Raw genomic sequence first — 72,089 nt, forward strand, 5'->3', positions numbered from 1 at the left:
AACTAAGAAGTATTGATTAGGACAAATTATGCAGTCATAAGTAAGCATTGATTTGAAACAAACTCTAATTGTGAAGATGATTTCTTATGTCTCATTCTGGAGTGAATTTTTCTGCATCTAGATTTTTTCTTGGCTCATGTGACAACACCGATATTAAGTCCCGTAAGATAAGAAATAGTGTGAATGTTGTGACATTGAAGAATCAAACAGACATATTATAACAAACTATATGTATAAATATTCTATTTTTCAGACCACATAAATATCCAGGCTAATCTTAGCCTTGTGTGTTACAACAGAACAGCATGCATCCTGTAGAGTGTAATACTTCAAATAGTCTGAGTTGAAATAGAGAGCTCAATACCCACAGATCATGTTAAGTTACAGTGATGACATCATGAGTATGTCTTTTAAAAGCATATTGATATACCCAGAGTGAGTTATAACAGGATGTATTCTGACCATTAGTTCAAACTTAGATACTTGCTGACAATCTTGCATGATTCTTTGATGCCATTTATCATTTTTTTGTCCAGTAAATCACACACTAAACCTGAACTGCCCTATGTAAATACTCGTTGATAATAGCTTTGCTATCCAAAAATTAGTAGAAAGAAAACATTAATTACAATCATTAATCAGAAGGAAAGGAAGACTGGACTGTAATAGTTTGAGGTCAAAATATCTCACTGCAGGTATTGAATCCTTTTATTCTATTTACTCCTGTAAGAACTGGAATATTCTTTCACTTTTATCATGCATTTTGCATGGATGAATTTAGAACGTTAGCATACTATTCAAGTGTGGACAGGCATCACAACAGAGATTAATTTTGTCCTCAGCACACATGCACCTAAAGAGAAACATTTTGTTTGAGCAATGATCACCCGGGCAATAAGTAACCAGAAACATATTAATTTCCATTCCCTATCCCAGTGATGCTGAGGTAAATTGGGTCAAATTCCTGACCCAGTTGGGTTTGGTACCTAAGCACCTAGCAAACTGAGCTTTAGAATCTTCTGTTCCATGTGACTCAATGTCATAATAATCAGTGAATTTCCAACAGAACGATCGAAGGAACTTTGAACTTTGTTGATTGCTTTGAATTAATTGGAAGCAATCATGTTTGTTATTATGGTAAATTTAAAAGATCCTAAATGTATAGTATTCATAAAGCATGGATATACACAAGATATTACATAATTTTTTAAAGTTCCTGTCCATCTGAACAACAGCCACCTTTTATTGCTCAATAAGCAATCTCTCAAGACATTGACGCGTTATACAATTTTGGCATTCTGATTAACTGTCAGCCAATCATCCTTTCTTACATTTGGTTATTCAGCAATACTGTTTCTTCCATACATGCAACATCTCCAGTTCGCAAATGGTATATCCTCTGCTCTTAAAACACTAAGTCATGCCTATCTTATCTTTAGAATTGATTTCTTGTATGCCCTCTTTATGAGCTTCCCCACATCAAATACCATGGCCTGAGATGTCGCTTACATCATATACAGGTTATCAGGCAAGATTCCACCAGTGATGTGAAAGCACATAAACTATGTCAACAGCTAGCCCACTGTCTTACTGTTTATCTGTGACCAAATACCTATATATGGGGCTGAGTTAGCCACCCACCAACTTACCTGTTCATACAGTGGCCACTTAAGATGCTTAATTTCCCTCCATTATCGTAATGTGCTGGCAGTAGAAGGCAAGCCAGAGTGGGAAAAAAACACTTTTTTCCCCTAAGATGGTGAAAAGGTTGGAAGGAACAGGCAATGCATCTTTTTTTGGTGGGGGGGTGGAGTTGGAAGGGGAGATTACCAGTTTACATCTGCGACAGCATCCTCCCCCCATTGCCACACAATCATTGCCCGCTTTGTGCATTCAAGCCTGAATCTCCAAAATGCATTGTCTCTACCCCACACCCTAAATTACCCGATCCCTTCCTGCCCAAAAAGCCCAGTACCTATCTGTCTCTGGCATCCTTGATGCTGTATTGTAGGCCTTGTTGCAGTTCCAGCAAAGTCCTCTACTATGTTCTAACACAGCTGGATTGCAAGAGCTACTGGCCGGGGACCTCTTTGGAGTGTGACATAGCTGTGGGTGGTCTTTTTAAAATTGGATAGTTCTGAGTGGCTTTTCTCCAGGGGGATGAGCATACAACCTCCACCCCATAAAATCCAGCCTCAGGTGTCATATTGATCAACATGTATTGGCTCCCTTTGTTGACATCAATGCTCGTACCTTTATTTTCAAATTTTTCCAGTGTCTTGCTGCACCTTAATCTTCTCCAGCAATAAATCACAGTTCATAGACTGTTTTCCAATGTTGCTTAACTGTATGTTCTCTGGTGTCTCCACTGCACCTCTGGGGGAAATCAAGATTCAGCCAGCATCTCCAAACACGATTTAAATTCTTTCCCTATATCATATCTCTTGGTTATTTCTATCCCTACCTTCAGAAATATTTCAAATCCACCAAAGGAAGTGGTAGAGGCTAGTACAATTGTGACATTTAAAAGGCATTTGGATGGGTATATGAATAGGAAGAGTTTGGAGGGAAATGGGCCGGGTGATGACAGGTGGGACTAGATTGGGTTGGGATATCTGGTCGGCATGGACGAGCTTGACCGAAGGGTCTGTTTCCGTGCTGTACATCCCTATGACTCTATGACGCTACAACTCTTGGGATGCTTTTTCACTTCTCTACCAGTAAGCAACCTGGCAAAATGGGGTGCCCCATGATAGTAGACATTGGAACTGGATCAGTTAATTATGGGGTGGATCATGTGCTGAAACTGACTGCTATTCATGTGGCAAAGTTAACAATTTTCAAACATAAAACATTTTTCATTAAAGCTTGTCTCCATCTTTAGAAAGCATTCTGGGGGGAACCTGTAACAGAGGTTCAATAAAATTACAGGTCTTATCATTGATCTGGATTGAATGATTTTATGGATTGAGAATCGCCTTTTGAGAGACAGTAATTCTGCACAATTGAAGCAGGACGCATGCTAGTGAACAGGAAAAAAATTGATCTGACTTAAATCGATAATGTTCAAATGTGAATAGGTATGGTCCAGAACTCAAGGGACTTGATGGGAAATATACGGAAGCTTGGTTCCATTAATCATCAGCTTCCTAGGACAAAGGATAACTATTTTCCTTAATAGTCTGACAGCTTGAAGTCTGAAAAATAATCACCCATGGAACTCCTCCACATGCCCTGGCATCGAGCATTTGAATGAAATTAATTAAAACTGATGCGCTTTGCTAACATCAGATAGGGGGATCTTCTGGAATAATTTAATTGCTGGTGAACCCCTTACTATAGTTCTACATGATGTACTGAAATCCTCTGTTTGTATCCTTGTTTGTGTGTTCAGAAGTCAGCAGTCAGTGAATTGTAACATTCAGAGCACACTCAGCCTCAAGGGTTACTTAGGTGGCACCATTTAATTTTGCCTTGTAACAGGGAAGGGGCTTATTGTAAGGCATCAATGCATTCCTCGGGTCAGTTTCGAGGTTACAGAAGGGGAGTTTAAAGTGCGCGGATGTGAAGAAGATGACAGAGGCTACACCTTACTTTTTTTGATTTAGTATGAAGGGTTTTATGCTGTGAGGCCTGACAAGATTTATTGCCATATCTTACCAATCTCACCTCATTAGCCATCTACCCCATCCCTTATGTTCAATTCCAGCCCCATTGTCACACTCACTATTCTCAAAATGTACCTTCTCTCAGTGGATGTATGTGGAAACTGAGCCATCCCTTATACCGCTCCATTATCAAAAGGCCATAATAGACCCAGACAAGCATTGGCAATCCAACATTCCCACTCACCAGCTACACAAAGGCAAATCAGCTACAAAGCCCAGTGATCACGGCACTTAGCTCACATGGCTGACAGTCCCCTGCACATGCAAACATGTTCTCTCGCACAAGTTGCTCTTGAAACACCAGCTTGTGCGCCCTACCTGTCCATAGATACATCCCACTTAAACATCCTCACTGCTACTCAGTCCCCAATGCCCACTGGGCTCCTGGACTTGGTCATTCTCCTGTAGGGGAACATCACATACAGATGAGCAATCAGACAATACCAAACATGTACTTTTACTTATAGTCGACAAAAACAAACAAAAACAAAATGAATAGAGGCTGCTGATTGCCCCAACAATGTCAACCAAATGCTGACATCTTGATCAGTAGCAATTTCAAGTTCTAGGATTGTCTGCTGCAGTCAGCTCTCACCTATGTCAAGCAAGTCCTCAAATAAAGGCAAAGATACTGTGGGTGTTAGAAACCTGAACCAACCACAGAGAATACAGGAGAAACAGAGTAGTTCTGGGAGAATCTGTGCAGAGAGAAACAGTTAATGTTTCCAGTCCAGTGTGACTTCTTCAGAATTGAATTATAAACTTCTTAAAGATCAACAGATAGAACCCCAAAACTGTATTTTCCCCAGACCAGTGACTGACTTCGATGAGCCAAAACTAGACATGACAGACCAGTCCCCTGATCACTATCTTTGCACTTTCCACCTGGGAGAAAGTGAGGACTGCAGATGCTGGAGATCAGAGCTGAAAAATGTGCTGCTGGGAAAACACAGCAGGCCAGGCAGCATCTGAGGAGCAGGAGAATCGACGTTTCGGGCATAAGCCCTTCTTCAGGAATGAGGCTGGTGTGCCAAGTGGGCTGAGATAAAAGGTAGGGGGGAGGGAATTTGGGGGAGGGGCGTTGGGAATACGATAGGTGGAAGGAGGTGAGGGTGAGGGTGATAGGTCAGAGAGGGGGTGGGGGCAGAGAGGTCAGGAAGAAGATTGCAGGTCAAGAGGGCGGTGCTGAATCCAGGGGTTGGGACTGAGATAATGGGGGGGGAGGGGAAATGAGGAAGCTGGAAAAATCTACATTCATCCCTTGTGGTTGGAGAGTTCCTAGGCAGAAGATGAGGCGCTCTTCCTCCAGGCGTCGTGTGGTTAGGGTCTGGTGATGGAGGAGGCCAAGGACCTGCATGTCCTTGGTGGAGTGGGAGAGGGGGGTTAAAGTGTTCAGCCACGGGGTGGTTGGGTTGGTTGGTGCGGGTGTCCCAGGTGTTCCCTGAAACGTTCTGCAAGTAGGCGGCCTGTCTCTCTAATGAGACCACATCGAGTGCAACAGATACAGTAAATGATGTGTGTGGAGATGCAGGTGAATTTGCGACGGATATGGAAGGATCCATTGGGGCCTTGGAGGGAGGTGAGGGGGGAGGTGTCGGCGCATGTTTTGCACTTCTTGTGGTTGCAGGGGAAGGTGCCAGGAGTGGCGGTTGGGCTGGTGGGGGGTGTGGACCTGATGAGGGAGTCGTGGAGGGAGTGGTCTCTCTGGAACGCTGATAGGGGAGGGGAGGGAAGTATATCCCTGGTGGTGGGGTCTGTCTGGAGGTGGCGAAAAGACGGAGGATGATACGATGTATCTGGAGGTTGGTGGGGTAGAAGGTGAGGACCAGTGGAGTTCTGTCCTGGTGGTGAATGGAGGGGTGGGGCTCAAGGGTGAAGGTATGGGAAATGGAGGAGATGCGGTGGAGAGCATTGTTGACCACGTTGGAGGGGAAATTGCTGTCTTTGAAGAAGGAGGCCATTTGGGTTGTTCGGTAGTGGAATTGATCCTCCTGGGAGCAGATTTGGCGGACGCGAAGGAATTGGGAATATGGGATGGCATTTTTACAGGGGGCAGGGTGGGAGGAGGTGTAATCTAGGGAGCTATGGGAGTCGGTCAGTTTGTAGTAAATGTCTGTGTTGATTCGGTTGCCCGAGATAGAAATGGAGAGGTCTAGGAAGGGGAGGGAGGAGTCTGAGATGGTCCAGGTAAATTTGAGGTTGGGGTGGAAGGTGTTAGTAAAGTGGATGAACTGTTCAACCTCCTCGTGGGAGCATGAGGTAGCGCCAATACAATAATCGATGCAGCAGAGGAAAAGGTGGGAGGTGGTGCCAGTGTAGCTGTGGAAGATGGACTGTTCCACGTATCCGACGAAGAGGCAGGCATAGCTGGGGCCCATGTGGGTACCCATGGCTACTCCTCTGTGCACTTTCCACCTGACCATACACCATTCCCCAGACGCCTGCTGCTCATCCAAGGGATGGACCATTGCCCATTCCCTGGATTGTGGTCAGTCAGATCCCAAGTGGACGACAGACTGTGGCCAAATTCTTGGACCATGTCCAATGTGTGCTGTGACGGATGTTACTGGGGCCCCCGACCATCAATATTCCATGCTTTCCTGGATTGAGGACTAGTCCCACCTATTTTATACCATGTCCATTTTATCGTATAAACATGCATTGGTTTTGCTGCACAGGTAGCTGGCACATGCTGTAGTGTTGGATTGATGTCCTAGTATGCTGTTCACCAAGATGTCTCCCCACCTCCTCCACCCCTACATCCACCGTCCATTCCTGAAAGATCCCTATTGGCTGGTGTGACAAGCAGTCTGTTGTGTCCCTGTACAAAACAACACATCAATACAGAGCATTTGGCTCTAGCTGAAGCTCCAACATACTAATGGGGAGGGGGGGATGCGCATGGCAATGATATTCATTTGTAATGAGGAAGAAAGATTCTAGGAAGGGATACACCAACTATAGTTAACCAAAGAAGTTAATGGTAACATCAAATTAAAAGAAAAGTTGTAATAATATGACAAAGACTGGTGATAAGCCAAATGAACCTTCTTCAGACTTCCTCCAAAGTTGATATATTTTTCCTTGAATCTAAATGATAATAACAAACTGTATTTCAATGATAAAAGCATCCAATTTTACAAAAGGAATGATCAAACTCTGCAGCATAGTTTTGGACTTCATTTATAAAATTTTAATTAGAAAGAAATATTTTCTTTGTGGATTATGTGTTAAGAAATCTTAAGTATGCACGTGATATATTTTATAAATATTTAAGACATTCTTGTGTTATTACATACTAAAATCATATAGTCCTATATATTTAATAAAATTAATCAAAATAAGTTACCAGTTCCTCATAGGAGCCCTTGATTTGCTGCTACCAATATATATTCATGGAATCCCTAAACTGTGAAAGCATGCCATTTGGCCCATCAAGTCCATACTGATCCTCCTACCCAGACCCACCCCAACCCTGCATTCCCCATGGCCATCCATCTAACCTGCACATCTTTGGACTGTGGATGGAAACTGGAGCACCCTGGAGGAATGGGAAGAATGTGCAAACTCCAAAACCTGAGACTGGAATCAAACCCAGGTCCATGGTACTGTGAGACAGCAGCACCAACCACTGAGCTTCCATGCCACCCTAATTCCTTTCACTTGCTTGTACTTACCTAGCTTTCCCTTTAATACATCTATGCTATTTATCTCAAATGTGTGTGGTAGCAAGTTTCATATTCTCACCACTTTCTGAATAAAAAAGTTTCACCTGATAGATATATTAGTGACTGCCTTATAATTGTAGCCATTAGTTTTATCACTCTCACAAATCACAGAATCACAGATGTCTTTACATCATCATTACCTTGTGACAATCTCTTGTTTTTCTTTCCCTGTTCCCCTGCAAATAATCATCCATTGCCTCTTGAATGTCTGAATTGAACCTACCTCTACCATACTTTCAGGCGATGTCTCCTATAACCTAACTATTTATCGAGGGAAAAAGATTTTCCTGTATCACTTTTCTTTCTTTTGCAGATCATTTTAAATCTGTGCTTTGTCAATCTTATTTCTTTCACAAGCAGGAGTGATTCTCTTTATCTATTTTAACCTGCTCACTCATGATTTTGAAAACCTCTATCAGATCTCTTTTTGGACTTTTCTCCAAGGAGAACAGTCCTAACTTCTTCAATCTATCCTAATAATTGAAATTTCTCCTCCTTGGAATCATTCTTGTAATTCTTATCTGCACGGTCTCCAATGTCTTCACATTTTTCCCATAATGCATCTTCCAAAACTGTCCACAATATCCAGTGAGGTCGAACAAGTGAAATGGAAACAGCTTCCAGTTAAATGCCCTATCAAACTCTTCAAAAATGTGAAGACCTCTGTCAAGTTATCAGAGAATCAAAAGCCTCAACCTGTTCAGCATTTTCATTCTTATAATCAATATGGTAAACCTTTTCTGCATTTTCTCCATTTGTAAGACATGTCCTGCGGCCAGGATTTTCAGGCCATTTTGAGACTGCAAGGATTCAGGAATTATTCAAAGACAAAAACCATCGCCTGTTGCTGAGAAATAGCCAAGGTGAAAACTACTATTTTGAATTTGCAGATATACAGTAAGTGGACATTTTCGAAATTCTGGAATTTTCAGTGATGCTACCATCTTGTGGAAGCCTTCGTAAACAATACCTACAAAATGGAGGCATGAACAATGTATTGCAGTATAAAAGTTGATTAAAAATGTATTGCATCCTTTATGTATCATTATGAACTGTTAAGGGGCAAGGAGAGTTGCAACAATATACTGATCGAAAGAACTGGGCTTTTCTCTTAAGAATGAAGGCATCCTTTGACCTTTTAACCTGGCTGTCTGAAGATTGCTGGGTCTCCATCTTCCCCTCTGGCCTGATGCTGGAGCCAGCCTTTCTCTGCAGGAGATCAAATGCCCATTAATGACACTGACATCATGATATTAATGAAATTATGAACAGGGTATTTCACAACTCCAGATTCCCAGTTGTGTGATGAAAATCCACCCTCAGAATTGTGCACAAATGTCAAAGTATGATCTGACTGAAATTCAATATAAATATAAATTACTATTTGCTTACTGGGTAGCACAATGGCTAACACTGCTGCCTCACAGCACCAGGGTCCCAGGTTCAATTCCAGTCTCAGGCAACGGTCTGTGTGGAGTTTGCACATTCTCCCCATGTCTGTGTGGGTTTCCTCCCACAGTCCAAAGATATGCAGGTCAAGTGAATTGGCCATGCTAAATTGGCCATGACTGCATTGGCACAACCTCGTGCTCCCGCGAGGAGGTTGAGCAATTCATCAACTTCACCAACACATGACCTTAAATTTACTTGCACCATCTCTGACACCTCCTTCCCCTTCCTGGACCTCTCCATCTCCATTAATGATGACCGACTTGACACTGACATTTTTTACAAACCCACCGACTCCCACAGCTACCTGGATTACACATCTTCCCACCCTACCTCTTGCAAAAATGCCATCCCATTTTCCCAATTCCTCTGCTTCCGCCGTATCTGTTCCCAGGAGGACCAGTTCCACCATAGAACATACCAGATGGCCTCCTTCTTTAGAGACAGCAATTTCCCTTCTCAGATGGTTAAAGATGCCCTTTAACGCATCTCATCCACATCCCGCACCTCCACCCTCAGATCCCACCCCTCCAACCGTAACAAGGACAAAACGCCCCTGATGCTCACCTTCCATCCTACCAACCTTCGCATAAACCAAATCATCTGCCGACATTTCCGCCACCTCCAAAAAGACCCCACCACCAGGGATATATTTCCCTCCCCACCCCTTTCCGCCTTCCACAAAGACCGTTCCCTCCATGACTACCTGGTCAGGTCCATGCCCCCCTACAACCTATCCTCCCATCCTGGCAGCTTCCGCTGACACCGCAAGAACTGCAAAACCTGCGCCCACACCTCCTCCCTCACCTCTATTCAAGGCCCTACAGGAGCCTTCCACATCCATCAAAGTTTTACCTGCACATTCACTAATATCATTTATTGTATCCGTTGCTCCCGATGCAGTCTCCTGTACATTGGGGAGACTGGATGCCTCCTAGCAGAGTGCTTTAGGGAACATCTCCGGGACACCCTCACCAATCAACCACACCGCCCCATGGCCCAACATTTCAAATCCCCCTCCCACTCTGCCGAGGACATGGAGATCCTGGGCCTCCTTCACCGCCGCTCCCTCACCACCAGACGCCTGGAGGAAGAATGCCTCATCTTCCGCCTCAGAACACTTCAACCCCAGGGCATCAATGTGGACTTCAACAGTTTCCTCATTTCCGCTTCCCCCACCTCACCCTAGTTCCAAACTTCCAGCTCAGCACTGTCCCCATGACTTGTCCTATCTGCCTATCTTCTTTTCCACCTATCCACTCCACCCTCCTCCCTGACCTATCACCTTCATCCCCTCCCCCACTCACCTATTGTACTCTATGCTACTTTCTCTCCATCCCCACCCTCCCCGAGCTTATCTCTCCACGCTTTAGGCTCTCTGCCATTATTCCTGATGAAGGGCTTTTGCCTGAAACGTCGATTTTACTGCTCCTCGGATGCTGCCTGAACTGCTGTGCTCTTCCAGCACCACTAATCCAGAATCTGGTTTCCAGCATCTGCAGTCATTGTTTTTACCATGCTAAATTGCCCACAGTGTTAGGTGCATAAGAGGGAAATGGATCTGGGTGGATTATCTTTGGAGGGTTGGTGTAGACTTGTTGGGCTGAAGGGCCTGTTTCCACACTGTCATCTAATCTTTGCATTTCCTTTGTTTTAAAATTAACTCCATGTTTTTGCATCTTTTGTGACTTGTAACCCTGTATTACTACTTTAATATGTTGCCTAGTTGTAATCTTAGATTTCTTTGCACTCCATTTAATGTCTTCATTAATTGGTGTTTTAAATATATTTGTGTCATATTGGGCCCTTGTAATTCCCTTCATTGTTATTGAGAACAATCCTAGGATTAGGACAAAGAGAAATTGACCTAAACCATATATATTTTTAGCCAACAAAATGTGAGTAAAATGTGACCCACAGTAAAAATAACTTCCTCAGTCCAACAACCACAACTTCCATCTTTGCAGCTCATTGTTCGGTATCTTTTAAGTATTTGTGACTCAAGTAAAATTGCATTCCTACTTCAATCATTACTTAGTAGGTTGTATTCTGTTTGAACTGTCACTTTAAAACATCAAAGTACAGAAAGAAAAAAAAGAAAATGTTTGCACTTTACATGGTAAGGAGCCTGACACAAAATTGGATCTTACTGCAATTGCCAGTTTTTGGCTCTCGCATTTATATTCCTAGAAAAGCTCAGCATGTCGAGAAGAGCTTTCTGAAGAAGGGTCACTGGACCGGAAAAGTTAACTGCTATTCTCCACAGATGCTGCCAGACCTGCTGAGATTTTCCAGAAATTTATGGGTTTGTTTCTGAATTCCAGCATCCGCAGTTTTTTTGGGGTTTTTATATCTGTATTCCTATTTAGGTCAGTTACACAAATAGCTTAGAGACTTGAATATGCACAGAAAGCAACTGACCAGTTTGTTTTCAATCCACTGTGGTGAGATGGCAGATTCTTTGCCACTGGGTATTTGGCCATAAACAGTGCAGTGATACTAAACCTGCAGTAGAAACACTGCTGTTTAGATTGACAGGAAAAAAAGTTACACTTCTCTGAACATAAAACAACCTATCAGACTGTCGTATACACAAAAGTTATCATTATTTCAGTACAATGGTATAAATCTGCATCATGCCAAGCATGACAAAGCATACGTATTTGTTTGATATTTCAGGTAAATTTGATTTATGCAACACAAGTAAAAATAATCTTTTGATTCAACACCTAAACTTAAAATAGAACAATTGCCTTAGATGAGGCTGAAAGAGCTGACTTTATTCTCTCGTGGCTAATCTATGACCTACTTTTCCTTGGCACATGCGCAGTTCATAGCATAGTGCAATGCAATAACATTGTTCTTTTAAGCAGGTCATAATACTTTGAAAATTGGGTTACAGCATATCAAATAGTTGCAGGTAGTATGATCATAAAAAAGAACTTCTTGTAAATAAAAAGGCGACAAAATACTTGACCTTGCACATGTCCTACAGTCAAATGAGTGCCGAAACAAAACATAAAGCTGGAAATACTCAGAATGTCTGGCTGCGTCTATGGGGAGATAACAGAATTAATGGGCTGTTTCTCACACTTCATTAGGTGAAAGTGGATACTGCAGATGCTGGAGATTAGAGTCAAGATTAGAGTGGTGCTGGAAAAGCACAGCAGCTCAGGCAGCATCTGAGGAGCAGGAAAATCGATATTTTGGGCAAAAGCCCTTCATCAGAAATGAAGGCAGGGAGCCTCTGGTGTAGAGAGGGAGGGGGTGGGGCTGGGGAGAAAGTAGCAAGAGTACAATAGGTGGATGGAGGTGGGGATGAAAGTGATAGGTCGGAGAGGAGGGTGAAGCGAATAGGTGGAAAGGACGATTGACAGGTGGGACAGGTCATGAGAGCAGTGCTGAGGTGGAAGATTGGAACTGGGGTTCAAAGAGTTCTGAGGAGCATTGATGCCATGGGGTTGAAGCCTTCAACCCTATGGCATCAATGTGGAATTCACCAGTTTCCTCATTTCCCCTCCCCCCATCTTACCCCAGTTCCAACCTTTCAGTTCAGCAACATCCTCCAGACCTGTCCCACCTGTCAATCTTCTTTCCCACCTCTCCGCTCACCCTCCTCTCCGACCTATCAACTTCATCCCCCATTACACTCTCAGCTACCTACCCCCAGCCCCACCTTCCTCCCATTTATCTCTCCACCCCCGAGGCTCCCTACCTTCATTCCTGATGAAGGGTTTTTGCCGGAAATACCGATTTTCCTGCTCTTGCACTTTATTGGCCAGTTTCACTGAGTCTTACTGTGGGTTCCTCTCCACAAGACTGAACAGCTTCTATGTCATATCTGACCAAATGCACCTCATTAATGACATAACATCACCCCCCCCATCACCCACTCACCTCCACCAACACAACCCCCTACCCCCCAACCACCCCAATCTGATTCTAACTTCATTCTACCAGTCGCCACATCCAGAACAACTCACAACTGGCAGGAAAGCCTGGAATGGATTAGCATCACAGGCACCAGTGATATTTTTTAAAGTTTGTTGTGCTTGTGAACAAACACTGTTAATCTGGAGCCACCCTGGGTGGTTCCTGACGTCTAACTCTGATATGGCAGACAAGGAAAATTTGGTGCCTTGCTCTGTGGCAGGGTGCTGGAGGTCTTAAGAACAAAGAACAAAGAAAATTTACAGCCCTGGAATAGGCCCTTCGGCCCTCCAAGCCTGAGCCAATCCAAATCTACTGTCTAAGCCTGTTGCCCAATTCCTAAGCATCTGTATCCCTCTGCTCCCCACCTACTCATGCATCTGTCCAAACGCATCTTAAATGAAACGACCATGCCTGCTTCTACTGACAACTGCTGGCAACATGTTCCAGGCATCTACCGCCCTCTGTGTGAAGTACTTACAGCGTATATCCCCCTTAAACTTTTAACCTCTCACCTTGAAAGCGTGACCTCTCATTACTGAATCCTTCACCCTGGGAAAAGGCTTGTCTCTATCTCGCCTGTCTATACCCTTCATGATTTTGTAGACCTCAATCAGGTCCCCCCTCAATTTCTTTTTTCCTAATGAAAATAGTTCAAACCTACTCAACCTCTCTCCATAGCTAGCACCTTCCCATACCAGGCAACATCCTCTTAAATCTTCTCTGCACCTTCTCCAAACCATCCACGTGTTTTTGGTAATGTAGCGACCAGAACACAGTATTCTAATTGCAGCCGAACCAACGTTGTGTACAGTTTTAACATGACCTGCCAGCTCTTGTACTTAATACCCTGTCTGATGAAGGCAAGCATACCATATGCCTTCTTGACCACTCTATCCACCTGAGCAGCAACCTTCAGTGTACAATGGACCTGAACTCTCAGATCTCTCTGCTCATCAACTTTTCCCAAGGATCTTCCATTTACTATATAATTTGCTCTAGAATTAGACTTCCCAAAATGCATCACCTCACATTTGTCCGGATTGAAATCCATCTGCAACTTTTCCGCCCAACTCTCCAGTCTATCTATATTCTCCTGTATTCTTTGACAGTCCCCTATGCATTCTGCTACTCCACCAATCTTTGTGCCATCTGCAAACTTACTGATCGTGACAACAGTGCCCTCTTCCAGATCATTAATTTATATCACAAACAACGGTGACCCCAACACTGATTCCTGTGGAACACAGCTGGTCACCTTTCTCCATTTCGAGAAACTCCCTTCAACTACTACTCTCTGTCTCCTATTGCTCAACCAGTTCTTTATTCACCTAGCTAGAACACCCTGACACCATGTGACTTCACTTTCTCTAAGAATTTATCATGGGGAACCTTATCAAATGCCTTACTAAAGTCCATGTATATGACATCTACAGCCCTTTCTTCATCTATCAACTTGGTCACTTACTCAAAAAACTCTATTAAGTTGGTAAGGCTTGATCTCCCCCACACAAAACCATATTGCCTATTACTAATACGTCCATTCTTTTCTAAATATAAAAATATATAGTTATTTCATGACCCCTTTTAGCCAGCTTGATTCCTCGTTTAAGACTGTCCTACTCTTCCAATATTCGTCCAGGGCCCATTCTGATCATAGCTGCCTGGACTTTTTGTACACTTCGCTTTTTCTCTTGGCTTGTTGTACAATTTCTCCTGTCATCCATGGTGCACAAATCTTGCCTTTCGTATCCTTTGCTTTTAACGGGACATGTCTATCCTGCATTATTTTTAACCTATCTTTGAAAGACTCACACATATCAAATATGGACTTCCTTTCAAACAGCTGTGTCCAATCCAAATTTCCCACCTCCTGCCTAATTTTGCTATAATTGGCCTTGGCCCAGTTTAGTATCCTTCCCTTAGGACCACTCTCATCTATGTCTTGCTAAGCAAGGTAGCGCAGAAATGGGATGTGCTCTTCCCTCGCCCAGCAGGGAATAATCACAACACCAGACTATGCTAGCCTCAACCAAGATTGCTATCCCTGTCAGTATAGCCTCAGCTGCATGAAGGAATGCCCAGCAATGTAATAAGGTCAATGACATTCAGCCTCGGTCCCACCTTCTCTCTTCAGATACCTGACACTCATTCTTTGCTACTGAACCAAATCTCCAACCAAGGCTCATTTCCTACAACTCTCACTACTGCATGCAAAATCTTATCTCACAAGCTATTAGACCACTAACCCCACATCCCCTCTGTAATCCTTACTATCTCAGGGCCTGTTGCTACCTGCTGTGCCACCTACTTTCATGTCCCTTAAGATCTATCTCCCTCTCTTTCCAGGAGGAAAAAATACAGTCCACAACAGGGCAGAAACAGCAGAAAGTTGGGCTGCCCAACTTTCAGATCCTCAGCACTAATGAAGAGAGGATTTTGATTCTAACCACCTCGTACAGCTGACTGATTGTGTCTAAGCTTCCGGATTGGTATCAGAAGCTGCCCTTGACTTACTGTGTCAGGGCTCCCTGACTCAGCACTATCTCCCTTGACAACCACAGCAACCTTCCTGGCTTTGTGTCTGCACTAAACAACACAGCAATACAGCAGTACAAGAAACAAAAAGGAAAGGCAAGATAAGGCAAGGACAACATGAGCATTCAGATAGGTAAAAGTGCACAGGAATCATAATATTAAGCAAAAAGACCAGTGGTGCAGCTTGATCTAGTGCTTGAGGTGGTCCATGTGCCTGACCACAAAGTGTCCTTTTTGCAGCATTATAATGGTAGATTGTCGTAGCATTCTAAGATGCACCATTGAAATGCAGAAGAATCCTGTAAGTGGATTGGAAATATACAATGAGAGTTCCAACAGGCTATCACATGTTAGATGCCTGTATCTGTGGGGATGTGTGCAGAAATGCTGTTACATAATGACCAACATGGAAGCTTTTCACAACCAGCATTAAGCTAAAGTTACCAAGTCCCTGCTCTGACTTCCATGTCTAGAATTCTCATTATTGAATTTGCTCACAGCAAATATTAACTATTGAAGTATCTATGAAAATATTAATGAAGTGTGATGCGCAGTTAATGAGGTCATTAATAAGAAATAATCCCCCTTAATAAGCAACTTGTTGCTCCCACCTGGGAATCATACATATCTTAGTTAAACTATGTGGAGAGGTTTTCCTGATGTCAAGATAGGCCTCACTGGATTTAATCCTCTCACTTCTCTTGCCATAGCCTATGCTGCTCATGCCCTTATAGTACTGCTTGCAAAAACTTCAGATTCTGATTTTCATCAGCACTGGGGAAAGTTAAAAAATGACAGCACTTACAAAGGAGAAATGGGAGAGGAAAAACAAAACTGAACATCTGTGATAGTGCAGAAGATTGGAGAAATTAAATGAGTTGGCAGGAATAGCCAAAGGCACTGGAAGTGGTACTTATGAGCAAACATATGGTAGGCCCAGAGGAGTTGTAAATGGCACAACAATGAACTGCCATCTCAAACCACAGGCAGAACCATGGGCCATGGCAAGAAATGTGGGAAAATCAATATTCAGTGAGGAACTTCTTAATGCCAAGACTAAGATTTCCTATTTTCCACCCAAGTCTTGGATTTTGAGACAAAAATCTGATGAGTAGGAAGCAGAAGTCCTATCTCCATAGATTATTGCTCATTATCATCGTCATTGTTATTTAATCCCACCTCATTTTTATGCTGTCTTCTATTCTACCAATCACCAGACTGAAACTAGAAATCAAGAATTCCTGACATGAAAATCATAGCAGTTTCCTGGTCACTGCAACTTGCTGCCTGGTCTTCAGGATCTCCCGCTTGGTCATTGGTTAGTCAAAGTCTCTGGGCATGCTCTGTGGACAATATCTTCATGTAGCCCACATCCATTGACCTGGGTGCCCAGCATGTATTCGCCTCATTGAGTCATCATGGCTCATCAATGCTGCACTGTGAAGTGCACCAGCACCTTCTGTGACAATGTTTCAGCAAGGACAGTTTGAGCTCAGGAACAGATTCTCAAATCATGGATTGGATGGAGGAGCACCTCTGAGTTATCCATTTGCTCTTTAGTGCTTAATTCACATTGTGCCTGCTGTGATACTGTGCAGCCCTGTCTTGCTTCACCATGCCTTTTGCTGTTTTGGCCCCTCTGCCACACCTTAAAGGCTCAGAGTACTTCTATTTTGCCTTGTCTTTTAGTTCAATCACATAGCTATCAGCAGGCATCATTTGAGTTATTTGGCTAAGTCACTAAAGGGAGTGGGCCATGATCAGTCTTCAGATCCATCCACTAAAAGTCAAAGTGGAGGTTATCAGGAGCTACCTCAGCAGGATGGAAGTTGGGCAAATTGTGGAGATTGGAGGCAGCTTGCTATAACACAGAGATGATTACAATTATACAAAGTGGCAGCTCAATACATGAATTGGGGGGAGATGGTAAAGTATTGATCAAAAAGGGGTGATGCGGGAGGGGAAGCACATCAACAATCAGGAACACCCCGGTTTCAAAGGAGGGACAATGGACTATGAAGATCCAGTATCCCATGAGCAGTCTGGTAAGGGAGTGAGGAGCTCAATGTCAAGCACTATGCCACCCATCTTGTCTCTTTAGCCTCTATTATGGGTTGTTTATACCTGGAGTGTGTTAAAAGAGGGATTGAGTGAGATGTAATTGGGTGACATGGCTGTTAAAGCCAGTCCAGATGGTGGAAATATGATGACATGTACAAGCAAGGGGTACAAAGTGCAGAGAAGAAAGTGAGGACTGCTGAAAATGTGTTGCTGGAAAAGCGCAGCAGTTCAGGTAGCATCCAAGGAGCAGGAGAGTCTACGTTTCGGGCATGAGCCCTTCTTCAGGAATGAGGAAAGTGTGTCTAACAGGGAAAGGAAGAAGCGGAGGGCTTTGATACGGCGGGAAAGGAAGAAGCAGAGGGCTTCTTCCTTTCCCGACGTACCAACCAGTACCCTTCCACTGACACCCTCCTTTGACTGACTGAACTGGTCCTCACCCTGAACAACTTCTCTTTCCAATCTTCCCACTTCCTCCAAAGAGTAGCCATGGGCACCCGCATGGGCCCCAGCTATGCCTGCCTCTTTGTAGGATATGTGGAACAGTCCATCTTCCGCAGCTACACTGGCACCACCCCCCACCTTTTCCTCCGCTACATCGATGACTGTATGGGCGCTGCCTTGTGCTCCCACGAGGAGGTTGTACAGTTCATCCACTTTACCAACACCTTCCATCCCGCCCTCAAATTTACCTGGACAGTCTCAGGCTCTTCCCTTCCCTTCCTAGACCTTTCCATTTTTATCTCGGGCGACCGAATTAACACAGACATTTACTATAAACTGACCGACTCCCACAGCTATCTAGACTACACCTCCTCCCACCCTGCTCCCTGTAAAAACGCCAACCCATACTCCCAATTCCTTCGTCTCCACTGCATCAGCTCCCAGGAGGACCAGTTCCAATACCGTACAACGCAAATGGCCTCCTTCTTCAAAGACCACAATTTCCCCCCAGATGTGATCGACGATACCCTCCACCACATCTCCTCCACTTCCTGCTCCTCCGGCCTTGAGCCCCATCCCTCCAATCGCCACCAGGACAGAACTCCACTGGCTCTCACCTACCACCCCACCAGCCTCCATATCCATCGTATCATCAGTCGTCATTTCCGCCACCTCAAAACTGATCCCACCATCAGAGATACATTTCCCTCCCCTCCCCTATCAGCATTCCAGAGAGACCACTCCCTCCGTGACTTCCTCGTCAGGTCCATACCCCCCACCAACCCAACCTCCAATCCCGGCACCTTCCCCCGCAGCCACAAGAAATGCAAAACTTGCGCCCACACCTCCCCCTTTACTTCCCCCCAAGGCCCCAAGGGATCCTTCCATATCCACCACAAACTCACCTGCATCTCCAAACACATCATTTACTACATCCACTGCACCCGATGGACCTCCTCTATATTAGGGAGACAGGCCGCCTACTTGCGGAATGTTTCAGGGAACACTTCTGGGACACCCGGACCAACCAACCCAACCACCCCGTGACTCAACACTTCAATTCCCCCTCCCACTCCACCAAGGACATGCAGGTCCTTGGACTCCTCCATCGCCAGACCATAGCAACATGACAGTTGGAGGAAGAGTGCCTCATCTTCCACCTAGCAACCCTCTCACCACAAGGGATGAACTCAGATTTCTCCAGTTTCCTCATTTCCCCTCCCCCCCTCCTTGACTCAGTCAAATCCCTTGAACTCAGCACCACCCTCCTAACCTGTAATCTTCTTCCTGACCTCTCTGCCCCCACTCCCACTCCGGCCTATCACCCTCACCTTGACCTCCTTCTACCTATCGCATTTCGAATGGCCCTCCCCCAAGTCCCTCCTCCCTACCTTTTATCTTAGCCTGCTGGACACACTTTCCTCATTCCTGAAGAAGGGCTCATGCCCAAAATGTCGACTCTCCTGCTCCTTGGATGCTGCCTGACCTGCTGCGCTTTCCAGCAACACATTTTCAATACAAAGTGCAGAGACCATACTTAGATAGGTTGACAGTGAAAGGGTATGGAAAACAAATGGGAGAAGATATTGTACATGGAATAGTGAGAGTAGTAGAGCGTCAGCCCTAGTGGAAGTGGATGCAGTAACAAAGAATGAGTTAAAGGTAGCAGAGAGAAGGAGGTGGTACTTATCCAAGTAGGGCGGAGAAGGTCATTAACATTATTCCTACACTATTGGCAGCTCCTCGAGATTGTTAAGATCACGTTAACCCCATGTTGGAACATCAGACCAGGTTGTCAGGTCTGGGTCTTTCCCTCCTCTTCCTGTCCTGGGGAAAGAGAATGCCCCTGCTCTGCCCTCCCCAGACCATTTAGATTTCTAGGTCACTATTGGCAAAGTAGAGCACTAATTTCCCTTGGTCTGCCAATTGGGTAAATTAAGCCAACCATGCAGGGCAGCTCTGGCCTGCCAACACTTAACTTCTGATGTATTGGTAGCTTCATTCCTGTAGTATTGGTATGGAGACAACATGCCAACCAGGAAAACCTGGGCTGATATTGTTCCTGTTTGATAAGTTGTGGGAAAACGTTAGCTAAGTGCAACATAGGAAGTCCAGTTTTCTAGTTACACTAACTTTCTACTGAATCCTTAAGGCCATTTTCCCAACTGGAAGCCTTAACATTTTTCTTTTGCTAATCTGACTTGGGTCTTGCTCTCCAATTAACTTAAACACACTTTTCTTTGTTTAAAACTGGTCAGCTTTGGTTTCCTGTTGCTTTCAATTCTTTTGTGAATTGAATTTATCTGTTGGTCAAGGATGATTTTTTTTCAGTTCCCATGAACAGTACTGCAGTTTAAGAAGATGCTTATTTGAAGATTGCTTTTGAATTGTGAATCTGCTATTACTGATTATGCCAATGGTAGTTGGACAATTAGGGCTGTTCACTCAGTGTTCCATTTTAAAAATGATTAAGCTAATAATGTCATTGGGTCATCCTTATGAGCCTATGCTACTGGTGCAGGCTTCACCAATAGCAACCACATTTTGGGAATTTAACAGGCCCAAAGGTCATCTCTTTGTGACAAAAAAAATTACATAGACATTGAAATCAATTTTTAGCTTCTTAATATTTGCATCTCTCAGCCATTCTAACTACACATTACCTGGACTTTTTATGCCATATGAATTTTTATTCTTACATAATAATTTATTTGGTAATCTTTAAATATCATTGTGATGTGCTGCAGAGTGAAATGGTTCCTATCATGATCCAATGAACATTAAAGAACTAACATTGGGAAGTTGCATACTACTGAGATATAATGAAATTTATGCAAATACTTAGGTTAAAAATGATCACAGCACTCTGACATCAGGAGGAAAGTAGACACCTGTCTAGAATGGGCAGGCAAATGGAGAAGTCTTCAACATTACACTCTTTGGTATTTCAGAACCTACAGTGTATAGATGTAAATAAAGGAGAGTCAGAGTTCATGAGGAGCTTAAGAGATGTACTAAATGATAAAGTCAAGCAATCTCAGGGGCAGTGTAGGTGCAGACACTCATAGTTAGATATACTCTAGATTAGTATCTCAAAGCTTACATCATAATATTGGCCTAAAGCACAAGATGAGAACAACAATAGCTTGTGTTAACATCGCACCTTCAGCATGATGGAAGGGAACATTGGACATGAAGACAAGGAGAGAACAAAAAGCATGGAGGAGTTTTGAGATAAAATTCCAGAGCAGGATGTCTGAGATAGTAAAATACCAAATTGTTGTTGATATAGATGAATATTCAAGAATCTAGGAGTAATTTTCAAAAATTGTGATTCCAACGCCAATATCCATCTTGATGTTCTTTTTGGGTTTTGGAAGAGCATTCTGTATCACTTGACACAAAAAAAATTTCAATACTTTCCCTACAGAGCCTCTATTCTTGTCAATTAGATTTTACTGAAGCGGGTGACTGCCATCTGAAGGAAGAGTTTTTAAAATTGTTTATTGGCAGGAATTGAGTGGTCAGTATATTGTTTATATGTGACAACCATTCTGCTTAACATCTTCTAGTGCACCATGGACTTAAATTTCTCTAAACTGTGAGATTTAAGGTCCTCCAGTGTAAAATAAAGATGGACAAAAAATGCATTCTGCATCTGTCTTTGGAGCAAGGCATCTCAAATAGTGATGGAAAGTTTTATCACCAAAGCTATCAAGCGGCACCTGCTCAGTTAGCCTGACCTAGGTTATTGGTAAGAGTTTAGAATCCATTATTAATAAGGAGATTGGCAGAATACATGGAAGTGTCTGGTAAAATATGTCATCACAGCTTTGTCATGGGGAGGTCACAGTTGGTAAATCTGTTAGAATCCTTTTAGGAGGTGTGATCTAATTAGATTTCCAGAAGATCTTTGACAAGTTTCCTCACAGGAGGATGCAAAATAAGATAAGAGCCCATGGTGTCAGGAGGAAAGTACTATGATGGATAAAGGATTGGCTGACTGGCAAATGTTAGAGAGTGGGGATGATGGGTCTTTTCCAGGATAGCAGCCAATGATTAGTGGAGTTCTGCAGGGGTTAATGTTGAGACCACAGCTTTTCACTTTATACATTAACAAACTGGATGAAGGAATTGAGGGCATTGTTGCTAAATTTGCATGTGACACAAAGGTCAGTGGACAGACAGATAACATTGAGGAAGCAGGGAGGCTGCAGATGGACAATGCGGGAAAGCATAAAATTATGCACTTTCAGAAGAAGAACAGTGGCATACACTATTTTCAAAATGGGAAAGGTTTGGGAAATCTGAAGCACAAAGGGTTTTAGGAGTCCTAGTTAGGATTCTCTTAAGTTAACATACAGGTTCATTTGACATTTAGGAAAGCAAATGCAATGTTAGCATTCATTTCAAGAGGGCTAAAATGCAACAGCAGAGACGTACTGCTGAGGCTGTAAGTAGTTCTGGTCAGACCGCATTTGGAATACTGTGAGCAGTTTTGAGTCCCATATCTAAGGACAGATCTGGTGACCTTGGAAAGGGTCCAGGCGAGGTTTACAAGATTGATCCTGGAAATGAAAGGCTGATCATAATAGAGGCAGTTGAGGACTATGGGTCTATATTCAATGGAGATGAGAAGGATAAGGGGAGATACAATTGAAACTTATAAAATACTGAGAGACCGGGATAAGCTGCACGTAGAGAAAATGTTCCCATTTGCAGGAGAAACTCGGACCCAAGGACACAATATCAGAGTGAAGGAATGACTCTTTAGACCTGAGGTGTGGATGAATTTCTTCAGCCAAAGGGTTGTCAATCTGTGGAACACTTTGCCACAGAAGATTGTGGAGGCCAAGTCATTGATTGGATTTAAGACAGAGATAAATAGGTCCTTACTTCGTCAGGAGATTATGGAGAGAAGGCAGGAGAATGGGGTCGAAAAGCATATCAACCATGATCGAATGTTGGAGCAGACTGAATGGGCTGAATGGCCTAATTCTGCTATTATATCAAATGGGCTTATGGCATTAGTAATTCTGCATCTTCATTTTCAAAGCTAAGATTCTTTCTCTCTAATGCAGTTTACTCAACCTTTGATTTTAAGGCTACCTCTATGTCTTTTCTATTTTGTTATTCTCAAAATCGAGCAACTGGACTATGAAGTTGGGAAATCCTCTCGAAAATATAAGAACAGGTGCTAGTGATTCAGCCTAACCAGTCTACCACTGGAAAAGACAACGGAGAGATTGAGGACAGGATTGGAAATGACAAAATGCATATGAACTATATCTTGACATGAGTTTTTTTGATAGAGCAAAGAGTAAGGGTGACTGAGAGTTAGCATGCAAAAAGAAAAGAATCTAACAGCACAGAAACAGGTTGAGTGAAGTTTCTTATGATAATCCATTAGTAGTGTTTAAGCTAAGTTTTTGATTACACTGTGCTTTGATTATCCAAGGAACAAAGCTCATCTGAAAATCCCTCAATGTGACAGCAATGTCACTTTAAATATTTCTCACTGAATAGGAATCCTGAAGCTTAGTACAAAGCGTCATCAAAAACAATGCGAGGAAATATGTAATGAGAAACAGGAATCCAGTGAAAATTAGCACGTAGTTGCCTTTGGCTTGCACTAATATTCTGTTTTAATACACGAAGTTTGTCAAACTAAAGCTGCATGTTGTTTGAAATTAATTAAATCTGGCATGTTGTTCAGGAAGATGAAAAAAAGATGAAGGTACAAAACAAAATGATATGTCTGTACACGTAACCAATTGCAAATATAGATTACATTTCCCATTTAAGCAGAATGCTTTCAATCATAAAAATAATAATTTGGGTGGACTAATATTTAAGGAAAGCAAACACATTGGCTGTAAAATAAACATTCTTATTTCTTCCAAGTAGTATACCAACATTGTTCCTGAGTACTGCAGAATTATGCGAGTGTCAGGACTGAAGTTACAAACGCAAAACAATGCAGCAGTAAACTGCTGAGAAATTAAAAACCTTGGCAACCAGTGAGGGGTACATGTACACTTCATATGAATACGACATCAAAGAAGACAAAAAAATTGAAATAGAAATGATTAATGCTGTCATACAATATTGTGTATTTAACTATAATTTATGAGGATCAAACTCCATCCCATCACCTCTCCTCCAACATCACTCTTGTCCTAGGGAAATCCATCTTATAAACAATTCTCATAAGCCCAACTTGACTTGATTTAAAATAGCTTTCCAGGTTTGACCAATTCTCAATTTCTCAGTGAGTAGTTCACTGGTTGGGAATTTGCACTGTCTCCAAACTGAGGAAAGTTGAGTATTTCTTGTCTCACTTATGACCGTTTCCTGCCTCACCGATTAAAAGCAAAACCTAGGTAAGCACTCAAACAATTCACAGCTGTCTCTTCATAGCTTATTCAAGCTGATGTTCAGGATCTGCAACCTTCAACCTACAGTTTCCATTCAATCTTCAGAGAAGACATCTGTTAAGCTGAATAGAAATAAAGAAAAAAGAGATCAAGGTGATGAATTTTAACCCTGAACAAAATGTTGGTGGTCACCTGACTTAAGTGAAACCCAGCTGTGGCCTGCTGATATGACTTTGAGGGCAGCCATAGTTAATACAGAGTGAGATTTCCATCCTGAGAAACAGGTGGTCCTACCCCAGAGAAGTACCAGCTATTCCAAATGGCTAACAGCTCTGTAGTCCCAGCAGTGCCAGGAAACAACAGTGGCCATTTCTGGGACGACAACCAGTCTCTCTCTGAAGATTTCAAGTAATTCCAGGGATTTCACATTGACATGGCTGGAAGGTCTCAGCAATGGTAAAGACAAAGGCCAAGGGGGAAAAGGATAAAGGTGATTGACTATTTTTCAGATGGGCCCCAATACGCATGGGAGCTCCTTTCCTGTCCAACAGCAGCCCCCAGTGCTGTCGTGTTTCCTGCCTTAATTCCGTCTAACCACATAAATTAAAAACGAAAGCAGAGGCTGAATAGGGCTTCTAAGTGTTAACAAATTAGTTCATTAAGGGTCCCAATAGGCGCAAGGTTTGGCAGGCTGCCACAGGAAGTGGACAAGCCAGTGTGGGCAGGAAGGTGATAGGTTGGTCATGCACTTTATTTTACATGCCTCCCCCCCCCCAACCCCCATCCAGCCTTCAAATATGCTAACAGAAGCATCGTGAAAATTCAACCCATGGATTTTTTTAAAAATCATCATAACTTCAATAAATGCTGAAATGATTTGCAGCTCATGAAGTATTTTGTTTGAAGTGATGACATTGTCATCATGTAGGAAACAGTGCAGCTAAATTACCTTGCACAAAGTCTCGCAAACAAATATGTAAGAATGACCATGAATGAAAGGAGAGTACTTATTGACTGGGCGATAAAGGAAAACTTTACCATTTTCTCTTTTAATTATTGCAATGGATTTTGCCCTACCACATAGGAGACAACTTTCCATTTATAATATGCCTATAATATGCATTGGCTTCTACAGTATGGCTTGACCCCATAATCTTTTAATATTAACAAAAGCAGACCACTGTTGAATTAAAGACATTCTAATCAATTACTATATATATGTATTTATTCAACAACATTCAGTGGAGATAAGTCATCAATATTGCACTTAGTCACATTGTGGAAAATTATTATTCAATAATTGTTGTCTTTGGTCATTATTTACTGAGTTAAATATCACAACACCAGGTTATAGTCCAACTGGTTTATTTGGAAGTACTAGCTGTCAGAGTGCTGCTCCTTCATCAAGTAGCCCCTGGGGCAGGATCATAAGGCACAGAATTTATAGCACATGATCATAGTGTCATGCATAGTGTCATAGTTGCATGACACTATGATCTTGTGCTATAAATACTATGTCTTATGATCCTGTCCCACTAGCTACCTGACGAAGGAGCAGAGCTCTGAAAGCTTGTATTTCCAAATAAACTTGTTGGACTTTCACCTGCTGTTTTTTTTTAACTTTGTTCACCCCAGTCCAACACCAGCACCTCCTCATCATTATTTACTGAATAATACTATCTCCACAATAGACCATTTGTTCAATCAGTCTGCGATTTGAAACTACATATTCAATTAGGGATTCATTTTTGAACAAAACAGTCTTGCATTATTTCATTTAAACCTTCATTTCATCCATCAGTCAAGCCAGAATATTCTCTATTTCTTTTGTTTTGCATAAAGTTTGAGGTTATTTTTATCAACTTGCATAGATTTATAATGCACCTTTTAATATGGAATCTAATCTCACTAAGACACACTGTTTAGGGACAAAGTATTTTTCAGGCTTGAGTTTCATAAATTGGGCCCAGCAGTGAATCTGCCATATGATCACAGTAAGTGTGCTGTGAAAAGATGAAAGCTAAAGCTCGCTGGTCTTATAATGAAGATAGTGTTATCACAGACAGCCAGTGGAAATTCCCTAGGTGGGTTTAATTTCTCACACAGTGAAAGGAAGCCTTCCTGATCTGAAGAAAATGCAAAAGATACAGAGATGAAAATCACCTAAGTGGGCTCATGGGCCGCATTGTGTGAGTGTTAGATGGCTTGTCAAGTTGGATATGAAGATCTTTTCTTCTTTGCTGCCACTATAGACAATATAATTTCAGAGTAACTCATGAACAGGTCTTTTAGACAGGTCTTCAGATCTGAGACCATTGCACATCATGCATGCAATATGATTCTTGACTGCAGATGGATGATGCAATTTCCAGCATCTATGTCAATTTCAATCTCTATGTTCTCCCTTTTACTATGGTCAGAAAGTGAATTTATGACAATGAAATTTCATTCACAATTTCAGTTACAGGAGTGATCAACTTTGGCTGTGCTGCATGATAATATGCTTTATTAATGAGTGAAATTCTATTTTTATAATATTTTCAACTCATTTTAATTGACATTTTTAAAAATTGATAATACTCTAAAGCTTTTGGTAATATAGTGCAGTATAGTAATGACCAGTTAATTAAAATAATATTCCTAAAACCAGAAATTATTGTTATCATATTAGAATTAATATTTAATATGTTATGATATGTTAATATTGGACATGTTTATATGGCATTCATCTATTTGTCATTTTAATGAAGAAATTAACCCTAATACTTTCATGGAAACTTCTTTTAATTCTAAACCTGATTTTTTTTTCCACAAAATGCAACATCCCTCATGGCCCTACACACGGATGAAAAATACCATCATTTTGACTGGGACAATACATCTATCCTGGGACAGACTAAGCAAAGACATGCCAGAGAATTCCTAGAGGCCTGGCACTCCAACCACAACGCCATATATAAACACATAGATCTAGATGTTATTTATCAACCCCTCAGAAAATGAACAGGAAATGACATCAACACAAACCCCAGGAACCCCATCCTGGAGAAAGATATAAATAGAAAGCAGGAGAAAACAGCTTCGCTTCACTTGGAGGTCGTCACTGATGATGTTACCTAGCCAGGTAATGAAACGTCTGGGTATCAAACCTACAGCTCAGCGAGCAAACTTACACCCTCAACGTCAGCCTGAGCTACAAACCTTGTGACATCCAATTAATAAATATTTCCAAGCTTTGAACAGCTTGTGTCAAGTCTCAAAATACTAGCCTGTTTTCTTGTTCTTAATGCTAATTAATTGTCATCATTTCATTTACTTCGAAACACAGATTTCAAAGTGAATCTGCTGTACTAACTAAGAGCAGCCATTGCTGTGCAGAGATTATTATCAAGAATTTCTTTGTCGATGGATAAAGGCACCATTTGACTTCAAGTGGAAATTTGTCAAAAAAATGAAGTACATTCATTACTATACAGTCACTTATGTTCCGTTTAGTCACAAATTAAACCCTATTCCTATAGGGTTCAAAGTCAGCTCCAGCTCGACACAGCCACAGGAGCGGTAGCAGCCAAAAACCAGATCCAGCCATTACCTAGCAGCAGGGAGGAGAGCGAAAGAGATTGCAGCCGAGTAGGCAAGTGTGAACTGAACGGACACTGAACCATGAGACAAACAATGACTAGACACAGAGCTAAATGAAATAATAGACTGCTGAACCAAAAATGCTAGGGCTATTGCTGTAATATTATACAATTTAAACAGAGATCCAAGATGGTGCCGGAGGGTGGTGACTCTTTGTGAAGAGTGCACAAAATAATACCTTTCACTTCTCGGTACATGTGACAATACATCTCATCTAAATCTACTTACAGTAACAAGTATCAATGAAGTCATGCTTTCGTATGATGATCAAGCCTGCACAGATTAAATAAAATTGTGTTTGGATCCAGCTTAGTGCTGCATTTCAGATGCAAGGACTCTACGTGTGGTGAGACCACACCTGGAGTATTCTGTGCAGTTTTGGTCTCCTTACTTGAGAAAGGATGTGCTGGCACTTGTTTTAATATTGACAACTTAGATTGAATATCTACTTAGAGCACCCCAAAATGTTCACTGTCATCGGGCTTGTGAAAATTAGACAGAAAAATCATGTTGAAATGCCTCAACTCTGAACATCCCATATAAAATCTATCATGTTTTATATTTGCTTCAATTAACAGTGTTGTATTTTGGTATCAAATCCAGCTAAGATAGATTTGTATCTTTAAGAAGGATACATGACATCATAAATTTGATGTTCCAGTATAAAAATACACATCTTTTTTTTTTAGTCACTCTCTCTGTGTAGTGGAATCAATACAGTCAGTCAGTTATAAATGTGTAATGTCCAGTCACATCATTAATCATATACATCATTATCGATATACATCCTTGTTATTGTAGCTGTCTAAATAGTTAGTGTTGTAAATAAACTTCAAGATGCCTGACCCATTAAGAAAACAACTTGTGTGGGATAAGGCCATAAACTATAAGAACAGAAGTAGACCATTCAGCTCATCAAGTCTGCTTTGACATTCAATGAGATCATGGCTGATCTGATAATCTTCAAACCCAATTTCCTGCCTTTCCCCATAGCCCTTGATTGCCTTACTGATTAAAAATCAGTCCATCTCAGACTTAAATATAATTAATAAGCCAAGCTTCACAGCCATCTATGATAAAGTTCCCACAGATTCACGACTCACTGAGAGAAAAAAGTCTTCTCATCTCTGTCTTAATGTGTGACTCCTTATTCTGAGATTATGCCCTCTGACCCTAGCCCTTAACATAAGACAAAACAATCTTTCCACATCTATACCAGTCTCCCAAGTATATTAATAAGGTCAACTCTCATTCTTGCTATATAGTCTCTGTTAATAAAAAGCAAATCAATTTATACTTTGATACTATCATGTGGATTAGTCTGTATAACAAGTAGCACAAAATTTGTATTCCTGTTGAATCAGATATTTTGATATGCATCTGTGAGAGTAACTATTGACATTGCTACATTAGCATTGATTTACACACAAAGAGCTGAATCATACTTTTGCGTAGCGTTGAGATTTTTTGAGGGATTTCATCCATGAGGCTTAATGAGTTTTCTCAATGCAGCATGCCAAATTCATCTTATTAACCATCTACCACCACCATAGCATTTGTCACATCCAATTCCAACCCCATCATATGATGCACTGTTTCTAACATAGTTTGCCACTTACTGGATATCCCAAAGTCACATGCATCTTTTGCATTGGAGCCACAGTATGCTGTGCACCCGGACAAGCACTGTAAGATTAGAGCTACCTCACATCATTCCTGACATTTGCTGGATAGGAATTTGGAGTTGCTGCAGGATCGGGTTTTGCAGAGGGAGGACTTCCTCTTCCCTGAGAACCAGCAACTTTTCCTCCACACTGTCACCCACCCAACCCCAGCACAGCTAACCCTGCATGTCCTCTGAACTGTGTATTTACTCACTTGTCACATTTCCCCATTTACACAAGGACAGGAAATGTGCCACACACTTCTGTCTCCTTTAATACCTGCCTCTTGTCCTTTCTAGGAGGAAAACAGCTGTCAGTAGTGCAGCAGACTCTCGATGAGAGGTGCTTTGCCTGAGGTGTGTTTGGAGAGCTTCTTGACACTTGACTTCTCCAAGCGGCTGACTGACTGTTTCCAAATCTCTTAGTATCAGTGACTGCTTTAATCTACTGTGCCAGGACACTCTAAATGAAGGTTATCGCCCTTGGGTTGACTGAAATTTTTTGATTACCATAAAAGCTTCCTTCTAATAAGTTTGGCTAAACAGCAAGGCAAGACATGAGAGAAGAAACATAAGCCTTGTCTCGCTGGTTGAAGAGGCAAAGAAGAAAAATAGCAAGGCAAGGCAGGGATGGATGCATTCAGATCGGGTCAGAGTGAGTGAACACTATGATAAATAAGTGTAGATGCACCCTGGTCCAGCCAATGAACTGGGTGCATGTTCCTCAATGTAGCATCTCAACCAATTGAATGAAGTGTCGTGGGATGGGATAAAATAAGATTCTCAAAGTTAAACAAAAAGAAAAATCTGAAGCTGCAACCAAGTTTTGAATGGCAAGATGAGAATCTAGTTAGCAAATGGCATTTATCTTTGTGATTTTTCTTCTTAATTTCCTGAATCACCCTTCCAGAAGTCTGCCAAATGATGTCCTAACTCTTCACCATCATGTTATTCCCTGGAACTATTGCTGGCTCACTCCCGCCTCCCAGTATATCATTGTACCATACATTTTCCACCCAGTAGGCAATCTGTCACACAGTTTGGAAATCTAAACAACTTCTGAGAAATCTACAGTAACATTGAAAAGATGGCCTGCTATTTTTCAGTCTCTCCACAAACGATATTCAGTAGCAACAATATGCATCATCCATAAACAGTCATCGAGTCATAGAGATGTATAGCATGTAAACAGACCCTTTGGTCTAACTCGTCCATGCTGACCAGATATCCTAAATTAGTCTTGTCCCATTTTTCAGCACTTGGCCCATTTCCCCCTAAATCGTTCCTGTCATGTACCCATCAAGATATGTTTTAAATGTTGTAATTGTACCAGCCTCCACCAATTCCTCTGGCAGCTTATTGCATGCATGCACCACCCTTTACATGAAATATTTGCCCCTTAGGTCCCTTTTAAATCTTTCCCCTCTCACCATAAACTTATGTCCTCTCGTTCTGTACACATCCACCCCACGGATAAGCCTTTGTCTATTTATCCTATCCATGTCCCTCATGATTTTATAGACTCTCTAAGGTCATTCTCCAACATCTTTCCAGGGAAAACAGCCCCAGCCTATTCAGCCTCTCCCTATAACTCAAACCCTCCAATCTTGGCAACTTCCTTGTAAATCTTTTCTGAACCTTTTCAGGCTTCACAACATCCTTCCTTTAGGAGGGAGACCAGAATCGCACACAACATTCCAAAAGTGGCCTAATCAATGTCCTATAGGCTGCAACATGACCTCCCAATTCTGATACTCAGTACTCTGACCAATAAAGGAATGCATGTTAAATACTTTCTTCACTGCTACACCTCACAAACCCACTTCTATCTAGGTGGACAAGGTCAGCACATATACAGAAATACTGCTACCTATAAGCCACTCATCACCCTCATTTGGACCTATAATGTTGTTCCTTCAGCTTTGCTGGGTTAAAATCCTGGATGTCCTTTTGAATGAAGGTATTGTAGGTGTCGCTACACAAATGGACTGCGGTAGTTCAAGAGGGCAGCTCATTATCATCTTCTCAAAAGCAACTTGGGATGGTAATAAATGCTGGCCTAGCCAGCGACACACACATCACATGAGTGAATTAAAACAAAAGGATAACAATTCAAAACCCTTTTGATGATGGTCTTTTCTTATTTCAATCCTAAAGTGATCATTGTTTTATTCTGAAACTGGTGCTGCAGAATTTCTCTGGTGTTCTGTAAACCTTCCTCTCGATTTTGAGATCCTGGTCCTCAAATATGCTTTGTCTCAGTTGACTGAAAGCTGATCTAGTATTTTGGAGACAATGGGGATTTCTGTCATCTTTATGTGCCTGAGAGATGGAAGTGTGCATTATTCTAAGATCACAATGTTAATCGTAAAGTGCAAACATTTTAGAGATGTCTTCAAGCCATCTCTAAAAACATGAAGCATCGCTGCCAACTCATGAAAGTCCCTGCTTGAGACAGACCAGAATCCAGAAGGTTAAGTGGGAAGGCAGCAAACACATTGAGAGGATTTGTCAAAAATATGCAAAGGCATAGTTGAAGCACCTGAGTGAATGCAAAACTTTCTCGGCATCATGTTTGCTCAAGCTCCAAACATTTCCTACTAGACATGTGATTGAGCTTTCAAGTTGTTTATTGACTTGTCACTGTCATACAGCCATCAAATCAGAGCAGAAACAAGACAATCTCAATCCCAAAGTATTTCCTAAGAAAAAAAATCTTTGCAGTTTACCCGCTAGAATTCATCCTCCTTCTCAAACATTGCACAGACTTGTGAAACTCTAAGGACCAATACCTATTCATAATGGTTTTTAAGAAGGAAAATATAAAATACTCATGTTTTTAAGTCTAACTAACAAACAAACAGGGATTGTAATGTCTATAAACAAATTTTTTTAAATCTTATTTTTGTACACGTTTATGATTTGTATCAGACTGGTTTTAAACAGGACAACTATCACCTTCTCGCTACTGTAAGACGATCAACATTAACTTACACTCTGTCATTACCATAGATCAGGACCCTGTAATACTGTGCACACTTTTAATTTGTAATTCCAATTTGTGTGTTTTGGAAAGTGGCTGATGCAACTAAAATATCTGTGGATTTAAGCCAAGTGGCTGTGCGGAAAGAAAGATACCCATGCAATATACAAATTTATAACAGACTGGGGGGGTAGTCCAGGATCTAATCATTACAACTGCTAGCTCTACATTTCTTTGCATTAATTTACAAAAGTTGTCTATATATATGTGCCTAAGTGTTTTGATTCAAAAGTTGATTTTAAAAGTTCACATTACTATGAACATTCTGTCAAAATGTAATGCAAATGAATTCCTTGGATCAGTCAAGTTCAAATTATTAACCTAACCATTAGCTTGTCAAAATCAAAAACCTTTGATTTTCCTGTATTGGTTCAACACAAAACCTGCATCTTAACAATCTCAGAGTTGTAGAAAAATTCAGCAACAAATCTAAGAACTGCTGGTTTGTGCTTGTAATTGAAGCGATAGTGCTTGTTTTTGAAATAAAAGATCTTCTTTCAAGTGTTTTTACACAATGAGCAGCAATCACTCTGGAAAGACTCAACCATTTTCATAATATGTCGTTTTTTGAAAAAAACATTGCAGAAATATTTCTGGTATAATCACTCTGTAATCTGTAACCAGTTGCAAAACTTTCAGAAGTCTGAAAAGACTTCTAGCATAATTATAAAGAACAAAACTTACTCTAATTATGGCATACTTCCCAGAATCTGTCAAATGAAGTAAGAAAAAGTATCCTGTGGCTCATAAAAAAATGTAATTCAGTAATTTGGAATTTAACCATAATAAAGTGGCATATGGTTCACAGCAAGCAGAACAGATTCCTGTTTATGAGTAAGATCAAGATGCATAATAAAAAGATTATATTCATCTTTAAGACAGCATCTTTTTTTAATTCAGTTATAAAACTTCCATACTTGTTATTTTGGTTTCCTTCATTTATAAAAAGTAGTACGCTGTTGGTAATTTAGATGTTGCATTTTTGTCTAAATGCTATATTCATCATAACTTAAAGCATCATATTGTTTGCTGTTTTTTTTGTAATCATATACATTTAACGAATTATATGTTTCCATTTTTTGCTCTCCAGTAGGTTTGAGACTGCAACTTAAACATTGGAGTTTCTATTGGGATTTACTTGGTTAGGTTTTTGAAAACTTTCCATCCGATTTTGTATCTGCAGATGAATTCCTAATTGATTTTTAAAATCTCTATCATGAATTATATATCATAGATGTGTGTGATTAACTCCCTCTTGAGACTGAATCAGTATGGTAAATCCCACTGAAGAGAATGGGTCACTCAAAATATTCACTTGGATGTATAGAGACTGGAAAATCCAATATTACTGTCAGCAAGTTAGTATTTTTTTAAAAACAGCATCAACAGACACATGTTTTGTAAACTAGGCTGATTCATATCCTTCTTTCCCTTTCAAATGTAAATGCAGGATGTTGGCAATGAAAGTTAGGAGGCTATGTTCTTCTAAAAGTACGAAGTAAAAACAAAAGCAAAGCAGAAAGTCCCAGTGATCATATCTTTTAATCCTCATGAGTGTAATTATGAACTGAAAGTACATGAAATTCAATGTGTTGAGAAATATATTAATGAAGCATTGTAAGAAGGTGAACTGATTATGATAAGTGTTGAACGCTATAAATGTACATTGTCCAAAAGCAAATATTTCACAAAAGTAAATATTTTTAACCAATCAAGCCTCATGGTGCATTGTGGAACCAGTGTTATGATCAGTCACCAATGTATTATAGTTTGAAATAGGGCACATCAAATTGTCAGTGTCCTTGATGAGGTGGGATAAATTGATTCCCCTTCTTTATTTGCCTTGGTTGGTTACAAGGTTAATTTAGAAAAGATCCCTTCCCATGATGGCCTCTTTCTGTCTGATTTATATTTGTAAAGAAAGTAATCTAACCAAAAATGCTTTAAATAATTACACAACACATACAGATTAAAAAAGAAGAGGTGAATCAAAAAAGATAACATTTTTGAGTTATGCAAAAAGTAGACAACGTGACATTGCAACCTTTATGTTGAGTGATCATGATAGCGTTAACGTTGATACTCGAACATTTAATTTCTGTTTTTGTCTGCTTTGTAGGTTAGCTGAAATGTGTTGTTTTTTTTCTTTTTTTTCAGTGATGGCTAGCTTGCAGTGTTCAGAATGAGAGAATAAGTTGCCTTTTCTCCCGTGCAATGTAGGCATGCTTAATAAATATCCTCAAGCTGTGATCTTCACAGCGTACTATTCCAAACATTAGCATATCAGACCATGAACTCAAAGTGACCAAAATTTGAAATTATGTGTGTGTGTTTTTTTAAATTCTGTTTGATTTATTCTGAAATGGTATTAAGGAAAAGTCTGACTCATCTCCCCAATCCAGAATATAACCCCAGAGTTGGTTCGCTGCTGGGAGAGGGTTACCTTGCACTTCTTTCTTTTTGAAATCTCATGAGAATCTTCCTGTGCTCCTGAAATCCAGGGTTCACAAAGGGAGTCTTTTAGTAGTACATTACTTCCATTATTAAAAATTACATTATTAGCCAAACTTGGATTACTGTGTTTGTTTTTAAAAACATCTTGTCCAAAATTCCAATGTTTGTAAATAATCCAGGTTTCTGATCCATGATCATAAAGCCAGAACAGCCACTTGTGTTACACCGCAATCAATTTTATGATGGACTTTTGGGAAAGCAAATCTTAGCAGGACTTATACACTAAATGGTAAGGTCCTAGGGAGTGTTGCTGAACAAAGAGACCTTGGAGTGCAGGTTCATAGCTCCTTGAAAGTGGAGTCGCAGGTAGATAGGATAGTGAAGAAGGCGTTTGGTATGCTTTCCTTTATTGGTCAAAGTATTGAGTATAGGAGTTGGGAGGTCACGCTGCAGCTGTACAGGACATTGGTTAGGCCATTGTTGGAATATTGTGTGCAATTCTGGTCTCCTTCCTACCAGAAAGATATTGTGAAACTTGAAAGGGTTCAGAAAAGATTTACAAAGATGTTACCAAGGTTGGACACCATGGCGAGGAGTCACTGATAAAACTACACAGTGACATCAACAAGTTTCATCCCACCATCAAACTCACCATGGACTACTCTCGACTATCTGTCTCATTCTTGGACACATGCGTCTCCATCAAGGATGGACACTTCAGCACCACACTCTACCGCAAACCCACAGACAACCTCACAATGCTACACTTCTCCAGCTTCCACCCAAAACATACTAAAACAGCCATCCCCTATGGACAAGCCCTACATGTACACCGGATCTGCTCAGATGAGGAGGAACGTGACGGACACCTGGAAGTACTCAGGGATGCCCTCATAAGAACGGGGTACAATGCCCAACTCATCGACCGCCAGTTCCGACGTGCCACAGTAAGGAACTGTAATGACCTCCTCAGGAGACAGACACGTGCTGCAACCGACAGGGTACCCTTCGTTGTTCAGTACTTCCCAGGAGCTGAAAAATTACGCCATGTTCTTCGTGACCTGCAACACATTATCAATGAGGATGAGCACCTCACCAAGACCTTCCCCACATCTCCACTACTTGCCTTTAAACAACCACGAAGCCTCAAACAGATCGTTGTTCGTAGCAAGCTGCCCGGTTCTCAGGACAACTTCATACAACCCTGTCATGGTGGACGCTGCAAGACATGTCAGAGTGTGGACATGGATACCACCATTATGTGTGGGGACACCTCCCACCTTGTACATGGCAGGTACTCATGTGACTCAGCCAACATTGTCTATCTTATACGTTGCAGGCAAGGATGCCCAGAGGCATGGTACATTGGGGAAACCGAGCAAAGGCTACAGCAATGGATGAATGGGCACCACAAAACAATCAACCAGTTGGGGAAAACTTCAGTGTCCAGGACATTCAGCCTTGGACCTTCGGGTGACCATCCTCCAAGGTGGACTTCGGAACAGGCAGCAGAGAAAAGTGACCGAACAGAGGCTGATAGCTAAGTTCGGTATCCATAGGGAGGGTCTCAACCGGGACCTTGGGTTCACGTCATATTACGGGTCACCACCATTGCACTATACACACACACAGACACTCTTACACACACATACAGGCACTCCTATACTCACATACACACGGACACACATACACACAGACACGCACACAGACACCCACACACACCCTTACAGACACACACACTCCCACACTCACACATGCACCCCCTCACAGACTTAACACACTCTGCACTCACTACACACACACATACACTTTCTCACACTCACAAACCCCAACTCAGACAGACAAACACACACAGACCCACATGCACACCTATATTTTGTGGGGTGAATTTGTACTTGCAGGGTTACATTATACTTTGCTCAAAAACTGCATGCATTCATGCAGAACTCTGAGCTCAAAAACTGCATGAATTTATGTAAAACTCCATTATCTCACTTTTTAGATTAGAATCAATCTAAACATCATGGCATAGACAGAAAACACAGGGGGCTAACACCTTCAACATATAGTCTAGCTATCACCATTGTTAACAGCTAACCCGAGAATGCAACTTTTTTAAAAAAAGGTTTTGTGATTTACACATGAAAGAAGTGAAACTATCACTGTATTCTAACAGATGAAAAGTTTAACAGACAATCAATTTTTCAATGTATAATTTCAGTTACATCACACTGTAAATTTTTGCTATAAATTTTGTGTGTTAGGATTGAGCCCTCCACTCTCACCTGATGAAGGAGCGACGCTCCGAAAGCTAGTGTGCTTCCAATTAAACGTGTTGGACTATAACCTGGTGTTGTGTGATTTTTAGCCAGGATTGGAGGATTTGAGCTATAGGGAGAGGCTGAACAGGCTGGGGCTGTTTTTGCTGGAGCGCGGAGGCTGAGGGTGACCTTATAGGGGTTTACAAAATTATGAGGGACATGGATAGGATAAATAGGCAAAGTTATATTTTCTGCAGCTCAGCCCAGAAAATAAAATTCTAAAAGAGTAATAGTTTCTTTACAGTGTTCAAGTTATACATTATTAGAATTTATAATGCCAGGATGGGTAGTTACTAACACAAAATAGAAACAGAAAGAAATGGAGAAACTCATCATATCTTGCAGATAAGAAACAGAGTCAATATTTTGAGTTCAGTGTGACATTTCTTCCAAGTTTCTCCAGCACATTCTGATTTTATTTAAGGTTTCTAGCATCTGCAGTTCCTGCATGTATTTGAGTGGGTCAATATTAGTAGCATTAGTTTTGAAATGGAGAGTAATGGATTTAAAATATTTACAAATAGCTATTAAAGTGATCCTAGTGTTTATCCATAAAAATACAGTTATTTATGGTTAAGTTGACATCATTACAACATATTTATTGACATCTTGGCTTGAAATGATAAATGGTGCAGTAATCTTTCTGGTCAGAAAACTTGCTCATATCAGGATCCTCTAGGTTACATTGATATGTTTCCCATGATCAAATCTAGTCACTGGTGACACAGTGGGTGGTTGGTTTATCTGCCACTGCATTATGTCAATACAGTGTTACAACACATCTGGAGTGCCACCTCAGATATTCTACCATCACTAACCCTAAAAGATAAGCAAACACTACATCTGCTGAGAAACTGCATTGATCCAATCTGGATCTAAACAAGTTCTGTCTAAGAGAAGATTGTGTTTTTTTGGCCAAATCAGAACTTCTGGCCTTTAAACTCAGGCAGGGTCCTGTTCTGAGACCACATTGCCTCTATGAATTAAATTATCCCATTGTACTACCACAAGTGAGTGTGTCTGCCAGTAATATTAAAATGGCTGTGCTCTCAATATTCCAGCAGAGTTCTTAAAGGTTAACTTAACTGATAGAAACTCAGTCTTGATGTATGTACAACAGTTCAAAGGCACTGTGGTAGTGGGACCTTATTTTTAATTAACTCATGTGAAGTGCATTCTATCTCATCCAGCAAAATAGATCCAGATCCTTTTTTGAAAAGAGGAGCATGATAATCAATATTCTCAACAGCTTACTTTCGCCATAACCTTTCAATGAATGATTGTGCAGAACAATGCTGAATTCAAAAGTATCCAGCAATTTGAATCCATAATCTTACAGGACAACACAAATATGGCTGCCCACAACTATGAGAGTTGGTTGTTACCACACTTCTGTTAGCACTTAAGATGAAATTTATTTGAAATAATGGCATCTTTTAAAAAAGAAAATATAGCTTAGTTATTTTAATTCAAAATGTTGAGGTAAATGATAAGTAACAAAAATATATACAAACATATTAAATGTGCCTTAAAGAATATTTGATTATAACTGAATTATTTATTGTAATCAGAAGTATGTTAAGTGATCCTTTATACGTTGAGTTTATTAAAAATCGAATTGATTGGAATAGAATGCAAAGGGAAACAATTTTGTTTTCAGGTGAAACTAAGACAAACAACATTCCAGAAGTTAAAGTTCCACAGAGCAGTGACTGTTGTTCTTCCTCTTTTGTTTGGTCATTTAAGTAGAAATCATTCTCTATGATAGATAATACAAAACTTTCTGTTGATTGACTTTCCCAGGATATTATTGGCCAGTGTTAGATTGAACTGCAAGTATCATGGAATTAAAGTTGGGTATTTGTTCCTTCTCGTACTTTTCAATTGCTGTAGTAAGTTTATGTACTTTACTGACAACCAATTGTTATTACATGCCTTTGCACCGTCATACCTTCAGGACAGGTGGCACTTGAACAGAAGTCTCCTGGATCTATGGGTAGGGACACTAACACTGCACCATAAGAGACTGCTGCATTAATTTTAAACACTATGGAATGATGCCTGAATGTTTTCTGTGTAAAATGTTATATTAATACTTTAAGTAGCGTATCTTTAAAAAAAATTGCTGCTTAGTAGTGCCTTGATTAATAACATCATAGCAACAATAGTCAGATATGATGTCAAAATATAATTTTTGCTCTGAAATCCCATTAGACATTGGCATTGAAATGCAAAGCTGCAGTGCAATGCTTATCCTGTTGCACTAAAAATCTATTATAGAGGATAGTTCTCAAGTGACTATGACATTTTATTGGAGTTTTCAGAATAGATTGTCCTAATTCTTCTACAAATGAAGCATACCATGAAACTATAAAAACTTCTTAATTTTCCAAATGAAAAGACCTGACATGAATATCGTGAAAATCAGATATTTATCTGTAGTAGATGTCTATCCTGCAACATCAGTTTTACATCTCAACAACAAATTGAGAATCTGCTTTAACATTTAGAATCATAGAGATGTACAACATGGAAACAGACCCTTCAGTCCAACCTGTCAATGCCAACTAGATATCCCACCTACCAGCACCTGGCCCACATCCCTCCAAACCGTCCCTATTCATATACCCATCCAAATGCCTCTTAAATGTTGCAATTGTACCAGCCTCCACCACATCCCCTGGCAGCTCAATCCATACACATACACCCTCTGCATGAAAAAGTTGCCCCTTAGGTCTCTTTTATATCTTTCCCCTCTCACCCTAAACCTATGCCTTCCAGTTCTGGACTCCCCAACACCAGGGAAAAGACTTTGTCTATTTATCCTATCCATGCCCCTCATAATTTTGTAAACCTAATGCAATGAGTGGTACGTCAGCTTCCAAGAGATCAATTGTGTTAGGGGATTCTGTAGTCTGAGGTACAGACAGACATTTCTGTGGCCAGCAGAGAAAAAGCAGAATGGTGTGTCGTTGCCTTGGTGCCAGGATCAATGATGTCTCAGAGAGGGTGCAGAATGTTCTTACGGGGGAAAGGGGCCATCAAGAGATCATTGTCCACATTGGAACCAACAATTTAGAAAGGTAAAAGGTTGAGATACTGAAGGGAGATTACAGAGAGTTAGGCAGAAATTTAAAAAAGAGGTCCTCAAGGGTAGTAATATCTGGATTACTCCCAGTGCTACGAGCTAGTGAGGGCAGGAATAGGAGGATAGAGCTGATGAATGCATGGCTGAAGAGCTAATGTATGGGAGAAGGATTCACATTTCCAAGAATGGTACAAATAACCATCCATTTGACCTCAGAAATGGTACAAGTTTTCAGGAATTTGTCTGATGCAGGATAAGTCTTTCCATTGCAGTTTGGCATTTTGGTGAGGATGTTTTGGAAGTCCATTGAAAGCATGGGAAGAAAGTGAAAGCTTTCTAAGAAGTTAGGTGTCCATGTAAAATAAGTGTAAAATGTTTTCATGCCATCAAATGTTGCTATTGCATGCTGAACTAAAATCTAATTTTTTTTTGTGCTTAGCTCAGCTGTTGGGCTGGTTGGCTTGTGATACAGAGTAACACTAACAGCATGGGTTCATTTCCCACACTATCTGAGGTTAATATGAAAGAGTCCTCTTCTCAACCTCTACCTTCACTTGAGATATGATGACCTTAAGGTTAAACCACGATCAATTCTCTCTCTATCTCAAATAAGAGTGCAGCTCAATAGTCTTGGAAGATTTTATGCTAATTTTATCTTACCATCCTTTAACGATAAGTTCAGCCTGACATTGACCTATATTGTGTAATTTATCACTGTATTTACAATTACTTACAATTCAAAAAGAGCTCTAATGCTATGAATCATGTTACAAAAAGTTCTGGGCAAGTCTGCACTGCTCTAATTCAAAAAATTTGAATGGCTCTGGCTTTTTTTTTAAAATAGCGTGTTTTGACAATTTTAACACTTGAAAAATTTTAATCACCTGTTCCCCTACTGGGCTTTAAAACTGAAATAAGTAGCTTCTCCAGAAAGTCATCTATTGCTTAGATAATTGGGTTATTACCAATGCTTGGCTGAATTTCAAATGCTAATTGGTTTTATCACACTCGGGTGTTCTGTTCTTCAGAGAATGAATGACAGCTTCAAGAATCTTTTGTTACAGTGTCTCCTTGTCACTTATTCTTTACTGACACAGAGCAAGTTACAAGTATTAGAGGAAGTGGAAGAAACAGGTACAGTTACAACATTTAAAAGGCATTTGGATAAGAACATGAATAGGAAAGTTTTAGAGGGATATTGTCCAAATGTAGGCAAATGGGACTCGTTCAGTTTGGGAAATCTGGTCAGCACGGACAAGTTAGACCAAAGGATCTATTTCCATGCGAGATGACACTATAACTCTAAGTTATTTATACATGTCAGGATACATTTTTTTTCATCTCTGTTCAATGATATGGATTTTTTTAAGCTGGTAAGAGGGTGATTGTTTCATTCCCCCCGCCAAAAAATATGAATGAAAAATATTTTCACTGATGTTGCATTGAATCTGAGAATCTATTTGAGGTGAATACCAGGTGAATAGAAGTTAAGGAGAATTCAGGGAGAGCTTGAGGTGACATAGGTGATCTCTAAGTAGGTGTAGATTGGCATGGGAATAGAGTGGAAGATGAGCAAAGTGAGACCTGAGAATTAGGGAGACTTTTAAGACCGTTAGGAATTAGGATAATGTTTTGGAAAATTGAGATGGGCATTCATTCAATCCATTTCTACACTGACACTCCTCACGATCTCTGATGCAGCTCGTAAACTGTACCACAAATCCAATGCCAATGTGCAAGGCCAAAACAGTGTGCTAAATCACAAATTGAATGGACACTTGGTTTCTGAGTTGCAAAAGTGCATAGGTTGAGTTTTCCTAAGAAGAAGATTCAACCCATATTTTTATTTAGATTAAGTAGACAAATGCTTCCAGAAACATTCTGGTGATGTAAAATCAAGAAATTAGTTGGATCACTTTCACTGGAGTCCTGCTGCACTTCTTTGGCTAATTTTTGACTTTTCAAAATGGGTGATAACAGGAGAGATGTAAACAGGCTGCTGATTAGCTATCACTTGTTTTATGCTATTGCACAAAGATGAGATAGGACCCTCTATTTCCATTTGAAGGAACTGCATTCATTACAAAGATCTTATTTGCCAAGTTAACAGAGGAAATGGTAGACCCACCCACTTAGTCATGTATTTACTTTGTGGCCCTGCTGTTTCCTCTCATCCTTTTATAACAGAGGAAAGTATCAGAACATGCTGAACAGGGCATGGCACTTAAAGTAAATATTTTCATTTCTTGGCTTTCCAACGTGAGAAACTTGCAAGCTGCGAATAGAAGAGTTGAAGAAGGTTAATGTCACAGGGCTCATGCTCGGCTGTCACTTCTGAGTTTTAAAATAGACAGTTTTACAGAACCAGGTTATTTTGGAAAAACACACATTAAGATTAAAATATCAACATTAAATAACTTCAAATTTTGAATAGGGTTAAAAAAAAAGTGATGGCCTCTTGTTATTCATTAAGCAGTTCAAGGCTCAGGATCAGGGAGGGGTCATTTTGTTAAGTAGCAATATCCTATAAATGGTACTGGGTTACTTTGTGGCAAAATCCTAAGAGTTGGCATATTGAATAGATTCCTGAAATGAGCAGTTAGAAGCCACATCTGCTTAAGGCAGGGGGGGCAATAGCAATGTATACATTGGGAGACGCTGTCGAGTTTGGATTGTAATTTTGAATGCTTTGCCAATTTGTATCAACATTAAACAACCTGACAACTGAGAGTCATTCATAACACAACCAAAGCTGTTTTTATTTACATTCAGAATCTTGGATGTTAACAGCACAGTGTGAGACTATTTGGCCCATCATATCCATGTCGGTCAACAAAGATCTGACTATACTTATTCCATTTTCCAGCACTTTGATAGTCCTGAAGGGTATGATAATGACAATAAAAACTGCTTTTCAGGCAGTGAGTTCCAGGCCCCCATCACCCTCTGGGTGAAAACATTTCTACTTAAATCTCCACTTAGTCTTTCACGCTTACTTTAAATCTATGTCTCTTGGTATTAAACCCATTAATAGGGAAAGTTCCTTTCTATTCTTCCTATCTTGACCCTCATAAACTTCTATATCTCTATCCGGTCCCCTCTCAGTCTGAGCTGTTTCAAGTAAACAACCCTTGCTAATCCAAACTTTCCTCAGTCCTTCTAGGTCATCCCTGGTAAATATCCTCTGTCCCCTGTCTAGTGCAATTGCATCCTTCCTATAATGTAGTGACCAGAACTACATGAAATACTCCAGTTGTGGCTGAGCCAGGTTTCTATGAAGTAGTCCATGTGCCTTCTTAACCAACTCATCTACCTGCCCTGCTACTTTCAGGGATCCATGGGCATGCACACCAAACTTCTTATGACCTTGAGTGCTTTCCAGGGCCCTATCATTCATAGTGTAATTCTTTGCCTTATTAACCCTCCCAAAATGCACTATGTCACATAATTTTAGGTTGAATTCCATTTGACACTGGCCACCTAGCCAATCCATTGATATCCCCTATCTTCCTCACTATTTTGCAACCTACTAACCTGCACGTCATTTGTGAACTTCTTGACCATATCCACTATATTTACTTGTGTAGTGCCAGGATCTTCCTGCTGTTCCAGCTGCATGGTATTCACAGCCAAATTAGATCAGAATGCAAATTAATAATTGAAGCAGACTTACTTAATCTTAAAGTTTGACAACATCAGTCAAAATGTTCAAGTTTTGCTACTGTGACTTATGATGTACACTGAACCTTAAAGATCTGGTACAAGCTTTCTTGCTTTTCTCACATTGCGTGCACTCCAGCCCCATTTTCAACATTCCAAATTTTTTTTGTGCAAAGTGCTTTGAGATAAAAGCCTATAAATCCTGTTTGTGATGCTAATAGATATGCACTCTATACATTTGAATGGCATTTCTTGCTATGTCAAGGAGGGACTAATGCATTTAAATTTTTTTTAAAAGTTATCGCACTATTAAAACCAGCTGAATGTTACAAGAATATTTTAAACATCCGTCAGCTGATATCATTAATAGCAATTTAATATTCAATGGCAATGGCATTATTTAAACAAATATTATTCTGCTATAGAGTTTTACAACACAGAAAAAGACTATTGATCCTATAACAATCTCTGACATGACCAAAAAGATCAATGAGAATAGAAATATCATATGGGGAAAAGAACTTCCAATTATATGTTTTTTTTGTCAAATGCTGTGTCTGAACACATTACTCACAATCCATGTTGACCATGGAAGTATAGTGTATAGCACAATAAACAATTTCAAGACCTTGTATTTTTCTAGTCCTTTACATTTGTGAAGCATCCCATTTTCTTATCCTTTCTTTTCCTGCACAGCCTCCTTTCCATTTGACTCCAAACAAAACTTCATATGTTGTCTTCTCATCCAATAATGAAATCTGTAGCAACACAAGATAGGCAGCGTACTCTTTGGCAGGTCACTGGGCAACTAGATGACAGCAACTATGGGAAAGTCATCTGTCAGAGAAGGGGAATGCCTTGGGTTCTACTCAAGCCATTGGACAGTAGGAGGCAGATGAGAAAGAAACAGTGGGGCATAACAAAATTCATTCAGGCATTTATGACAATTTTAACAGTGTTATTTTAATGTCAAGTGCTTAGTTTGAACTCTTCATTCCCTTGCCATCTTTTTTGATCATCCTGAATGACAAAGAGGTATTAGCCTTTAGGAGATTGGTGCAAATAAATTGGAAAACAAGGGAAAGGGGAGAAAATAATGATTGTCCTGGGAAGTGGTATATTAGAATATGCTGGAAAAGTCAGAGGGTGATGGATGGCACCTCAAAATAGTAGCTATCCCCCCAATTAATTCACTAAAGCTTTGCAACATTTGATTCATGTACTCTGGACAATGCTCCGATAGTTAAGAAGTTCAAAATTCCACCTATGCCTGTTCAGACTGTCAGTCTGGGCTTTTCCTTCTCTTCCGAGGAAGCAGAACTTGTCCGCTAGCATTTATTATCTCAAACCTGACCATAAGTTCAGAGTCAGAAAGTCTTGAGAGGGTTTACGTTATCAACCATATTGTACTGCCAGGGAGTTCCTGAACATAATGTTATCTTAGTGGATTAATAATATAGATTTTCTTCTTAGGGGTTGTGTTAGGGTATCAGGCTCTGAAGGGGTTAGTGCTGAAGAATGAATTAAATACTGCCCGTTGTGATTCGTCAGATAGACTTGGACAGGAAAATGGCTTTGGTTGTCAAAGGAATAAGAACAAGTATCGAGGCCTCTTTCATAGTGCCAGTAACAATACCAAAGCAACATGTACCTTGTGGTTATCAGACAGTGTATTACATCTTGCCTCTTTTTTTTCAATCAGACTACCAGATGCTTTTCCTCTGTTAAACTAGACAAAATAGGCTCCCTATTAGGAAAGCGGATTGGTGTCAATAAATCTACCAGATTGATTTTACACCATGATGAGTGGTGGTGAGGATTTATCATTACAACATGATGACAAGCAATGCAGCTGCAACCTACAAATTGCTGGCAACTGTGAAGATCTGAAGATTCTTGGTGGCTTTAAAACGCAGACAGGCAGCAGCTAAAAAGCAGAAAGCCTGAGCACTCTGCGGAAAAAAAAAACTTCTCAGAAAGTTTTCACATGGCACAATCTATAACTGATTGTAAAAAACATTTCAGACTTGATAAAAAAAATCACAAAAATGTGTATTATTTAGAATTTCTATGGAACTGGACTAATCATATTAGTTATACCTGATTGTTATAGATTACATTGAGTTTCAATAAACTGTAGGAGCAGTACCCAGTTGATGTTCAGCTGGAGACTGAACAGCCTTTTGAAGCCTTGTGAGTCAAGTAGAAACCTCTTATCGACAGAGAAATCTTTAATAACCCCATTTTTAAGCTGGGAAAGCTAACAGTAAGGAAATATTACAGCCACAAAGAATATAATTAATTTGGTAAGGTTAATGAGAGAATGGAAACATTATTGAAGCTACAGAGATCGAGGTTCACTCACTAGAGTCATTAAGGAAACAGGAATATTTATTGAGGTCACAATTAGTGCAATTCACCAGAAAAATCCAAAAAGGCATGTGTCATTCATTTTACTCACAAAAGACAGGAATTTTCATTTTATTGGCAAAGTGGGGATCCTCCATTTTGACCACACAAACAAGTACAGCAGCACACAGTGCTGAAATGTAATTTGAAGAGAGAGAAAGGTAAGTAATCATGCTAAGAAGACATGGCAGTAGAAATAATATTGCCAGGAAGGTTTAATTTCAGAGATGGGCGAAATCAAATACAAAGCTGGACATCTTGCAGAAAACAATCTGAGGACACAAAATTACTTACCAACTAAATAAAAAATCAGAAGCTGAACAAGTAAACACAAAATGATATTACAGGCATTGGAAAACAAATTTGATTAACTTTTGATAATTTGCTTAATTTCAGAACAATTGCTATCCTTGAAAGAATAAGATTCAATTCTCATTTGGTCTTTTTTGTACATTCACTCAGAATCTGAACCCATTGCCAGGGCCAACATTTATTGCCCATCTGTAATTGGCCTTGAAGGATGTGGTGAGCTTCCTTTGGAACCGTTACTATCTACATACCCATAATGCTGATAGAGAGGGAGCTCCATAGGTCATTTCCTTGATGATCACTTTAGATTATTAGCAAAATATGACAATGGAGATATAAAGTAAGAATTAATAAGAAAGATTTTTGCTGAGTTATTGTCAGAAATATTGCTGTCAAAAGAAGGAACAATTCTAAAGAAAGACTTTCAGATGGTGAATGAAATAGAAGTCTGAAAGTAATTCAGATCAATGCCCAAAGACAAGTATCAACCTACCACAGGAGATCAGCAGAAACCATTCAGTTATTGACCTATAAAAACCCCTAAAGGCACACATGAGAAGCCAGTATAGAAAGTAGGACAGATTACAAACACCGAGACGTAGTATTAACGTTATGGAACAAAGAAACCTCATGGGCACAAACAGGTAAAATCTTGCGCTGCTTTAAAGAAAATGTGCTGACGTCAGATATAGTTACAGAACAACATGAAAGCAAATAGCTACTCAATCAAAGATGTTAATGTAATAAAACGGCTTATAATAGAAGAAAGGCCAAAAATATTGCAAAGTAAATCAATAATCTATACCTGGAGTTTTGGCAAGATGATATTAGTCAACATGTATATCCCTAATTTTATTTGTGAAACAGGGGCAAAAGTTATTATGACCATGATATTCTCCTCCATGCAAGAGGAAGGAGGGGTGGAAAGAGGCAAATTAATTATGCAAGTTTGCCCTGGAGACAAACCCGACCCTTCTTATTGTCTCTGGGCAAGAGGATCCATAGTCAACTTGCACTTTGTCAATTAATAGTTATTTAAATGATCACCTTCCCAAACACCCTACCTGTTCAGTGGATGGGGAAAGTGGCTATTTTCTGGAGTGAGAAACCAGGATGACCTGCCTGCTGAATTTGGGGTCAAGGCCTCTAAGTGCCTCTGTTGTGGTCAATTGGAGGCATACTTTGTGGATGGGGATATTAAAAGGTTGGCCTCTGTCGTTATCTATAAATCACCATGACCTTATCCCAATCATCCTCCCCCCTTCCCCCACCCCCCACCCACCCAACCGCCTTCCAAATGATTTCTATTCCACAAGAGGACAAAAATAGAAATACCCTCTTGCTGCTAGAACCCCAATGAATAGACTGCAACAGACTTTAGGACCCAAAAGGGTTTACTCCCTTGTCAACTCTCAATGAGCTGATTGTTAAGTAATCTAATGAGTTATCTCACCAGTAGATGCCATGGTGTGACATGGTAACTGATGATCTACACTCTTGTGATGTGATATTTAAACTTGTTCCTGAAAGCACTGAAGAATTCGATGAAGTGTTATTTCCGTACCTAATATCTACATACGTATGCTACAATTACAGCCACTTGCATACCTGAGGTCACGCAATTCAGATGTACTGTAGCAAGTTTCCCAAAGTGAATCTTGCTGCAAGAGAACTCAATGAGATAGAAACCAATATTTTTATACCATGCAGCCACATGCAATGACATGATGACAATATGAGAATATTGTTTCAAGATATATCACATATTTGTTATGAGACACAACACAACAATAAGAGTGGTATGTTAGTTAAGCCCAGCATGCTTACCTCATTTACAGAAAAAAGTGGGAAAACCCACCCTTTACAATCAGGCAGCATGACGTTTTTGAAGAAACACTGTTTACAGCCTATAGCAGTCCAATTACATGGTTCAGGAAAAAATGTCAGTAACTATTTAATCAACTAATGGTGAACCTAGTTTATATATAGCTTTAGAAGGTCGGTGGGAATGAGAATGTTATGCCTGTCAAAACTACATTATGTTTCTTCCGCATTTCATGGAGTCACATAGCCACTCCAGAGAGGGGACATGAGGACCAGGCACACTACCTGCAGAGGTACTATTACCATCTCCTGAGGCAGCATTCCCACATTACAGAGGTGTATGCCACAGTGGGTTTAAAGAGCAGAAATAGAATGGGGTGCACTAAGTGAAGAGTGCAGCACCACTGTACAGAAAGAGTTGTCAGATACAGAGATGTCTATGCCTGGAGGAAGGAATAAAGTCGCAGGGAGTGAGGTGAAAGCCTTCCTTTGTTCCTTCGTATTTGAAACAGCAGCAGCAGCAGCAGAGAAGCAGCAATTTCAGTCAGCTCCCTGAAGCATTGTGAATTCTAACAATATAAATGAAAGAATCCCACAAGGCCTGGTGCTGCACTCATGATAAAATGAAGATTTGTAAAGAGGAAATATAACTGTTGAAGACACAGAAGCTGTATAGGAGTATTGTCAAAGACAGTTCCGCAGATGTGTTGGGTGTGGCTTGCTGACCCTTCTCTTAATTGCATTTCCTTTTCCTGGCAGGTAATCCCTTGGCTTTCAGGCAAGCTTTTTTTTGAAAGGTTGAGAAAAACACTGGAAGAAAGATTTTTCCCCCCTCCTGCATTCCTCCCAAACTGGCAGGAATGTTTTCACCCTGAACTTCGCAGATATGTTTCTTTTAAAGATTGATCAAACTCTCAGTAACTGAGGAAAAAAAAACAGGCTTTAAATAACATCAATTTTCTTGTACTTTTGTCTGTGAAGGCCCTGAGAAATCAGTTGGAGCACATGTTTGTTTTTCAGACATCATCTTCCCAATTTGTAAAGGGGCAAACAGAAATGGTGTGGGGGAGGGAAAGCACAGGAATATTGATTCTCCAGAGAAAAGCTAAGTTCTGTGTTTTCCACGTGTAATCAAAGATCTGGTCACTGAATTTAAAATTCAGTATGGCAATTGAGAGTTTAATGCAATTAGAATTTGGACAAAGAAATATGTGTGACTGATGGAGAGTATGAAACTATCAGATTGTCGTTAAAATCCATGTAGTTCTCTAACATAATTTACAGGAAGGAAATTCTCACCCACAGAATCACAGAGGTATTCAGTCATAATCCCACTGATGATGGCTTAGCATCATTAATTCCTCAGCCAATCATATGCACCAAATATCTCTGAGCAGGATTACTACTGCAACAACACATTGTAAGTAGAGTAAAACTAACTTGTCTCACAATGGTCGAAGCCTTCCTCACATTCCCTTTTAAGGACATTTTGACTTTGAAACACTTAATGAAAAGAATTACATTTCACCAGTAGCTGTGGTGAGATTTAAACCCCTGTGCCTACAGCATTAGATGGGCCACTGGACAGATAGACTGTCACTCCAACTGAAAACCGGTACCATGCCACAATCCCTTCTAAACAGTGTGTCTGGTTTATCTGTGACTCCAGAGATAATGTAATGCCATTGACACTTAACTACCCTGAAATAAAGTTGCTCTATCATCTGCAAGAAGCTGATTATGATCATCACTCCCACCTTCTGAAGGACGATTAGGGGTGGTCAATGAATGCTGTTATCATTGATGACACCCACATCAGATGGATGATTAAAAAGGATTCAGCTATCCACAAAGCTATAAAGCCCAAAGTTGTCTGCATAAATTCACTGATTCTTTATGGAAGATTATTGACAGTACTTAATTAAAATTTAAATGCCTTAATTATCTTATTAGTTTGCTCCCTGCATGAATCATGCACATTTTGATTCTACTTACTTTATCAAACATCATAAAAAGTGATTACTGCTTAGTGTATTTTTTAAAAATCAATCAATGGTATTGTAATCCTATGAATTAACTATTGAGGGTTATAGTGATGTCATGAAGCATTGATAATGTGGATCACACTGTACTGGCCTTCACAATATCAGTCATTAGCTAAAGAAAACCAGATATCAAATTGAGAAACAATTGTCACCAAACTTCCCCAATTAGTGCACTGGTTAAAACAATGAATATTCGAACTTTTTACATCAGAAAATAATCAAGTTCAAACTCCATTTTGTGTCAATGTTACTGATCATAGTTTGGATGCCACAATTGTATTAGCGCCCAAGGGTCATGAAAATCCAATTGACCCTTCTGGAAAAGGCAACTAACATATATTTATAAAGGGTAGGTCATGTCTAATAAACCTACTTCAATTTTACTGAGAAGCAGTTTGTCCAGTAATTGTCAATAGTTGTCATTCACATGGACCTGCAGAAGGCATTACATCAATTTCCACATAAGAAATTAAAGCATATGCAATTGAGGGCAATTTATCAAGCTGTTTAAAAGATTTTTTAGACAACAGACAGTAGTTAGAAAATGGGCATTATTGGAAGCAAGTGGATAACAGTATCCATCAGGATCTGTGCTGTAGCCTCAGTCATGCAATCATTTTTCATTATTTTAGATAGCTCAAGAGAGACATAAAATCAAGATTACTAATGACACAAAATTTACTGTCGAAGTAAGCATTGTAGATGGGAACATAAACTACAAAGAAGTTTCGAGAGATTAGTTGTGTAAGTAAAACTGTAGCAGATGAATTTCATTTCAGTTAATTGTGAAGTCGATCTGTTTTGAAACAAAAATAATTAGATCCAAGTACACTTCAGGTGGTGAAAAGCCCAGCAAAGTAGAATTCCAAAGAGATTTAAGCTTCTACGGGCATATCACTTAAATTCAACAGTCAAGTAGCAGAATATTTAATTTTTAAAAAGCTAATGGATAATTATCCTTGATATACAGAAGAGAATATTATGCCATTGCAATACAAAGTTCTGGTCAGACCACATCTGGAGTGCTGTGCATAATTTGGGAAAATGCAATGCAAAGTTTTTTGAAAGAGTGTAGTGTTGATTTACAGCATGTTACCAGGACTCCAATGGTTATATTATGAAAGGAGATTGTATAAACTAGATTATGTTCCTTGAAATAGGAAGGTTATGGGCTGATTTAATTGAGGGTTTTTCAATGAAATATAGACAATAGGTAGTGTAAAATATTTTTAGCTATTGGATGAGCCGTGGAAAAGGGGATATAATCTTAAAACTGGTACCAGACCATTCAGGAGAGAAGTTAGAAACACCTCTTCATGCAAAGGATGAGAGAAATATGAAAGTCACCTTGCACACCCCTAACCATACCTACATCCACACCCCTCATCACTTTAAATTTACAATCAACAGATTATTGTTAATCAGACACTTTAAAGGATATGATGTCAGAGGGAGTGGTTGCATTTTGTATACAAGTCAACAAAGATCTTACTGAATGGTGAAATAGTTTCAAAGGGTTTGATGACCAACTGCTTTTTATGAACATCAGACCAGGATAGGATCACCGCCCATCTATTAGGCATGGAACGACTTTGGGAACAGTATTCAAACAAATTAGTAGCTTTTTACTACCATCAGTGTCCTCCAATCTAATGTAATCTTGGCTAGCTTCTCTTCTTCCAAACTCCATCAACTTGAACTTGTTTAAAATTCTCTTGCGCAAATCATTTTCACTGACCAACGTTACTTTCTGATGCTCCAGCACTTTGAATTTAAAGGTTAAGTTGCTGAGTAATCTCAGCCAACCTTTGAATACTCCAAGAACTTTATATTTTTTCAGCTCTATGTTTCCTATCTTTCATTCCTCATTGCTAAAACACTACACACTGGAAAATCTGCCCAGAACGCTCTGTCTCCCTCCCTCTCCTAATCTTTCATTAAAACCAACTTTTTGATGAAACATTTAGTCATCCGTCAATATTCCTTTGATTTCAGTATCAACTCTTGTCGATGTACTTTCTTGTAATAACATTTCTCAGGCACTGACGTGAGAAGCATTATACGATTATTGTTACAATCTTAGGTCATGGTACTACAAGACAAAGATTCCAGAATGAAACTTGACTTTGTTTGTTTAGTCATCAATGCAGTGGTTAGTCACTAAGACAGATTCACATGAAACTTCTGATTTTCTTTAATAACACAGCATAAATGTTTTATTCACAATAAAGCAAAGATCAGTTCAATCTATCTAAGTAGATACATGACAGATAGAACAATCGCAAAACACAGCAAAACAAACTTCCTGACATCATTCAATACATGACTCAAACCAAGAAATTGCACCCCACGGAAACAGACTCTTCAGTCCAACTCATCCATGCCGATCAGGTATCCCAACCCAATCTAGTCCCACTTGCCAGCACCCAAGCCCATTTCACTCCGAATCCTTCCTATTCATATATCCATCCAAGATGTCTTTGAAATGTTGCAATTGTACTAACCTATACCACTTCCTCTGGCAGCTCATTGCATACACGTACCACACTCTGCACGAAAAGGTTGTCCCTTAGGTCTCTTTTATATCTTTCCCTTCTCACCTTAAACCTATGCCCTCTAGTTCTGGATTCCCCCACCCCAAGGAAAAGATCTTGTCTATTTATCCAATCCATGCCCTTCATAATTTTATAAACCTGTATACAATGAACCTGCAGTCCAAGGTCTCCTTGTTCAGCAATACTCCCTAGGACCTTACTATTAAGTGTTATGAGTCCTGCCAAGGTCTTCTTTCCCAAAATGCAGCACCTCGCATTTCTCTAAATTAAACTCCATCTGCTACTCCTCAGCCCATTGGCCTATCTAGACAAGATCCAGTTGTAATCTGAGGCAACTTCCTTCACTGTCCACTACACCTTCATGTTTCGTGTCATCTGCAAACTTACTAACTATACCTCTTTTGCTCACATCCAAAGTGGACTGTGGGGTGAAAAAAAGAATTAGTCTTTTCCAAATCTGCTAACATGAATGTTTCCTCAAATCTGAGAATTTACAACATTCTTTGTTCTAGTAACCTACTGATTTCAAACAAAATCTTCCAGATTTGGAAGCTTTTCAAGCTACCCTTGTGCTGAGGTGGCTTCTTCTCTAGACTGCCCTGTATTCTGCGTCTAGAAGAGCAACTAAACTAGCTTTTAATCTCAGTACTGGTACCTTCTGATCTGAACTGAAAAGTTTGCTTCTATATGGGATTGAAAGAAAAACTTGCTTCGTTTAGATTCTTTTATGCAGGAAACAAAAGTAATGACCTGATATGTTTACTTTATCTGACATACGCACATGAAAATTGCAGTTGCCAGCCGCCCATTCTGACACATATAGGATTAGGTTGCTGTTCTCTAATGACTCTTTGAACTGTTTTTCTAAAGAGGGCCCTTCTTAACATACCTGAAGCCCATGTGCCTCTATTTTTGAATCCAATTCCCAAAGTGATATTAATATGTAAAGATTATATACTCTTTTCATCATGAACATTGCTGGGAAGCATAAACTAAAAAGGAGCCATGGTTAACAGCCACAAAGAATATTATTTATAATTGTGATTAAGTCTGTTTTGATATTGTGACAAAGGGGAAACTGACTGGTTAGATCTATTCGATCTATGTCTGTATATAATTAATACATTTATTAATTGCTGCTGAGGGCATGATTGATTGTTCATTGTATGATTGACAGACAGGAAAATATGCTCTTGTTCTGGCATGCACACCTTCTACTCTAATGCTAAACAAGTCTGTTTCTGCAATTCTATTTCTGTAATTCTTCAGCTGCACTTCAAGCTTCCTTCCCCACAGCCCCTAAACTGCATGTGTCAGCTGTGGCATTCCAATCTCTCAGTCAGATTGTTGTGGCTTCAGGTCCCCTCCAGCACTGAATCCTAATACTTTTGACAGAATGGTGTGAAAATGTGGAGTGTTCAATGTGATAAATTTAGCAGGAGGAACATGAAGTTGTGATTATCATAAGCCTTTTTCTGGAGCCTGCTACCTATTCTAAACACGTTCCCTTAATTCCCACATCCAAACCATTATTTATATCTGGAGCTTTCCTCGGTTTGCTGCTCCTCTTTAGAAACTGTTCTGATTCAATCCTTGCCAGTTTTTCACAAAATGTATTTATAATTTGATTTGAAAGTCACCCTGAAAACCTAAGGAATGGTTTCAAAGTAATATAGAGGAAGAAAATGTCAAAATGGCTCTCCTGCACTCATGGAGTTAATTGATCTGCTTATGTTGAGCCTGTAACCATGCACTCAGGAGTATCTTATTATCCAGCTGACAGTCACTGATGAAGTTCACTGGACTTTCTGTCATTCCAACACAGTTGGCGATGAGTTAAGATCATTTTAACCAGCCTATGCAATAGAATAATTATGCTCCCACAATAAAGTGTTCCATGAATCATTGAAAAAACAAAAGAATCCAAACTGTGATGGTTGTGGGACATGGTGTAGGGTTGTAGCAATCTAGTTGATTGCTCTGGTTATGCTACTTTAGATTTAGATTTATTGTCACACGTATATGAAAATACAGTGAAAAATGTTTTCTCGCATGTTATACGTAAAGTGTCATTATGCAGCAGTGCCATCTTGAATCACTGATTATAATGCAAGATTTTCCTACAATAGAGTTCGTTTTTCTCTCTTCATGTTGTTCCTCATGCACTGCTACTCCAGTCACTGCTTGATATTTGTTAGTGTAAAAAATGAGGTCTGCAGATGCTGGAGATCACAGCTGCAAATGTGTTGCTGGTCAAAGCACAGCAGGTTAGGCAGCATCTCAGGAATAGAGAAACAAACCTGCTACTTCAGCCGTATGATCTTCCTCAGCTCCTGTCTTCACAACTAACTCATCCCTCAAGGCCTACAGATACCATTCCTGAAGAAAGTGTTGTAGCCGAAACATTGACTCTCCACCTCCTGATGCTGCCTGGCTTGCTGTGTTCCTTCAGCCTCCTGTTTGGCTGCTTGTCATTGGCCAGACTCTCTGAAGCAGGCTTCTAGATCTCTGTAGCTGCCTCTGGGGTCTTGGTTATGGGCCTGTGCTGCTACTACTCCCATGACTGCTGCATCTGGGCTGGAACTATGGGTCTTGGGATGGGCAGGTTTCGTACCTTCTGTTCCCCATCTGACACTTCTCCAGATGTTGCTGCCAATCCACCATCCTTCTGTTTCGCTAATGCTTCTGTTCCTTCCTGTGCCTGGGTCTAGCTGCAGTTTAAGAGCATGGACTCAGCCTGCGAGTCCAAAGCAAGTTAGCCCAGGTCCTGCTCCTTACTCACTGGAAGACCACAGCCTGGTGTGGAGCCATGTCTGCCTTATCTTAGCATCGCTGCTACCACGGGTCTCTTATTTCACCCGTCATTCTCCAGGCTTTAAAATAAAGAAAACAAAATACAAAGAAGAAAAAAAAGCAAGAAAGGAGTTAAAGTAAAAAGAAGAAAGAAAGAAAAGAGAAAGAAAGCGGATCGGAAGCAGGCAAGCCTCGGGCTGAAGGCTAATGAATTTTTCTAAGAGATAATAGAATTGGTGGTGGAATACAAAAATAAAATTAATTGAGTTATTTGAAGAAAAATGTCAATTAATTAATAAAAATGTGGAGTTGAAAACTTCTCTCAGCAATAGTACCATGAGACAATCATGGAAACCAATTGCGTTCATTAATACACTTAGGGAAAAAAAATGTGCTGATCTAACTTGGCTTGGCCTGTATCTAATGCTGCCTCCACATTTATGTTCTGACTAGTTCTTAATTTTTTTTTCAGTTCCTGGTGGGATATACAAAATAATGCATGATGGGACATTGTGACAGTTACATTGGGTGATATCAACAGTTCTGACACTGATAGGTAAGTGCTTGATTCCAAGAAGGTCAGTTTTACAAGTCAGCTGGACGATCTTTGTTTGATTTCCTTTGAATGTGGTTTTACTCTCTTTCTGGTTTCCACCAAAGACAGAGTGAGAGAGAGAAAGAGAGAGAGACCTTTCATTTGAGACACACAGATAACTAGGGGTTTTTCCAGCTGTAAACCTCACATTATATACCATCACTCAAAAGCACAGATAGGTCAGAGTTCAAGGTTGTTTTAATCATTATGCTGGTGCATGCTTAATAGGAAAAACACAAACATACTTCTGTGCCATGCAGTTTTTTTTGTATCCCATTGCTTTCACAAGCTGACTCGCAGAACGCTGAAAAGATTGTAATTCAGTTTGAAGTTCATTCTTCTCTTTGAAATCCTTCCCTTTGAAGCTTCTTTGACATCCATCAAGTGTGACACACGAGAGTGTCCCTTGTGGCTGGGGATGGTCAATTTAGACCCGTCCAGTCATAGAAATGCATTACTCAGAATTTACTTTCCCCAATGTTTATTTTTGGCTGTATATAATTTTATTTTAAAAACATTATATTGAAGAGTTTTGTTGTCTATAGGTGATCCACGGTAATGATTCCTGCTCATGACAATTCCCCCACATGCTAACTGAAATGAGATTCATTCTCACTTCATTACAAAATAGAGAAACTAAAATAAGTAACAAACACACTCAGTCACACATTCATTCCTTTAGCGATGGTCAATATTATCACTTCAACGCTAATAATTTCTGTCGGATCAGGACAGGGCATCTGTAATCAATGTGTATTTCCATGTAAGGAGAAAATCACACAATACCAGGTTATAGTCCAACACAAGACCTGATGATCGAGCAGCGCTCTGAAAACTAGTGCTTCCAATTAAACCTGTGGAAGAAAGATGGTTGAAACTTGAGGTCAAATTCTAGAGCGGAGGTTGGGGAGGAAAGTGTCATTTATTGATAGACATGTATGGAAAAATCATTTGTTAAATGCAATATAGAGGTAATTCAATAAATGGCAAGAGCAGCATTGGCGTAGCATGAATAAGATTGTGACACTTGATAATGGCACCCAGGAGATCAAAGTTATGCTTAGTGCAAATTATTTTCTAAGAGTACAAGGGTCAGCATATTTTTTTAAATAACTAAAAGCAACGGGAGAACTTTTAAGTTCGGCAATTTATTTGCCATAAGCTTCCTGAGTATATTACTGTAAACTCCATCAATTGTCATTGCACATTAGAGAAACACAAGCTAATCTCATGGTATGATTGCTAATCTTTGTGAGCAGCATGAACTCAACAATGTTTGACCTTTGTTGCTATATTTTCATAGCAGTTGTATAACTGTTAAATGTTGCTTCAAGATAATATATGGCTTGGGAGTAGAGAAGACATTGAGACAATTTTAATGCAACCAATTAATTCTGGAAGGAAGAGTCTGCTTGATGAGATTCACTGCTCTTCCCCTGCCCCTGGCAAATTGCTATATCCTAGCTTTCCATGTACCTGGAACCAGCTGGGACAGGGAATGGAATGTTAATTATAGTGCATGTTTGTTTAGATTAGGCTCAAACAGTGGGGGAGTTGGGGAAGGAGCTGAGGGCTGGAATTTTCAATGGTATTTGGTGTCCCAAAGATACAATAACAGCCAAATCAAGAAGAGATTTATTTATTCAGAGGCACACATTTAACAGAACATAAAACACATTCAGAAAACTGTTGGTAACAAATTAACATTCTGTGGTTGCAGCTGCAGACGAAAAGTAGTTTCTCAGTCTTACGTTTTTGAGCATTTTTGTCACGAGAGAACTGCTCACTACTGCATGGAAAACATTATCATAAGGTGAATGCAGTGTTGTGTATCAAAAAAGTCTGAGGTGAGAAAGAGGCCTATCCCTCAAAATCCACTAACTTGAAGTTACCCAGTCATTACCTGAACAAAGGTTATAGTATAAGTTGACCAGTGTGTAAGACAACCAAATTATTCTGATCCAAATATCACACTTCTGCAAAATCTTAGCATGGAATTCTACCTCTCATGCTTTTTGTGTTAAGGTAGTTTAATTTAGATAAATATAAGGTATTGCATTTTGGTAAGGCAAATCAGGACTGGACATATGCAGTTAATGGTAAGATCCTGGGGAGTGTTGCTGAACAGAGGGTTGCAGGTGCGTAATTCTGTGAAAGTGAAGTCCCAGGTAGACAGGGTGATGAAGAAGGCATTTGGCACGCCTGCTTCCATTGGTCAGTACACTGTGGATAGGAGTTGGGAGGTCATGTTACAGCTATGCATGACACTAGTGAAGCCACTTTTAGAATACTGCATTCAATTCTGGTCTCCCTGCTATAGGAAAGATGTTAAAACTTGAAAGGGTTCAGAAAAGACTTACAAGGATGTTGTCATGATTGAAGGCCTTGAGCTATAAGGAGAGGCTGAATAGGCTAGAGCTTTTTTCCGTGGAGCATCAAAGGCTTAAGGGGGTGACCTTACTGAAGTGGCTTGTATAGTTATGGCATTTAAAAGGAATCTGTGAGGGTACATGAATAGGAAAGGTTTAGAGGGATATGGGCCAGATGCTGGCAAATGGGACTAGATTAGTTTAGGATACCTTGTCAGCATGGACAAGTTGGACTGATGGGTCTGCTCCTATGCTGTATAACTATAATTGTCAGGCCAATCAAAAATGAAGAAAATGTTTTTTTTCTCTTAATAGGGAGTAGATTACAAAGTAGAACTTTTAAGTAATAGGACTCTGTTTTCACATTTGTGTATGGGTACTTTTGGGTGCTTCTGGTACATGAGTCAATGGAAGAATGGACTGTGGGTAGACCTAAGTCAGCATGGGGGAATGAGCCATGGAGAATGGATAGAAGAGCATGGGATTGGTATGGATTGGGAAAAACATGCTGTTCATGTGAAGTGTAGGGATGCAAGTGGTCTAGTGACTGATTTCAGTTTAAAGTTTTAGACAAAATGTTTACGTCTGAAAATGTGTTGCTGGTCAAAGCACAGCAGGCCAGGCAGCATCTCAGGAATAGGGAATTCGACGTTTCGAGCATAAGCCCTTCATCAGGAATGAGACAGAGTAGCCAAGCAGGCTAAGATAAAAGGTAGGGAGGAGGGACTAGGGGGAGGGGCGATGGAGGTGGGATAGGTGGAAGGAGGTCAAGGTGAGGGTGATAGGCCGGAGTGGGGTGGGGGCGGAGAGGTCAGTAAGGAGATTGCAGGTTAGGAGGGCGGTGCTGAGTTGAGGGAACCGACTGAGACAAGGTGGGGGGAGGGGAAATGAGGAAACTGGAGAAATCTGAATTCATACCTTGTGGTTGGAGGGTTCCCAGGCGGAAGATGAGGCGCTCCTCCTCCAGCCGTCGTGTTGTTATGTTCTGCCGGTGGAGGAGTCCAAGGACCTGCATGTCCTCGGTGGAGTGGGAGGGAGAGTTAAAGTGTTGAGCCACGGGGTGGTTGGGTTGGTTGGTCCGGGCGGCCCAGAGGTGTTCTCTGAAGCGTTCCGCAAGTAAGCGGCCTGTCTCCCCAATATAGAGGAGGCCACATCAGGTGCAGCAGATGCAATAGATGATGTGTGTGGAGGTACAGGTGAACTTGTGGCGGATATGGAAGGATCCCTTGGGGCCTTGGAGGGAAGTGAGTGTGGAGGTGTGGGCGCAAGTTTTACATTTCCTGCGGTTGCAGGGGAAAGTGCCGGGGGTGGAGGTTGGGTTGGTGGGGGGTGTGGATCTGATGAGGGAGTCACGAAGGGAGTGGTCCTTGCAGAACGCTGATAGGGGAGGGGAGGGAAATATATCCTTGGTGGTGGGGTCCGTTTGGAGGTGGCGGAAATGACGGCGGATGATACGTTGTATGCGGAGGTTGGTGGGGTGGTAGGTGAGAACCAGTGGGGTTCTGTCTTGGTGGCGGTTGGAGGAGCGGGGCTCAAGGGCAGAGGAGCAGGAAGTGGAGGAGATGCGGTGGAGGGCATCGTCAATCACGTCTGGGGGGAATTTGTGGTCCTTGAAGAAGGAGGCCATCTGGGCTGTGCGGTGTTGGAACTGGTCCTCCTGGGAGCAGATGCGGCGGAGGCGAAGGAATTGGGAATATGGGATGGAGTTTTTGCAGGGGGCAGGGTGGGAGGAGGTGTAGTCCAGGTAGCTGTGGGAGTCAGTCGGTTTATAGTAGATGTCTGTGTTGAGTTGGTCGCCCGAGATAGAGATGGAAAGGTCTAGGAAGGGGAGGGAGGAGTCTGAGACAGTCCAGGTGAATTTAAGATCGGGATGGAAGGTGTTAGTAAAGTTGATGAACTGTTCAACTTCCTCGTGGGAGCACGAGGCAGCGCCAATACAGTCATCGATGTAGCGGAGGAAAAGGTGGGGGGTGGTGCCAGTGTAGTTGCGGAAGATGGACTGTTCCACATATCCTACGAAGAGGCAGGCATAGCTGGGGCCCATGCGGGTGCCCATGGCAACTCCTTTAGTTTGGAGGAAGTGGGAGGATTGAAAAGAGAAGTTATTCAGGGTGAGGACCAGTTCAGTCAGTCGAAGGAGGGTGTCAGTGGAAGGGTACTGGTTGGTGCGGCGGGAAAGGAAAAAGCGGAGGGCTTTGAGTCCTTCGTGATGGGGGATGGAGGTGTACAGGGACTGGATGTCCATCGTGAAGATAAGGCGTTGGGGACCGGGGAAGCGAAAATCCTGGAGGAGGTGGAGGGCATGGGTGGTGTCCCGAACGTAGGTGGGGAGTTCTTGGACTAAAGGGGACAGGACCGTGTCGAGGTATTGGGAGATGAGTTCGGTGGGGCAGGAGCAGTCTGAGACAATGGGTCGGCCGGGGCATTCAGGTTTGTGGATTTTGGGCAGGAGGTAGAAACGGGCAGTGCGGGGTTTTGGGACTATGAGGTTGGAGGCGGTGGATGGGAGATCCCCTGAGGTGATGAGGTCCTGGATGGTCTGGGAGATGATGGTTTGGTGGTGGGAGGTGCTATCACCCTCACCTTGACCTCCTTCCACCTATCCCACCTCCATCGCCCCTCCCCCAAGTCCCTCCTCCCTACCTTTTATCTTAGCCTGCTTGGCTACTCTCTCTCATTCCTGATGAAGGGCTTATGCTCGAAACGTCGAATTCCCTATTCCTGAGATGCTGCCTGGCCTGCTGTGCTTTGACCAGCAACACATTTTCAGCTGTGATCTCCAGCATCTGCAGGCCTAATTTTTTACTCGAAAATGTTTACTTCCCAAAGCAGTCTTTCTGCCCAGCTGACCTCATCAATTTCTAGGCTGTCTGGCCTGATTTCCAATCCATCCCACTCCAACCAAACCAAAAATCTGTTTTGAAAAGACACCCAATTTTAAAAGTCAGAAATCAAATAACTCATCTGTCTCTGTGCACTGAACCCTGGAATGAAGATCACAGCCTTGGTCTTAAAGGTTAATTTATTGCAAATTTACTGCTCTTAACTCCACAGGTAAAAGTGATTAGGTATTAGCTAGAATTACAGATTTAAAATTGAAAAATAGATATAGATAAATGTGGATGGAAGTATGATTGCAAATCTGATTGACTTGAAGATTTCTCTTGTGGAGGTGAAGACGCAAGATTAGAAAAGGTAATCAGAGGATTTAGGCTGGTTTAATTTAATTAGATTTACCTAACAAAAAGTCCTGTAACAATCTATTCTAAACCTTTTAGCTTCGATACTTCAGATCAGCAGAAATACACCATTGGACAAGACACTGAATGCTATCTAATTTTATTAGGTATAATTAATCAAAATAAACACTCATTTGCCAACTAAGCACTGTTTAAGTTATCAAAGAATAAAAGTGTTACCTTTATCAGCAACAATTTTCATCTAGATATCAAGAACTAAGTTCACAGGCAGGAAATATTTTATTCCTTGAGACAAATTACCTCTAAGTTTTGTACTTACAGGAATCCAGCTCAAAGACTGAGGTTATCTGCCTTGAGTACTGCCTGCAAACACTTCAGTTAGCTTAGATCCATGTAAATCCAGCCCTAATGCAGGAATACATTCCAACTACCTGTTGAATATATGATGTATTTAAAATAAATGGTCTCAGAACCTCCTTTTTATACTCAGTTTGGGATTAATGTCACTAAATTAACAACTGCTAACAATGTTTGGTATTATGTCAGAGTGCAAAATGCTTGACTAGACTATGTGTTTTGAAAGGCCTTCTAAACTGGCCAAATTAAGCAAACTAGATCTAAATCTAATGCTCTAAAAATCAGAAACAAAAACAGGAATTGCTGGAAAAGCTCAGCAAGGCTGGCAGCAACTGTGGAGAGAAATCAGAGTTAATATTTCAGGTCGAGTGATTCTGAGGAAGGGTCACTCAACCCAATACATGAACTCTGATTTCAAAGTTAAATTCAAATTGCAACAATTTCTGTTTTTTTTTCTGATTTCCAGCATCTGCAGTTCTTTTGGTTTTTATTTGCTCTAAAACCTAAGTTTTATCCCTACAAAGGGATTTAAAACTCAAAGTCAGACTTCAGCAGATGTGATGACTTCTACAGTTAAATCATTGAAGGCTGTTTATAAAGGTGGACTCAATAGTTACAAAAGGACAGAACAAGTTTTTTTTGTTAACCACCAATTTTGCAGTAACACCACTGAATATGGTCTGGACACTTTTGCAGAAGAACAGCAGTTGATTGCTGAATGTTTCTCACCTCGTGCTCCCATTTGACTGAGAGGTTTATCTCTGAGACTGTCTCCCATAACATTTCTTGCCGTGCTCTGCTAAAATTGTAGCTTGTTGCTTGGTTTATAAAGACAAAACCCTAAAGTGGCATCTATGATAATTTTGAGGAAATCTTGCTCCACAAAGCTTGGAATTTTGTAGTTCTCTTTGTTATTTTTCTCTCAGATTTTAATTCTTTCACACATTAAGAAACCTCTTGTATTGTCCAAAGGTTATTAGAACTCTAAATATCTTTTGTGATGCTGAGCCAAAACATGAGTCTATCTACTTTTTTAGACTATATATTTTCTTTATTCATTCACAGGAGGTGAGTATCACTGGCTAAACCAATATTTATTGACCTGGAAAAGGTGGAAGTCAGCCACCTTTTTGAACTGCTGGAAGGTGGGGATGTAGGGACAATGTGCACTAATAGGGAGTGATCTAGGATTTTGACTCAGTCATCATCCGGGAATGATGATTTTAAACAACTTCTAAGTCAGAATGGCTTGGGGAAATAAAACTGTGAATGCAGCCCAATCATGGTTCACAAGGGAAACTAGGGAGAGTATTACATTCAAGGAAGGGACAGACAAATTAGCCAAAAAAAAGCAATAAATATTAGGCCTGGGAGCAGCTTCGATCTCAGTAAAAGGAAGACAAATGGATTTATTAATGGGCAGATATTGAGTATGAGACTAAGCTTGCGGGGGACATACCTATAGAAACTTTTATTATCAGTTTGTATGGGAAGAGAGAAAGATTTAGTAAAGGCAAATGTCTGTCCCTTACAGTCAGAAGCCTAGAATGTAAAAGTGGGGGATAAAAGAGATGGCAGATCAAATATATACATCCATTGGTTTTGTCTTCACAAAGGAGAACACAAGTAACAACTTAAAAATGTAAGGGAATGCAGAGTCTAGTGAAAGGGAGGAACTGAAGGAAATCAGTATTTGTAGGGAAATTGTTTTGGGAAGATTGAGATGAAAAGCTGATAATTCCCCAGACCCTGAATTACATTGCAGATTACTTAAGAAACAGGCCTGAGAAATAGTATAATGATGATCATCTTTCAAGGTTCTATGGACTCTGGAATAGTTCCTACTGATTGGAGGGTAATGAATGTAATCCCTCTACATAAGTAGGAGGCAGAGAGCAAACCAGAAATTATAGAATGGTTAGTCTAACATCAGTAGTCGAGAAAATGCTGGAGTCCATTTTAAAGGTTTAAGAGCAGAACACTTGGAAAACAGCAACAGGATCACACAGAGTCAGCTGCATTATAGAAATGCTTGACAAATCTGCTCTGCCACTAAAAGCAATTGAGGCTAAAACATTGAATGCTTTCAAGAAAGAATTGTATATATTTCTTATGTGCAATTTGAAGGGATACTTAAAAGTTTCTAAAGTGCTATTAAAAGAGTCTTGGTGAGTTGTTGCAGTGCATCTTGTAAATGGCACACACTGTGAACACTGCTTTTCCCATTGTGAAGGGAGTGAATGTTGAAGGTGTTGGATTGGATTGTGATACAAGGACTGGGGGATTGTGTCATGCTTCTTGAGTGTTTTTGGCGTTGCACTAGTGAATATTCCATCACATGCGTGTTTTGTAGATGGTGGTTGGGCTTTGGGTGAGTTACTTGATGCAGAATCCCCAGCCTCTGAGTGAAAGGTAATAAAGGAGAGCATTTATGTGACTACTGTGAACAACTTTGGAAAATTCAGTATCAAATTTGTTCATTAGGGGAAAGAGATATTGATTGGCACACCGCTTTCAAATATAATCCCCGTTAACCCAAAGATGCCAATTTTTAACAGGAGCATGGTGTTCAGAAGAATTCAGTTAAAAATTTTGAAATATGATAGTGCAGCATACTGGAGTTGACATACATGTTTCCTCAAACATTGTATTCATAATATAGCAACCAATCCTATTTGAAAAATTGAGACTTCTGTGACTTCAGGAGTTTAAATACAGCTATCCTGACAAACATCATTTTGGCTCAAGATTACCACATAATATAATGTTTGGACAAAGATATTTTTTCATAGAATCCCTTCAGTAAGGAAAGAGGTCATTTAGCCCATTGAATCTACCCCCACTCTTCAAAGGGCATCCCACCTAGACACAGACTCGCACCCTATCCCTGTGTCCCCATATTTGCCAAGACTAACCCAGCTCACCTGCACATCTCAGGACACTATGGGGAGTCTAGCATGGCCAATTCACCTAAAGTGCACAGTTTTGAACTGCAGAAAGAAAACCCACACAGACAGCCACTAATGGTTGGAATTGAACCCAGGTTCCTGACACAGTGAGGTTGAAGTAATAGCCACTGTGCCACCCATGGCTACATTGTTGTTCTGCTCCAATTAGAAATTCTAGTACAAAAGGATAAATCTAAAATCAGTTTCATCAAACGAGCAGTAAGATATTCAATATAGTCACTTGCTACTTCTTATAAAACAGCCATCAATATGTCAAAAATATTATTTAATATTTTCTATGGGATTATTCCAGTTTGAATTGGATATCCTTCATCATTACATTAAAAGTTTAAAGCAGTACAATCAGAGCCAAAATGATGTCCAAATATTTATCTACTCAGAACTTGCGAAAAATGAAAAGGTTTGTACCAAACAGTAAAATGAGTGAAATAAACATATCTAAAATAATTTAGAGTCTGACATGACTCATGTGTGACTAATGAAATGCAATCCCAGATTTTGGAGCAAAAATTGCAAAAACACTCTCAGCACTTACCATTTATTTTAAAAGAAAGTAAATCATGAGTCATAATTACAGTCAAACAATATGTTTGACATAGAAAATTGACTTTTATAAATGTGGAGTCTCATTCCTTCAAGTTTTATTTAATGTTAGATTTTAAAACAGTAAGCTTCATTTAGCTCTCTTAATCCAACCCTGTTATTTGTAAATGATTTGGCATTGAATTAGTTATTATATTTGATATGATCTTGGCTGATCTTATTACTGGGCATGCCAGATCAAAGATTAAAGTACAACTTGATAGATTTTTTGTTTATTTTTTGATTTTGAAAAGCTTGGCTTTCACTAAAATACAAATAACAATGCAGCAGATTTGGGTTTAGCATCAAAACACAAGATTTTCTTCATGTCTTTCTGCTTAATAGAATGGAATAAACCAAATTATCCACATATACAACACAAATTTAAAGAGTTTGAAACACATTGTAGAATATAATCCTGTTAATCTCCAAATCTTCCTTTACTCTACAATATTCATTCTTGGGAAAATTTCCTTCTTTTTCAAATCCATAGAGTTTAATTTAATTGATTTCAACACCCTGCCTTGAGAATCTGATAGGTTCATCCTGAACCTTCATACATTAGTTAAAAATCGCACAACACCGGGTGAGAGTCCAACAAATTTATTTGGAATCACTAGCTTTCAAAGCACTGCTTCTTCATCAGGTAGTTGTGGAGCAGAATCATAAAATACAGACTTTATATAACAGGATTGTAGTGTCATGGAATGTAATATTAAGCAAATTTAGCTTACATCTTTCATCTTTTAGAATGACCATGTTAGTTTTGGTTCCTCTACATGGAAATGTCAGAATTTTTTTCAAGTCACATTCTCAAGATAGCTTGTAAGAATAGATGTCCTCTCAGCTCAGGTAATGCATTGAGGGGGTGAAGTTAAAGTCTGTCTGTGCCCCAGTGTTAGGTCAGACTGATTCTATTTCTAAAGCGAGAGTTACAAAATCTTGCATGGATTTATGCAGTTTTTGAGCAAAATAAAATGGCATTCTGCAAGTACAAGTTCACCCCACAAACATGTGCATGTATGCAAGGGAGACTGAGTGAATGTGTGAATGTGAGTGTGTATGGTGGGGGTGGGGGGGGGTGGTGAGGAGATGTGAGTGTCTGTGAGAGAATGGCTGTCTGCGTATGAGTATAATGGGGTATATGTTTGTGAGAGGGTGTGTGTGTGTGAGCATATGAGAGAGCTTGCACATGAGAAGGGGTGGACGTGAGTGTGTGGGTCTGGAGGAGTGTGTGTGTGCGCATGTGTTGGAGTATAACTTGGTGTTGTGTGATTTTTAACTTTGTTCACCCCCATTCAACACTGGCACCTCCAAATCATTCATACATTAGAGTTTCGACACTCTAAGTGTTATATAATCCTTTCGAGTTATTACCAAAATACTTCTAGCCTGGAATTTTTCAGTTCAACTCTTTATCCTGAAGTAACCACTTCCTTAATAATTCTAAACTATCACCCTTTGCATGGAACAAATGTCTGACACGTGCAGCTTCAGCCAAGTCTTCTGCAAACTCTCCCAAACTGAAACAAATTCCTTTCCCTCTAAGTGTTTCCCCTAAGTCCTCAAAAGATTCAGGATCTTCTATCTGAAAGCCCAATGCACTACACTGTTTGCTTTCTTAGATCATAAGCTGAACCAATGTAAACAAATCCCCATTACTCTCTACAAGTTCTCTTTCTTTCATACCTGTTACAATGAAATTGCTAGAGTTGCAATACTACTTACCAGTTAACCATCAAACCACCAGAAAATTAGTCACTTATTCAGAATCACATTGACTTCCTAATCCACACTGATTCTCTGCCTCAATAAGCATTCCTAAATTTTAGTGGTTGATGAGACATGTATGATATTCTACATTGAAATGGCATTTTTATCAATGTTCAGTATAACAACTTGCATTAATAAAACACTTCCCAATGCAGTAATTTTGCATTTTGGGAGCCTTGTCTCACAAAACTTAATATGGATCCATATTTTAAAAAAAACAGTTAATGACCAAAATTTTGTGTCAATTTTCTAAGCAATACATCAAAAGAGGGAAACAAGTGGAGAGGTTGAGGAAGGAATTTGTCAAGCTTAAGATCATGTAGCAGAAGGATGGTCTAAGGATGGGTAATTCAAGTTGAGGATGGTCAAAAGGCCAGAATTGCTACAGCACAGATTACTAGGAAGGTACGAAAATGTTGCAGAGAAAATGATGGGCTTTTAAGCAGGACTTCAGGCACTGCTGAAGATTTAATGCAAAATGTGTCCTAAAAACTATGACGTGTGCAGTAAGATAGTGTGACACAAGCTGTAAGAGCTGTATGCATATTAAAGCGCTTGTATGATGTGTCACAGCTCAATGTTCTTATCAAAATAAAACATCACATCACCAAATTACCTTGAGCAACACAGGAAATAATGAACCAAATTGAATTTTTTAAAATAAAAAAGTAAAATAAACTATTAAAATATTTGGTGGAACAAATATAAAATAATTGGATTCTGTGTCAGCCTATGGTTTAAATTGTATTGTCAAGATTAACCTGTATTGCAGGGTAACCAGATTAACCATAATTCTGTAATGCATTGCATTAATTCTTGTATTTGCAGGATACCTCCGAGTATCTCATGCTATCTATCAATCAAGCTGAGATTTTTCCCAACTTTAAATGAATTTAATGAATATACAGACACTTGTCCCACTTCTGCCCATTTTATAAAACAAAAACACTGTTTTGCAAGTTCTCTACTGTTCTTTTCATCACTTTAAATGTACTTCAGAATAGAGTGCTGCTATGAACTGGGTTAAGCACATTGTGAATTGCCTTGGAAGGTTAGTGCAAAGGATACAGCAATGGAGACTAGAAGGTTTTCGTATTTGTAGAAATATTGATTTTCTTCACTATCCATTTTTTAGAGATCTATTATAATGCCATACCTTTTTTATTGCGTAGGTTGAAATGAAATGTAAAATTGAAATGATTCCCTTGTTATCCCATTTGATGGGTTTTCGGAGTGTCAATATTTGAAACATCAAAGCAGAACTAACTGCAGGAAAATTCATATGCTCCAGCTTCAGAATATGCTCCAAGACTGGTGGAATATGGTTTTATATCTTCAATTCACCACAGAAGGCACCCTTTTACACTTGAATTAAAATACCAAGGGGTTATGAAGATTCACAATACCTCTGATGTCTTCTTGCCTGATTTCACTAAGTTTCTATCCAAATCAAAATGTGTCAAAACACTAAGTCTGAAGGCTAAAATGGATGCAATTCAAATATGTGAATTTAGAATTAAGTGGCAATCTGACAGCAGGTTGTAAATCCATTATAATCTGGGTGAAAGCTATCTATATTTTTCTACAACAATCTCTTTATATAGATACAACTGAATCCACAATCCCCATCTTGCAGTAGCACAAATTTACAAGAAGGGAGAATTTTCTGTGTTAGTGTCTTGGGGCACTGGCTATTTGGGTTGGTAAAACAGGACTGAGCGGGGGAGACCTTCAGGACATTGGTGAGAGTTGATTTTACAGAACTTTTGCTTATGGTTGTGTAATTGACATTGAAAAGGTCACTTCTGTTTGTTTGATGGTCCTTCCATTGAATTTAGAGAATGCAGTGGAGATGCTGCTTAAGACATTTCCCTAGTGTTCTCATGTATCACTGATACAGTGATGGACTCATTGTAGTATAGGAGTTTGGTGGCGACAGCTATTCTTGACATTGGACATTTGATGACTTATAAAATCTTCTGTTACTGTGGTTTTCAGATCGCTGAGCTACTCAGGAGATCTAGCGTTGAATCTTCTTGTCATCTTTGCAAACAAAGTGGCTACCAAAGAATAGGAAGTGTTCAACTTACATCAGAGTCTCAGCAAATCAGGATTGAAGCTTTCCTTGAAGCAAAGATTGATACTCATGATTGGGAAAAGCTTGATAATAGTCATTCAAAATGTAACTTGCCTATCAAAAAGTTATATCGTGCTTTGAGACATAGCATCTTAATAACGAGACAGGGTGATGGTACAGAAGGAAAGAAAAGGAATCAAATTCTGCTCCATGGAATCCACAATCTCATGGGATAGCCTGTCCCATGTATTTTGCATCTGTGTGGGTTGAAAATGAATCTGTCAGACACATCAAAAACCTAGGTCAAACTCTTGACCCAATTTGATGTCACCCTTGAATGGAGGACTAGCTACCACTGTTGACGATAACAAGAAGGAAAGGGTCAGCAATTGTAGGAAGGAACATCAGTTTGAAATATTGTGCTTTCTTTTCATTGATATCAAGGAATGCCTATAATTTCCTGCCCTGACCTTATCAAGCAGTGATGTGAAAGATCTAAAATAATTAGAAATATATTACAATTGACTTTTAGTAATGACACAATGTACCATTTCTATTCAGAATCAGAGTACTGAGAGAACATTGTCAATTTGCTGCCAGTGCAGTTATAATGTATCTTTGAAATATGTCGCATTGAGTGACTTTTTAAAAAAAAATCAGAAGCATGGTTGCAATAAGGCACAAATATGTGCGAACACTCAATAAAGCAAGCAAAATCTTTTTTTTGACATAATGATACTGCAGTTGAGTGTTAAATCCTGTAGGGCGAGCTGCTGTTAGTTTTTCTTCCTGACACACATTCCTCTGGCAGTTGGTCATTGCCTGATAGTTTTGCACTGCTGTTTTTAGTCTCACATGCATGGCATGTCAAATAATTTATAGCAAGTGAATGTACAATAGGAAATGACACCAAAAAACGTAATGCATTCAAATAAGAGTAATGAATGGGTAATCTGACACGCTTGAATTCTGACAGTTCAGTGCTTGAATCATTCTCTGGGGATATGTAGAAACAAGCTCATGTAATCTATGACCTAATGGTTCTGTATTGTTAGCCATTTGTTTATTTGTCCTCATTTTAAAGTGATATTTATTAACTCCAAAAGTCGTTGTGAAAGTTTGATTTGTTTCCCAAACACAAGGGACATTGCATGTCATTCCCATTGAAGTATATTGTTTCGTCACAAGGAATAATACTACTCTGTAATTGTGATGAAAATGATAGATAGGAATTGTCAACTCAGCAACAACCTTCCTTTAAAATGCTGCTTGATGTTTTACAATTTACACTAAGAACCTGCAGCCTCGTGAATATCTTTGCCTCCTATATACCCATGAACAAATTTAAAAACTGAAAATAGAGATCACATGTTTTCACAGCTCTGTCAAAAGAGCCAGGTTCATCTGTGCAGTGAATCCTAAACATGGCAGACATTGCAACAACAGTGCAAGGGGTGGGCATGATGGGGAAGGAGGTGATGGTCGTGTCCATCACATGTGTTTACCATGGTTGACATTGAACATCTTCACTATTGTTGAACTTTCATCCAGTTAGGTGAGGACCATTACATTTTATTCCAAACTGTGACTTGTAGAAAGTGGAAAAGCTTTGGGGTGTCAGAAGGTTGATCTATAATAATAGAATTTTGAGCTTTTAAGGTGCTCTTGTAACTACAGTATTTATATAGCTGGTCTTGGTCAGTCTCTGGTCAAGGTAACCCCCAGATTGAGGATAGCTGGGGATTCAGTGATGGTAATGCCAATGAATGTCAAGGGAAGATGGTTACATTCTCCCTTGTTGGAGATTGTCACTGCATAAGAGTCAGAAAACGCCAATGTAGTTGTCATTTACCCACTTAAGCCTGGCCCAAAGTTGTCTGACTCTTGCTGATTATGGCAAGGGACCTGATTCAATAATTGAAGAGTTATTAAAGGTGCTAAACATTCTGCAATCATCAACAAAGATCTTACTTCTGACCTTAGAATGGAGGGGGGCTATGAAGCAACTAAGATAGTTAGTCCAAATACACTACTCGAATAAACTCCTCCTGCAGAGATGGCCTGGAGCTGAAATAATTGACCTTCAGTTACCACAACCTGAGACATTACTTGCTGATTCCCATTATACAGTTAATGGTAAGTTCTTGGTGCACAAAGAGATCTTGGAGT

Source organism: Hemiscyllium ocellatum, chromosome 5 (genome assembly GCF_020745735.1).
Source record: "Hemiscyllium ocellatum isolate sHemOce1 chromosome 5, sHemOce1.pat.X.cur, whole genome shotgun sequence".
NCBI classification, from domain to species: domain Eukaryota; kingdom Metazoa; phylum Chordata; class Chondrichthyes; order Orectolobiformes; family Hemiscylliidae; genus Hemiscyllium; species Hemiscyllium ocellatum.